The sequence below is a fragment of the Phacochoerus africanus genome, chromosome 5 (assembly GCF_016906955.1).
Source record: "Phacochoerus africanus isolate WHEZ1 chromosome 5, ROS_Pafr_v1, whole genome shotgun sequence".
Taxonomy (NCBI): domain Eukaryota; kingdom Metazoa; phylum Chordata; class Mammalia; order Artiodactyla; family Suidae; genus Phacochoerus; species Phacochoerus africanus.
Window position 1 is genome coordinate 51,099,329 of NC_062548.1, and position 60,948 is coordinate 51,160,276.

Consider the following 60,948-nt stretch of genomic DNA (forward strand, 5'->3'; position numbering starts at 1 on the left):
ATATCTGGTCTTATATCTAGGTCTTTATTCCATTTGGAGTTTATTTTTGTGTATGGTGTTAGGGAGTGTTCTAATTTCATTCTTTTCCATATGGCTGTCCAGTTTTCCCAGCACCACTTATTGAACAAGCTGTCCTTTCTCCATTGTATATCTTTGCCTCTTTTGTCATAGATGAGTTGGCTGTAGGTGTGTGGGTTGAATTCTTGGCATTCTATCCTGTTCCACTGATCTATATTTCTGTCTTTGTGCCAGTACCATACGGTTTTGATGATTGTTGCTTTGTAGTATAGTTTGAAGTCTGGGAGCCTGATTCCTCAAGCTCCATGTTTCTTTTTCAGGGTGTCTTTGGCTATTTTGTGTCTTTTGTGCTTCCAGAAATACTTTAAAATATTTTGTTCAAGTTCTGTGAAAAATGTCCTTGGTAATTTGATAGGGATTGCATTGAATCTGTATATTGCCTTAGGTAGTATACTCATTTTGATAATATTAACTCTTCCAATCCACAAGCGTGGTATATTTTTCCATCTGTTTGTGTCCTCTTTGATTTCTTTCATCAGTGTCTTATAGTTTTCAGAGTACAGGTCCTTTTGTCTCTTTAGGTAGGTTTACTCCTAGGTATTTTATTCTTTTGGATGTGATGGTAAAATGGGACTGCTTCCCTAGTTTCTCTTTCTGGTCTTTCATTGTTAGTGTATGGAAACGCTGTTGATTTCTGCATATTAATTTTGTATCCGGCAACTTTGCCAAATTCATGGATGAGCTCTAAGAGTTTTCTGGTAGAGTCTTTAGGATTCTCTAGGTGTAGTATCATGTCATCTGCATACAGTGATAGTTTTACTTCTTCTTTTCCAATTTGGATTCCTTTGATTTCTTTTACTTCTCTGATTTCCATGGCTAGGACTTCCAAAATTCTGTTGAAGAGTCGTGGTGAGAGCGGACATCCTTGTCTTGTTCCTGATCTCAGGGGGAATTCTTTGAGCTTTTCACCATTGAGAATGATGTTTGCTGTGGGTTTGTCATATATGGCCTTTATTATGTTGAGGTAGGTTCCCACTCTGCCCCCTTTCTGAAGTGTTTTTGTCAGAAATGAGTGTCGGATTTTTTCAAAGGCTTTTTCCATGTCAATTGAGAGGATCTTATGGTTTTTGTTCTTCAGTTTGTTAATATGGTGTATCACACTTAGGGATTTGCGGATATTGAAGAACTCTTGCATCCCTTGATCCCACTTGATCTTGATGTACAATCCTTGTAATGTATTGTTGGATGCGGTTTGCTAGTATTTTGTTGAGGATTTTTGCATTGATGTTTATCAGTGAAATTAGACTGTAGTTTTCTTTTTTTGTGGTATCTTTGTCTGGTTTTGGTGTCAGGGTGATGGTGGCTTCGTTGAATGAGTTTAGGAGTATCCCTTCCTCTGCAACTTTTTGAAATAGTTTCAGAAGGAGAGGTGTTAGCACTTCTCTAAATGTTTGATAGAATTTGCCTGTGAAGCCATCTGGTCCTGGACGTTTGTTTGTTGGAAGTGTTTTAATCCCAGTTTCCATTTCAGTTCTTGTGATGTGTCCATTCATCTTTTCTATTTCATCTTGGTTTAGTCTTGGAAGATTGTACTTTTCTAAGAATTTGTCCATTTCTTCTAGGTTTTCTGTTTTATTGGCGTAGAGTTGCATGTAGTAGTCTCTTATGATCTTTTGTATTTCTGTGATGTCCATTGTTACTTCTCCTTTTTCATTTCTAATTGTATTGATTTGAGTCCTCTCTCTTTTTTTCTTGATAAGTCTGGCTTAGGTTTTATCAATGTTGTTGATCTTTTCAAAGAACCAGCTTTTCGTTTCATTGATCTTTTCTATGGTTTTTGTTGTTTCTCGTTCATGGATTTCTGCTCTGATCTTTATGATTTCTTTCCTTCTACTAACTTTAGGTCTTGTCTGTTCTTCTGTCTCATGCTGCTTTAGATGTAAAGTTAGCTCGTTTATTTGAGATTTTTCTTGTTTCCTGAGGTGAGCTTGTATTGCTCTAAACTTTCCTCTTAGAACAGCTTTTGCTGCATTCCATAGGTTTTGGAGAGTCATATCTTTGTTGTCATTTGCTTGTAGGTATTTTTTAATTTCCTCTTTGATTTCTTCAGTGATCCATTGGTTGTTTAGTAGCACGTTGTTGAGTCTCCACGGGTTTGTGTTTTTTGCAGATTTTTTTCTTGTTGTTGATTTCCAGTCATAGCAGTGTGGTCAGACAAGAGGCTTGATATGATTTCAGTTTTCTTAAAGTTACTGAGGTTGGATTTGCAGCCCAGGATGTGATCAATCTTAGAGAATGTTCCATGTGCACTTGAGAAGAATGTGCATTCTGTTGCTTTTGGATGGAATGTCCTATAAATATTTATTAAGTCCATCTGGTTTAATGCATCCTTCAGGGCCTGTGTTTCCTTATTGATTTTCTGTCTGGTTGATCTGCCCATTGCTGTAAGTGGGGTGTTAAAATCCCCAACTATGATTGTGTTATTGTTGATTTGTCCTTTTAAAGTTGTTAGTGGTTGCCTTATATATTGTGATGAACCTATGTTGGGTGAGTAGATAATTAAAATTGTTGTGTCATCTTCTTGGATGGATCCTTTGATCATCATGTAATGACCTTCTTTGTCCCTTAAAATTTTCTTCATTTTAAAGTCTGTTTTGTCTGGTATGAGAATTGCTACTCCAGCTTTCTTTTGATCCCTGTTTGCATGAAATATTTACTTCCATCCTCTGACTTTCAATTTGTACATGTCCCTAGAAGTGAAGTCAGTCTCTTGAAGACAGCATATGTATGGGTCTCGTTTTTGTATCCATTCAGCCAGTCTCTGTCTTTTGGTTGGGGCGTTTATTCCATGAACACTTAAGGTAATTATTGATATGTATGTTCTTCTTGCCATTTGATTAATTGCTTTGGATTTGTTGTTGTTGCTCATTTTTCTTTCCTTCTTCTCTTGTTCTCTCCTCTTCTGGTTTGAAGACTATCTTTCGTGTTGTATTTGAGTTGATTTTTCTTTGTGTATCAATTGTAGATTTTTGGTTTGCAGTTATTCTGAAGTGTTGCTATAGAATCTATAAGAATATGAGAATGTTTTAAGTTGTTCTATTAATTGCAAGTTCATCTCCAGGGTTCTGCATTTGTACCCACCTCTTCTCATGATTTCTGATGTTGGTGGTATAATTGTGCATGGATGATTTCGTATTTTTACTGCATATATATATATATATACCTTTACTGGTGAGCCTTGTCATTTGTGGAATTTTTGTTTCCTGTTGCTGTCTTGTCTTTTCTGCCTAGAGAAGTTCCTTTAGTATTTGTTGTAAGGCTGGTTTAATGTTGCTGAATTCTCTCAGCTTTTGCTTATCTGTGAAGTTTTTTATTTCTCCTTCAAATCTGAATGAGAGCCTTGCTGGGTAGAGTCATCTTGGTTGGAGGATTTTTTTCCTTTCATCCCGTGAAGTATATCACACCACTCCCTTCTGGCCTGCTGAGTTTCAGGTGAAAAATCTGCTGATAACCTTACTGGGATTCCCTTGTATGTTATGTGTTTCTTTTCCCTAGCTGCTTTCAAAATTTTCTCTTTGTCTTTAATTTTGGTCAGTTTGATGAATATGTGTCTCAGGGTGTTCCTCCTTGGATTTATTTTATATGGTACTCGTTGTGCTTCCTGGATTTGAGTGGGTGGTTCCTTTCCCATGTGAGGGAAGTTTTTGGCTATTATCTCTTGGAATATTTTTTCTGTCCCCTTCTCTCTCTCTTCTCCTTTGGGCACCCCATGATATGGATGTTGGTGTGGTTAACGTTGTCCCAGAAAGAGACTCTCCTCATCACTTAGCTGATTTTCTGGGGTTTTTCCTTTCTCCCTCGTCTGCGTTATTGTCCTCTGTCTTTTCATTTTTATAGGTTTTTGGTGTGGTGACCTTTTTACATATAATTGAGTTGTAGCCTCTCGTACTTCTGGTGGCTGCCCCCCTTGTGGCTGAAGTTGGTATGGGGGGCTCGCTGTAGGCTTCCTGATGGGAGGGGCTGATGCCTGCCCACTGGTAGGTGGAGCTGATTCTATCCCCTCTGGTGGGTGGGGCTTCTGGATGGGATTAGAGGCAGCTGTGTGCCAGGGGTTTTAGTAGCCTGTTTACCGAGGGGCAGGGGCTGTGATCCCACCTGGATTGTTGTTTGCCCTGGGGCTTCTCAGGCTGACTGACAGGTGGGGCTAGGATTTCCCAAAATGGCCCCCTCCAGAGAAAGGCAACTGCTGAGTATTCCCGAGAGCTTTGCTTCCAATGTCTTTCCCTCACAACAAGCCACATTCACCCCTGTTTTCCCAGGATGTCCTCCAAGAACTGCAATCAGGTGTGGCCCGGATTCCTATGGAGACTTTGCTTTGCCCTGGGACCCAGTGCGGGTGAAAGTCCATGTGTGCCTTTTAAGAATGGGGTCTCTGTTTCCCCCAGTCCCGTGGAGCTCCTGCACACAAGCCCCCTGGCCATCAATGCCAGATGCTGCAGGGGCTCTTTCTCCCAGCGCCAGATCCCAGCACATGAGGGTTTGATGTGGGGCTCAGAACTCTCCCTCCTGTAGGTGAGTCTCTGTGAACCAGTTAGTTTCCAGTCTGTGGGGCTTCCCACCAGGGAGGTATGGGGTTGTTTATATCATGAAGTCGCCCCTCATAACTCTTGATGTGGCCTCCTCTTTGTCTTCTGGAGTAGGCTATCTTTTTTAAGGTTTCTGGTCCATTTGAGTGAAGAGTGTGCAGCCTTTAGTTGTGAATTTTGTTGTTTTGGGGAGAGAAGTTGAGCACCATCTCAATCCCCGTTTCAAAATTACTTTTTGGTGTTTTTGAAAATAATTTAACCTCTACTGACATTATTTCCTACATATTATTTTGCTATTTTTGTCCATGTCTTCCTTTAGCTCTTGGAGCATCTTTGAAATATTTGTTTTTAAGTCTTTGTCTAGTAATTTTTACATCTGGGCTTCCTCAGGTACATGTTCTGTTGATTTATTTTGCTGCTTCTTCTTTTTAAGGGCTTCAGGTGTAGCATATTGAAATTCCTGGGCTAGGGGTCAAATTGGGATATAAGTACTGGCCTATGCCACAGCCACAGCAGTACCAGGTACAAGCCACATCTGTAACCCCCACCACAGCTCATAGCAACACCAGATTCTTAAGCTAATTAGTGAGGCCAGAGATCAAACCCACATCCTCATGGATACTAGTTGGGCTTCTTTTCCACTGAGCCACAATGGGAACTCCTATTTTGCTTCTTTGAATCAGCTATACATTGCTGTTTTTATGTATGCCTTGAGCCCTTTTATTTTTTAATTTTATTTATTTATTGATTGATTGTATTTTTTTTTTTTTTGCCATTTCTAGGGCCACTCCCGGGGCATATGGAGGTTCCCAGGCTAGGGGTCGAATCAGGAGCTGTAGCTGCCAGCCTGCACCAGAGCCACAGCAACTCAGGATCTGAGCCATGTCTGCAACCTATACCACAGCTCATGGCAATGCTGGATCCTTAACCCACTGAGCAAGGCCAGGGATCTAACCTGCAATCTCAGGGTTCCTAGTCAAATTCCTTAAAAATTCAAAAATATAAAATTAACTTATCCCAAATGTACTATACCACTGTTCCCATATTAGCCCTCTGTTCATTCTGATGGTACATGCTAAAGAAACCCTTCTATATGCCATGTAGCTCTAGAATCTGGCTAAACTGCACTTGCCATTCAGATGGTAATAAAAAAAGTGAAAAATTACACCATAGTGGTACTTTAATTTGTAATCTCCAGTTGGTTTTTGAAATCGTAAGTGTTCACCTGACTTTTTGAAGTCATGATGATTCACATGATTTTCTGCCTACCTATTCTATCATTTATTGAAGGATGAGTCCTCATTTCCTACAATAACTGTGAATTTGTGTATTTCTCCTTTCAGATTGATCAGCTTCTGCCTCACCTATTTTGATGAGGATTCTCATAATGATAAAGATAACAATTCTTCTAGAATCTTACAGCCTGCCAAAACTGAATCAAGTAGAAACAGACCAACTGAACAGACCGATCACTAGAAATGAAATTGAAGAGGTTATAAAATCACTCCCTACAAATAAAAGTCCAGGACCAGATGGCTTCACAGGTGAAGTTTATCAAACATATAAAGAGGAATTGGTGCCCATCCTCCTTAAACTCTTTCAAAAGGTTGAAGAAGAAGGAATACTCCCAAAGACATTCTATGATTGCCACCATCACCCTCATTCCAAAACCAGACAGAGATACCACCAAAAAAGAAAACTATCGCCCAATATCATTGATGAATATTGATGCAAAAATTCTCAACAAAATCTTAGCCAACCGAATCCAACACATATCAAAAAAATTATACACCATGGGCCAGGTAGGGTTCATCCCAGGTTCACAAGGATGGTTCAACATATGCAAATCAATCAGCATCATACACCACATTAACAAAAAAAAAAGTCAAAAATCATATGATCATCTCAATAGACGCAGAAAAAGCATTTGACAAAGTCTAACATCCATTCATGATCAAGACCCTCGCCAAAGTGGGTATAGAGGGAACATTCCTGAATATAATCAAAGCCATTTATGATAAACCCACAGCAAATATAATCCTCAATGGGGAAAAACTGAAAGCCTTCTCACTCAAATCTGGAACAAGACAGGGATGCCCACTCTCACCACTGCTCTTCAACATAGTTTTGGAAGTCCTAGCCACAGCAATTAGACAAACCAAAGAAATAAAAGGCATCCACATAGGAAGAGAAGAGATCAAACTGTCACTGTATGCAGATGACATGATACTCTACATAGAAAACCCTAAGGACTCAACCCCAAAACTACTTGAACTGATTAATAAATTCAGCAAAGTAGCAGGATATAAGATGAACATTCAGAAGTCAGTTGCATTTCTGTATACCAGCAATGAAATATTAGAAAAGGAATACAAAAATATAATACCTTTTAAAATTGCACCTCACAAAATCAAATACCTCGACATACACCTGACCAAGGAGGTAAAGGACCTATATGCCGAGAACTATAAAACTTTAATCAAAGAAATCAAAGAAGATGGAAAGAAATGGAAAGAGATTCCATGTTCCTGGATTGGGAAAATCAATATTGTAAAAATGGCCATACTACCCAAAGCAATCTACAGATTCAATGCAATCCCTATCAAATTACCCACGACATTTTTCACAGAAGTAGAACAAACAATCCAAACATTTATATGGAACCACAAAAGAGCCAGAATCGCCAAAGCAATCCTGAGAAACAAAAACCAAGCAGGAGGCATAACTCTCCCAGACTTCAAGAAATACTACAAAGCCACAGTCATCAAAACAGTGTGGTACTGGTATCAAAACAGACAGACCGACCAATGGAACAGAATAGAGAACCCGGAAATAAACCCTGACACCTATGGTCAATTCATCTTTGACAAGGGAGGCAAGAACATACAATGGGAAAAAGAAAGTCTATTCAGCAAGCATTGCTAGGAAACCTGGACAGCTGCATGCAAAGCAATGAAACTAGAACACACCCTCACACCATGCACCAAAATAACCTCCAAATGGCTGAAAGACTTAAATATATGACAGGACACCATCAAACTCCTAGAAGAAAACATAGGCAAAACACTCTCTGACATCCACATCATGAATATTTTCTCAGGTCAGTCTCCCAAAGCAATAGAAATTAGAGCAAAAATAAACCCACGGGACCTCATCAAACTGAAAAGCTTTTGCACAGCAAAGGAAATCCAAAAGAAAACAAAAAGACAACTTACAGAATGGGAGAAAGTAGTTTCCAATGATGCAACTGACAAGGGCTTAATCTCTGGAATATATAAACAACTTATACAACCCAACAGCAAAAAAACCAATCAATCAATGGAAAAATGGGCAAAAGACCTGAATAGACATTTCTCCAAAGAAGATACACAGATGGCCAGCAAACCCATGAAAAAATGCTCAACATCACTGGTTATAAGAGAAATGCAAATCAAAACTACCAGTGAGATATCACCTCACACCAGTCAGAATGGCCATCATTAATAAAGCCACAAATAACAAGTGCTGGAGGGGCTGTGGAGAAAAGGGAACCCTCCTACACTGTTGGTGGGAATGTCAACTGGTACAGCCACTATGGAGAACAGTTTGGAGATACCTTAGAAATCCATCCATAGAACTTCCATATGACTCCGCAATCCCACTCTTGGGCATCTATCCGGACAAAACTACTTAAAAGAGAAACGTGCACCCGCGTGTTCATTGCAGCACTATTCACAATAGCCAAGACATGGAAACAACCCAAATGTCCATCGACAGATGATTGGATTCGGAAGAGGTGGTATATATACACAATGGAATACTACTCAGCCATAAAAAAGAATGACATCATGCCATTTGCAGCAACATGGATGGAGCTAGAGACTCTCATACTGAGTGAAATGAGCCAGAAAGACAAAGACAAATACCATATCATATCACTTATAACTGGAATCTAATATCCAGCACAAATGAACATCTCCTCAGAAAAGGAAATCATGGACTTGGAGAAGAGACTTGTGGCTGCCTGATGGGAGGGGGAGGGAGTGGGAGGGATCGGGAGCTTGGGCTTATCAGACGCAACTTAGAATAGATTTACAAGGAGATCCTGCTGAATAGCATTGAAATCTTTGTCTAGATACTCATGTTGCAAGAGAAGAAAGGGTGGGGGAAAAATGTAATTGTAATGTATACATGTAAGGATAACCTGACCCCCTTGCTGTACAGTGGGAATAAAAAAAAAAAAAGATAACAATTCTCCAAAAAGACACAGCAATTTTAAATGCATATGCACCTAACAAAAAGGATTTCAAAATGCAGATCCTGCTACCCACTTCCCCCAACAACAACTTGGCATTCATCCACAGACATGGGTGACTTTCTGGGAGATGAGAGATTTCAGCACCAGGTACCAAGGGTCCTTGGAGGAGTCTTGCCCTTCCATGTGGAGGGAATTGGTCCTGCCTGTGGACACTGTAGTAGCCCGTGAACCTGCTTTATCTCTGCTCAGCTGGGCTCCAGAAGTCCCTAAAGAACACTGACTCTGACAATCACTCATGGGTAAGAGAGACTTTGAGGAAGTCTAGGTTTCCAGGGAAATTCTGGCACAGCACTGGAACAAAATATGTATGTGTGTGTGTGTGTGTGTGTGTGTATCAGTGTATATGTGTATATACATACACGCAAAGATGTATATACATATCATGTGTATAGGTAGAAACATGTCATATGTAAAAAATATATATATATATATACACACACACACACACAAACATACAAGTTTGACACACCGATGAGGGGAAGAGGAGTAATTTGACTTAACACATGTCCTCTGTCCTCCAGGTGGCACAGCTTCATGTCAGGCCATATCTTCTCAGCCTATGATTTCTTCCAAGGGGTAAAGTGAGGGTGTGTGAGTGAGTGCCTGGTTTCCCCAGCTGTGTAGGACACTCTCAAAAAGACCCATTTCTCTTGCCCCATCTAGTGGCCGATAGAACTGCTGGGGGACATTGCAGGGATGAGGATCCCATGAAGCCCAGTCTAGTCAGACAAACCCAAACTAGAGGCGCTGTACAAAATACCTCATTGGTACTTTTCACAAGGGTCAAGGTCATGAAAAACAAGGCTAGTCTGAGGATCCATCTCAGATTTGGGAAAAGGAAAGGGTCTTGATGACTAAATGCATTATAGCTCCCTGTACTGGCTTCTGGGCTAGAAAAGACAAATGAGTGGAAAAGTGGTAAAATTAAAAACTGTATTGTGTAGTGTATGGTATCATACCAATGTTAATTGTTTACTTTTGTTCAACGTATTATAATTATGTAAGAGGTTAACTTTAAGGAAAGTTGTGTAACAGACATAGAGAAGCTATCTCTGCTGTCTCTGGATTTTTTCTGTACATCTAAATTTTGAAATAATTTATTTAAAAATAAAACTAACATTTAAAAACTAAAATGAAGGAGGAAGGTGGATTAGGAGTGCAAAGTGAGGAGGTGAGGACCAGGGGTTGGTTGGTTGTTTGTTTTTAAGGTAATCAGGGAAGTTCTTCCTGTCATGGTGCCTTTTTAGCAGAGCAGGAGTCAGGGAAGAGCCATACAACTATCTTAAGAAGAGTCTGACGACAGAGTAAACAGCAGATGAAAATGAACTGAGACTAGACCATGGCATGTTCAAAGTACATCATAGCAGCACACTGGATAAGGCAGAGAACGTGTAAGGGTGAGGTAAGAGGGGAGTGCTGTGTCTGTGTATTTTTTCCAGCTTTATTGAGGTGTGGTTGACAAAAGTGTACATATTTAGGTTAGACACCATAATGTTTTGATATACTTACACAATGTGAAATGATTCCACAATCATTTCATGAAATGAAATAAGGAAACCATCCCATCATCAAGCCAATTAACATATCCATCAATTCACACAGTAACCGTGTGTGTGTGTGTGTGTGTGTGTGTGTGTGTGTGTGTGTGTGTCAGAGGGTAAGACTATTTCAGATCCATTCTTCTAGCAAATTAAGTATATGGTACCATACTATGAATTGTAATCCCTATGCTGTACATGAAATTTCCAGAACTTATCCGTCTTATAACTGAAAGTCTATACTCCCCATATTTGTAATTTAAGTTATTAGGCAATAAGTATGCAGGCATATCTTCCTACCCTCTCTCTTACATATCTTTCAAATAATGTTTTGAAACATTTTCAGTTTTTTCGCTAATTCTAAAAGTAATTTTCAAACAGGCAAAAGTGCACATGGGGTTCTTTTGCACTACTTCATGTTATGTCTCTTTGTTCTTTTTTTCTTTTTTGTCTTTTTAGGGCAGCCCAGATCTGACTTGAGTCTGAGACCTACACCACAGCTCACAGCAACACGGGATCCTTAACCCACTGAGCTAGGCCAGGGATTGAACTTGGGTCCTCATGCATATGAGTCAGATTCATTTCCACTGAGCCACGACAGGAACTCCCTAAATATATTTGTTCATAAACCAGTGGTTCTCCAGACTTTTCAGCATACTGAGTGCTAAAGCAAGCAAGAGGTAATTGCTCCTTAGTTTTAGAACAGTAGCTTTACAATATATGTAGCTGTTGCAAATTACCTATTTAAATTATATTGCATGTGTTCTTTGGTAATAGAATTTGTTTTATGAATTTGTGTCAAAACGGAAATAATACTTTGAAATAAATTTGCTTTTTAATCCTTCATCTGTGAATACCTAAATTTTGCAGTGAAGAATTTAAAAAGCTACAAGGATATTCCTATTTGAAATGTAAAATAAGTGACTTAGATTCAATAATTAAGAATTTTCTTAGCACTGTTAAACTTCAGTGTTTAATGCTATTTTATTTTTGCAGATTCTTCTCAAAATATGTTGGTGGCTTGAGAGATGTCATTACCAAGTGGTGATCTATACAGAAGGTAAGTTAGAAAGCTTTAATTGCTATGTCCATGAATTAGCCAACTTTTTTCCCTTTTTTTTCAAGTTTTTTTAAAGTATAATTGACTTAGAAGTTGGTGATAATTTCTGCTCTACAGCAAAGTGATTCAGTTACAGATTCTTTTCCCACAGAGATGATCCCAGAATATTGGGTCGAGTTCCCTGTGCTATACAACAGGTCCCCTTTGGCCAATCATTCCATATTCCTCAGTGTAATTAGCAAACTTTTATAAAACACTTTTCATCAGGGAATAGAATCCTGGGAACGTGGTCTGACTTCACTCCTCACCCTTACCTGCAAGACCTTTCATTGCCATTGGAGAAACACCTCAAGATATGCGGAGGCTGTCAGAGGGGAGAAGTGCAAGGGGTACTAGACAACCATAGCACAGGGGGCCAGCCCTCCGTGGGGAAATAGGGAGTAAGAAGTGTTTAGGAAAAAGGCTCAAGCATGGGGGTATTCTCCTTGGGGTGCCAGAGTCAGCTGATTAAGATGAGATCATTCCCGCATCCATGTTCTCCAGCCAAAAGCCAGCAGGAACACACCTGAGAACAAGTGGAATCTAGAACAAGTTGGGTTTCTTCCTCATTGCCCTGAGTGTCTCAGGAGGAGGATGTTAGAAGAAAGCCACTGCAGGATTTGGGCTTAGGTTGGTGATTTGAGGGAGAGCCTGAAAGTGGTGGGTCATTTAGATCAGATGCTGAAAGTCGGGGCAATTCTGTGATTCATCTGTCAATGAATGTTATCGAAAGGAGGGAAGATGATGGGTAGGAAAGAGCCATTCCTGGAAACAAAGTAGCTGTCATTCATTTTAACCAAAAGAATGGAGTGTTTGGTGTTTGGCGGGGCGGGGTGGGGGGGGAAGACACAGTGACATTTTTTTTTCCTATACTTGGAAAACAATTATGAATTTCCGTCATTTTGTCTCACTTTATCATGCTCTCCAAGTAATCTTAGTTGGTGTTGGTATTCTGTGATGGTTCTTGGTATTTATGTCCAGGCTCACTTGTGGATAGCAGCAAGGCTGTTGTTTTCATTTTTGTTTTCCCCTCACAAGGACCATGAAGCATGAGGGAGGCTTTTAGCTTGAATTGGAAGACATCCTTCTAGAATGTTAGCAATCAGTGAAAAAGTACAGGTCTTCTAGGCACACCCACTCCATGTATGAAGAAGAAACATGAACAGAGGAAGCACATTCAGCTCATTGCTGGCTTCCATGTATTTTCTAAGATGTGTTTAAATGCCTATACTCTGAAGTTTTATATTTGTTGTATTTTGATGTACCATTCATAAGCGATAAAAACACCAGTCAGATTTCAGTTCACCCATTCTCCCATAAGGATTGTCTCAGACTGGAGCTGTGGATTCTCTTGGCTTAGGATTTAAACCCCTATCACTCCCCCTCCCAGCTGGATTGATTAGGAAACTGAGGCAGTGATATCGGAGTGGAATGAGAGAAAACCAAGAAGTCATCCATTACAAAAACTGTTCATCAAGTCTGCTCCTAAATTGAATACAAAGTGTTTTAATAAGCAAGAATTTAACCACCAGTTGGTGAGCATAATCAGTGGTTGTGCACCCTAGGTGTCTTGATGAGATGCTTCATTTTGCCCAGGATTTTTACTCTCCTGCTTCCTAGGCAAGTCACTATATCCATAAACTTGACTGAATGAGTCCATTTACTTTTTTCTTCCCTGATCCAAAACACCTTCCAGTAGATTTTTCATATGTATTAAGAAATCAGTAAGTAAACGGCTACCTGTAGAATTTTGCCTCTAAAGCAACAGGATCCTTCCAAAAATCTAATGTAAATACAAACTGTTGCCTTCTTAACGAAAAGGCATTCTTCTGGGTGCTGTGGGTGCTTCGGTGCACCAGTCCCTGCTAGATGCTGCCTGTGGTCCCCATTGCTTCTGCACACATGGACACACACACCCTGCAGTTCTGATGGCCCTGAAGGGGGCATAGGTTTCTGAATTGTCTTTTAACTGCACTGGTGTTTGCAGGTGAATGGGGGGACATTCACTCACCTCCACGTTATCTCCCTTCTGCCTACAAGCTGAAACTCAGGGCTGATGAGGCCCCTCTGAATTTCAGAGTTTGATGAAACAGATTTTCTAGAGTTGATTCATGGCCCTTCTTCTCCCCGGACAGGCCACATGTGTGCTTTGGCTGACAGTGCCCAGCCCCCAGGGCTATTTTAGATTCTGGTTTGATTCCTTAGAAAAGACGAGGAGTCTGGTTCATATCATTGTTTTCCAATATTTCAATCCTCTTGCTCAGTAAAAAGTTCTCTGACATGTGAATTAAATGCATGTTCTAAGGTTCTATAATTTAGATGCATGACAAAGCTTATATAAGTATAACAATTTTAAAAGAATGAGATGAAAAAGCATCCAAATGGAAGTTCTGCTCTTTTCTTCCTGTATCTGAGTGTACTGTCTTCCACTCCAATTGGTGGGCCTGAGAGGTCTCAGTCTGAGAGAACCTTGGTGCCTCTCAGGTGAAGGTGTGGGGGAGGGTGGGGGGAGTGGGGACAAAGCATGGATGCTATCTACAGGGATGGTTGAAGGTGCTTTTGCCTTCAACCCTCAAAATCTGCCTGGATGACCTTGGATGTGTAGGTGAATTCCAGATTCAGGGAAAGGTGTGTTTTTCATGATGGAGTTCTACCCAGAATGAAATGGATCACGCTATATTGCACTGTTTTTCATTTCATAAAAGTTAGTGAATTGAATTTCCTTCTCTTGTTATTCTTTTCCTTTTAAACATGCCATGAATAAAAATAACAAACTGCTGAGAACGGTGCTATGCTCTGACATGTTGTATCCAAGTGGCGAAATGATGTTTTGGGGGGAGGGCGCAGAGAGTAATAGGTGCCATAACCTGGTGGTGGTGGAAGTGATTTGCTCTGGGGAGATCACCTGGATGACCCAGGAAAAGGATTCTTTCTCACAGGTTGTATACGTTGTGGCAGCAGCAGCCTTTGGTCTGAGTCCGTTGTGGAAAGCAAGCACATGTGTAGTTTGGTGAACCGTTTTCTGCGTCAGGGTCTCCATTTGTTAGTTAGGTGACCGAACTATAGAAGAGGCTCCAGTCCTATGTTTGGTAATGGCTCTTCCTCCTCCTCCTCCTCGTGTTCCCCCTGCACTCCTGCTTCTTCTTCGTCTCCTCGTCTACTTCACCCGAAGTCCCTGGTAACTCCCTAGGCAGCGAAGGAGGGCTCTGGGGTGTGGGGGTGATGAGGGCAGTGTCCTCTTTGCCTAAATGGAGAGAAGGAGCAGCACGCATCACTTTGGGCAAGTTGTGGTTCCTACTTAAATTATGGACAAATATTTTAGATGGTGTCCTGGCCAGGGTGTCAGACCCTAGACCTGCCTGTCTGCCCTTCTTGATCTGCTCTCTGCAGTTTTTTACCAAATAGCCTTGGGTGAGCCCTTCCCATTTTGGGTTTTTTTTTTTTTTTTTTTTTGCATTTTAGAGCTGCCCCCGTGGCCTGTGGAGGTTGACAGGCTAGGGGTCAAACTGGAGCTGTAGGTGCTGGCCTACACCACAGCCACAGCAATGCTGGATCCTTAACCCACTGAGCAAGGCCAGGGATTGAACCTGAAACCTCATGGTTCCTAGTTAGATTCATTTCCACTGCACCACAGTGGGAACTCCTACAAAAATTTTTATTGAAATATAGCTGATTTACAGTGTTGTGTCCCCTTCCAGTTTGAATAGCCCTAAACCTTATGTACTTATTTGTGGGGCAAGGATATCTCATCTGCCTTCCCAAAGTCCCCACCTTTTTTCCTTCTGGGCAATTTCAAGGACACGTAATTGCTTTTCCAGAAAATATGTGTTAGTAATTATTTGCCCTTGCGATCCATTCCAAAAGGGGAATGGTCATAGAACCTAACTAATAACATATTCTTTGCATCACTTATCTAAAAATATTCTGGTCCCCAAATTTAAAAAAAAAAAAGAATTTTAATCATCCAATGCACAGGACTAGCTAAAGCACACGCACACATACACACATGCTTACACCAAAAAGCTGTATCATCCGCATTTCTTGTAGTCAAGATGAGAAGAGGAAATTGTGTTTTCCTATGAAAGATGCTAGCATTTCCTCTATCCTCAACTGTTGTTGAGTTTTACCTTCTTTTACAGTACCTCTTCTCAAATTTAGTTTTATCTCAAAGATGTGGTTTAGAAATCCCAGTTTAGGAGTTCATCGTGGCTCAGTGGGTTAAGGACCCACTCTAGTCTCTGTGAGGATTCAAGTTCAGTCCCTGGCCTTGCCCAGTGGGTGAAGGGGCTGGCATTGCAGTCAGCTGCAGCGTAGATTACAGGTGTGGCTTGGATCCAGCATTGCTGTGGCTATGCCATAAGTTTCAGCTGCAGCTCCAATTTGACCCCTAGCCTGGAAACTCCCATAGGCCATGAAAGAAAAAGAAGAAAAAGAAGGTTTTCCAGCTTAAACTTCCAAAAAGAGAGTGTCATGTTTTTGACTGTGAGATGTTGTAGGTGTACAATAACTATGCTATTCTAGTTAGTTTTTTTTTTTTTGCTATTTCTTGGGCCGCTGCCGCAGCATATGGAGGTTCCCAGGCTGGGGGTCGAATCGGAGCTGTAGCCACTAGCCTACGCCAGAGCCACAGCAACGCAGGATCCGAGCCGTGTCTGCAACCTACACCACAGCTCACGGCAACGCAGGATCGTTAACCCACTGAGCAAGGGCAGGGACCGAACCCGCAACCTCATGGTTCCTAGTCGGATTCGTTAACCACGTCGCCACGACAGGAACTATTCTAGTTAGTGAATATTATCAATTAGACATTATTGGACATTGTGGCCACTTTCCATAGGTCTGTGATTCAGTAACATCAGAAAATATCAGAAAGGAAGTACATTTCAAAAAGAATAAAAGCTATGATTTTGTAAAATAATTTACCACCTGAATATGTTTTTTTCTTTATTGAAAAAATACCCTTCACAGAGCCCTCCCATCAGCTTTGAGAGAAAGGGCCATGATACTGTCACCCCAAAGAGTGACCTGAGAGACTTCACCAGACATACGCTTGACATATGTTCACTATCGAGATTTTCCTGTGTCGAGAGCAACAGACTTTTTATGACCAATGAGAACTATGGAGTCTCAACTGAGCACGGTTTGGAAAGTCTGAGGCAGACAGTGAGACTTCATTAGTCTTATAATAGAAATGCTGATTGAGTGTATACTTTCTTTAACAGATGCTGAAATGCCAATTCTCAAGAAATTTGAGGTAACATATATTGAGTGCCATATTTTCTAAGAGATCAAAATTCTTTGAAGCTCTATATCCTTTTTGTAGCCCTACAATAAATAGAAAATAAATATAAATAAATATAAATTTCCTGAGGCTTGGAAAAATGTGCATGTTTTAGAATGAGAGAAAATGTGAATCCTGCATGGTTCAGAAGTTTAAACTATCACAGCTAAACATTAGGTTTTTTTCATTTTCTAGAGACATGCGTACCACCGTCCAAACATTCTACTATATTTTAAAAGGAGCCAAATGAGCACTATCATTTAATACTAAGCAGTAAGTACAAATACACTAGAGGATGTAATCGAAGTATTACGAAAGTGTGTCTCATTTGTGAGAAACTTCATGTGTTTGATAATATGGCTGCTTTCATTGCAAAATGAAGCCAACCTCACAGACCTAACACAAGCTCTTCTGTACAGAATCACTTGGCTGCCTGCAAGCTAGCAAAGAGGCGTCAGATGCTTCTCTGCTGCTTCATTTCATCCTGGATCCCACTTGCCATAGGCCTCCCTACCTCAGGTTTCCAAAGGAAAGAAGTCAATTTGAGCATAGGAACTTGCCCTTCCCCCCCCCGCCCCCAAATGAAGCATGAGACCCCTGAGGCCATTGGACTGAATGGTAACTGAAACTGGACAAATACTTTGCCTCATTCGATGCCAACAGAGTTTGGCTCCTTTTCCAAATTTGTCGTTCTCTCAACTGTGAGTCAGAGCTCAAGCTAGTGAAATGCTGGGAAGGAAAGGATTTTGCAGGTTTTCATGAGGAATCTAATTCTTTTTTTTAAGAAGTAATGAATAAATACACAAGAATTTCCTTGGTGTGTGGGGGCCAGCCTCCTTCACTGTCAGTTTGCTGTGTGGCTTGGGATCTGCTCAGGGTCTGTCTCTGGGTGGCTGGCTCAGGCTTTGGTTTGAGGTCCCTCTGTGCTCTTGGTGGAGCACTGGGTGCCTCTGTGTGGACCTCCTGGATCTGTGTGCAGGTCTCAGAGATTTCTCTTCCCTGAGAGTGGCCTCTGTATGAGGTTCCTGTGGGAGTTTTCTCTGTGTGAAGTCTGTATCATCTCTGACAGGTCTCAGTGGGGGTCTCTCAGAGGTCTCTGTGTGAGGTCTGTGTATCATCTCAGAGATCCCTGTCAGAGGTCTCGGTGCAGTCTGTGTATCTTCTCCATGAGATCTCTGTGGGGGTCTGTCAGGGGTCTCTGTGGAGGTCTCTGTATATGATCTCTGAGAGGTCTCTGTGTGGGTCTCTTAGGGGTGTCTGTGTGGGACTCTTGGTGGCGGGCTTCCCATTGCTGGCTTTCTTATCTTATGGCAGAAGGGCAGAGGGACTTGCCCTTTCTTGTTTCTTGCTGTTCTGTCAGTTTCACTGTCTGTGTCCCTTCTCCTGACAGGAGCCAGCTCCCCCCGTCCCCAGCCCCACCTCTCCCTGCCCCTGAGAGGACACAGCAGCGGCCAGTCTCAGGTCCCGCTCTGGGCCACCCTCTCCTGAGCTCCCGAGGGTGTGCTCTGCTCTGGGTCCCGGCCCCTCCCCTGGTCCGGACTGCGCCATCAGTGCTGTGCCCACCCTGGAGGATGGGGCCCTGAGGCAGGACCTGGCTCCGGGAAGAAACCTGTGCCTGCTCCCCCCTCCTCCTCGGGTCCTGGGCCCACATGTTGGGTCCTGACAGGCATGGGGCAGGGCCCTTCCTGCTATCACCTGATCAGGTCCCCTCCTGGAGAAGGCCCCTCCACCATGGGCGTGACCATGACACAAAGCACCGAGGGCTCTAGAGACTGCCCTGGTCCCCCAGCTTCCCATGTGGATGGTGGGGGAGGGGACCCCCTGCGCCCTCCTGCCCTGCAGGTCACTTCTTCCCTACTGTGTGACAAATCCTGTCTGCTGGCCCTTCCCCCTCAGGGCTCTGGAGAGAGCAAGGCTGCTGCCAGGTGACACTTGCTAGAACCCTAGGACAGTCCCTGGCCTCTTAAGTGCCTGGGAGCCGCCCAGGGCCATGTATGTAGGTAAAGGTCACAGACTGCCAGTCTGTCCAGAGCTGCCCATCCCGTAAAAGCTGATGAGATCATGGTGGGGAAGTGACCCTGCCCTGTTGAGGCTCTGCTGCCTCCATGAGCCTCCCCCCACCTCCATGAAGGAGCTACAGGCATCCTTCCTCTGGGCTCTGGGAGCTGGAGGAGCAGGGAGGCTCTGGGGTAGGGCCACCAAGAGCCAACTTCTCCTCTCTGGGCCAGAGATGTGGTGGGACACCAGAGGCTCCTTTGATCACTGCACCTTGCCTGCATCCCAGCCTGGGCACCTCTTCCACTTGCCTCCTTCCTGGCACCCCAGCCTGGGGTACAGTTTCCTCCACCAGGTGGTGAGGTGACAGCAACACGTGGTCTTGGCCCTGCTTGTCCCCAGGGGATGTGGGCACTGTGAAGCAGGAGAGTGGACAGGCTCTCAGCAGCCTCAGTGTCCCCCACCCTCCCCCTGCACCCTCACAGCTGGGAGTGCCTGGTCCTCGATCCTCGCCGCTGCTCCAGAGCCTGAGAAAGGCAGAGAGAGGGTGACCTCCTGGGCCATCTCCCCCCCAGCTCCCTCAAGCCAGAGGAGAGGCTTCCTGGGGAGGAGGTCATCTCCCCACCAAGGCCTGGGGGGCAAGGCTACCTGCACCCAGCGCTACCCCCAAATGCCCTCCTTATTCTGACATGGGAACTGGTCTCTGATACTTGTTGGAGCCTGAGGGGAATTTCAGGCTCTGCCACCCACCCCATCCCTACAGCCACACAAGTTCAAGGTAGACAGAAAGCGGGAGAGGATGGCTGAGCCAGATGCTGGCCGGGGGGGAAGTCTCACAGGTTGCATTCCCCTGCCCATGGTCCTGAATGCTGTCGCTTGCTTCGGTAATTCTGGTATTAGGGGAGCTTCAGGTGCCACGAGGGAACTGGGGGCGAGCATTCCACCCTGGGACCCCGGCCTCCCTCTATGGCCCTGTTCCCTTCTGGAAGCCAAAGCAGACACCTGGGAAAAGTGGACCCTGACCCCAGTCCCTTCCCCCTGCAGGCACAGACAGAAACCGCCACCGTCTTGTGGGAAAAAAACATGTATTTGGGGAAACAATGAACATTATGGTAGGAATAAGCCATTGGCACATAGAATATGTGCTAGCATGAGGGAGAAACGTGTTTCCTTAGCATGGACGGAATTCTCCTCCCAGGCAAAGCTTGAGGAGCACATCCCTGGTTGACCAGCAGATGCACCTTTTGGAGGCGAGCATGTCAGGGGATGGTGCAAGGTGGCCTGAGGTACCTGCCACCATTGGGTCCCTGCTGGCAGGGTCTGCCTGGGGTCCCCAGGTCCTTGGGTGGGGAGGTCCCCTTGCCAGCCTTGTCTTTGGTGCCCCCACTGTTGAGAGAGCTGGGGTCCTTGGGGGTGGTTTGGTGACCGTGAGCTCGGTTTCTCAACAGTCTTTTCTGTTCAAAGAACATCCGAATCTTCTGGTAGTGGGACTGCCCCCGCTGCTGGGGGCTGGAGCTGTTGTGTGTGCTGGTTTAACTCTGAGGGCTGGAGGTCTTGACGAAGCCCGGGTTGCTTTCCAAGGATCTGTCCAATAACAGTTCCAGTCACCTCAGCTTCTGGATGCCCGGATCTACATTGACTGGTTCCTGGCTTGGAGCAGTGAGTGATACAGGCTTGCCTTTCTGAAGGACTGTTTCTGTTCCTTTACCTTTTTGATGGGGACTTACATGCTGCAGAAAGTGCTTCATCCTTCTTCTGAAGGAGCTTTCAGGTAAAATGTGTTCCTCCCTTGGTGAGAACGGGAGGTCTTTGCTCCCAAGGGACTCTCCTCTTTCCTTGACCTTGGGAGGATGGCTCACAGCATTGGCTTGGGAAGCCCTTAGTCCTGAAAACTTTTCTTCATACGCTTCTGATTGGAGCTTCGTAAATCCCCTCCGCTCATCAGTTGGGGCAAACCCTCTCTCTCCAGCTCGCTCTTTGTTTATGTGCTTTTGGCTTGGGCCTCTTGAAGCCCTGCCACTCCTTATCTGGGGCAAACATCTCTCTCTGGCTGTTTGTTTCAATCGTCATCTTCTGGTAGGAGCCACTCACAGACCTCCTCATCATCTGAGGCCATCTGGCCCTTACATGGGTCTCTCACTTTTGGGTTTTGGGGTTGCTGTTGCCCCTGGCTGCTCTTTGAGTTTTTGTGCTCTTCGGGTTGGAGCCTCGTAAATGCCCTCTGCTCATCAGTTGGGGAAAACCTCTCTCTCCACCTCTTTCTTTGTTTATGTGCTTTTGGCTTGGGCCTCTTGAAGCCCTGCCACTCCTTATCTGGGGCAAACATCTCTCTCTGGCTGTTTGTTTCATCGTCATCTTCTGGTAGGAGCCACTGCAGACCTCCTCATCATCTGAGGCCATCTGGCCCTTACATGGGTCCTCACTTTTGGGTTTGGGGTTGCTGTGGTCTCTGGCTGCTCTTTGAGTTTTTGTGCTCTTCAGGTTGGAGCCTCTTAAATCCCCTCCGCTCATCAGTTGGGGCAAACCTCTCTCTCCAGCTCTTTCTTTGTTTATGTGCTTTTGGCTTGGGCCTCTTGAAGCCCTGCCACTCCTTATCTGGGGCAAACATCTCTCTCTGGCTGTTTGTTTCATCATCTTCTGGTAGGAGCCACTTGCAGACCTCCTCATCATCTGAGGCCATCTGGCCCTTACATGGGTTCCTCACTTTTGGGTTTTGGGGTTGCTGTGGTCTCTGGCTGCTCTTTGAGTTTTTGTGCTCTTCAGGTTGGAGCCTCTTAAATCCCCTCCACTCATCAGTTGGGGCAAGCCTCACACCCTGGCTATTGTATGGGTCCCTACGTTTGGTTTTATGGATTTCTGCTGCCCTTGGCTGCTCTCTTCGATCCCTTTGAGGTCAGCCACGAGCCCTGGGCTGGAAACCTTGGGCTTTGGAGTGTTCCCTGGGTTGCTGGGTGGCTGAGGGGGAAAAGGTAGACCTTGGAAGGGGTGAGGGCTGAGCCCTACTTGGCTTGAGATGTATAGGTTCAAAGGCCTGGGTAGGAAAGTCCCACATGTGCCTTACCCGAAAGCTCATAATATGTACTTCCAGCATCTGTTGAATGCCAGGATTAAGAACAGACATCTCCCTGGAGGTGTTTACATCTGGCTTCCAGTACTTCCAGGATGCTGGAGTTTGGCTTTTCTTGACACTGTGGCACTTAGGAAGAGACTGATTGACAGCAAGCCAGGATTGCTGTAGACAGTCACAGGGATCAAACCCTTATGAATCTCCTCCACCTTTTTCCTCAGGTGGACTTTGAGGGGTGTTTCTAGATGTCTTCTATCTGGGACCCTGGGGAAACACTTTGCAGAGTCCCTCTGTAAGGACCTTTCTGCCCCCATGTCAGAGGTCCTTCCAGAAACGTGTCTGGGAGGCTGCCCTGAGGAGGTATTTTGAGACCCTCCTGAGACACGGCTCTAGAGCCTCGAGGAAGTCCTTGCCTCGTTCGTTGGTCATTTGGCATCTCCGCGGGGATCTGGTAGGGCTCCTGGCCCTTGTCTTGTATGGGCCCAGGCCACTACTGGCTGTGAGGGGAGAGGGCTGCCTGGGTTCTTGTTGGCCCTGTGCAGGCTGCATGTCTACCAGGGCACTGAGATGGATTTATTGCCAGAGACAGTGGGATCCCGAGAGGCAGGCCCCTGTCTCTTTGATTTTGGGTGGATCCTCTTTTGCAGCTGTTGCTTCTGCAGCCAGGGGCATGCCAGAGGTTGCATTTCAGCTGGGGTGAAATAGAGTGCCTTTTTCTGGAATGTTGGGCAATATAGCCCAAGGGTCCCCAGCTGGGGTGGAGCAGAAGGTGGTCTGAACAGGAGAGACAGTGGGAGGAAGGGCTGGGCCTGGGTCTGAGGCAGGAAGAGGGCCTGGGACTGAGGCAAGTTTTGAGTGGAAGGCTGGGGTTGGGCCTCAGGGCAGGGCAAGAAAGAGTCCTGGGAAAAACCTCCAGATATTCTCAGTGGAATGGGTTCTGGAAAGCCACTAGAAATGCCATAGAATAAAATGGGGGGAGCCTGTAGTTGAGAAGAGCTCCAAGGGACAAAAGCAGTAGTCACCAATGCCTTGCTGTGCAGAGAGGGGAGACCCCAGAAGAGCTGGCTGTATGTGCACTCGACGTAGTCCCTCAAGACCTCGGGGTATAAGAACTGCTGAGGACCAGGCAGCAGCTCTGCTTTGTCTTTGATGTTCCCGAACGATGGAAGGGTTGTAGCCTCCTGCTGCCGACTCAGTGTGTCCATATCATCCCTAAAGAGCTCAGGGGGTAGGCTGAGCTGCTTTGTGTTGAAAATGACCCCTCTTTTTCTCGCTCTTTGTGAAACTTCAGGTCCAGCCTCTTGGGGATGAGGATGTCCAGCAGCCTCTGGCTAGGCGGGCTGACAAGCGAGGGGCCGCTCGTCTCTGCCCAGCTGTGTGGGGCTTTCCCAGTTGGAGGCCTCCTCCGGTGAGGTGGGCTCTTGCTGGGCCTCCCACTTGGGTGAGGTGGGGAAGAACAAGGCCTTGGTGGTCTCCCACCAGCAGGAGAGGAATGCCATGGGACGGCTGGCGAGGCCAAGACTCCAGATGGCTGGGATGGCAGATGCCCCAAAGGAGTTACCTGGAGGTGAGGAAGTTGTGGCAGGACCCTGCAGGATGCTCTTGATGTTGCATTGGTCTTGCGGGTCTGCTGCCAGGATGGAGGCCAGAGGGGTCAGAGGAGCCGGGGAAGCTGATAGGGCCATGGTGGGAACAGCCTCTTGTGCAGGCTCCCTGCACGGCTGCTGGGCTCCAGCGGGCACTGCTTGGCACACCTCGCCAAGGGGGTCCGGACGTGAGTGGCGGTGAAAGCGGCCCCTGTCAGGGCCTCTGCGCAGGTGGCTGCAGGAGACAAGAGGCACAAGCTCTAGGCAAGAGCCGACGGGGCCCGGCAGGGGTAGGCACCTGCGGCCATGGCCCCCCACAGCCCCCACGTGGACTTGACAGTGCAACCTGCTGTCCCTCCCCTTGGGCTTGAGATGAACCCCGCTGCCATGGCTCCCCCTCCCAGGTCATCCCCAGGCTGCCTGCAGCCTTGGGGTCCCAGCCTGGGCCCTGGAAGGAAGGAGACCCCAGGAGAGAAAGGAAAGATTCTTTACCTTTGCAGACGTGCCATCAGGCCCCGAACACGTCCCAGCTGTTGCAGGCAGTCTCTGCAGGCTGGAAATCAGGACACTGGGTCATGGTGGTGAAGGCAGGGGCATGAGGGTTTTACAGGAGGCTGGTCCCTTTAGGGGACACTTTTGGGAGACTGGCGCCCAAGCACCAGCGTCCAAAGCCAAATGGATCCTGACAATGATGGAGAAGCTCCCAGACAGTTTTCTCATTGGCAAGTGCTTCCATATCTATGACCCCTGGCTGCCCTCACAACTACCCTGGGGGTGCAGGGGGTTGGGGGGGCAGGGAGACCTCACAGAGGAATCCCGGCCATGTGAAACCACTTGTTCTCAGTCCAACCTGGAGGGTCCCACCTCCCAATCCGGGTACTTCGTGGTCCAAGACAGCCCACACGCCCCTGCTGGGTCAGGCCCTTTCCCAGGCTTCCTCCCAGCTTCATTCCACAAAAGGACCTGGTTGCCTGCTTTCCTTTCCTGAGGGTTCTGTCCCTGCCACTGGCAATCCTTAGAGACCACGGAGCTGGTCCCTCAGGGCTGGGAGAGATGGAAGCAGACTCTACAGGGCGGCACAGGGCTGAACGTGGATCTTACCATTTTCAAGCGCTCTGTCTCATGCGCCTCCTCCTCCTCCTCCCAGAGGCTCCATTTGTTTCTGAGAAACAGAAAAAAAAAAAAGAAAAAAGAAAAGAAAGAGGGGCTGGTTCCCACTTCTCACGCTGCCTTCTCTAAAGCCTCAGACACTCAAGACTCTCACACGACCAGGCATACTAGGACTTTCTCCGTGGAACTCATGGAGCTCTGTGGGTTTTCTTTTCTTTCACTCATTTTTTCCAGCAGATACAAGTGTTCTGTGTTCCTTCATTGAGGAACACAAGGAAGGCTTTTCTTTGAGATCTACTCTGGATTTCTTGCGTCACTGTTCTCTGCTCAAGAAACACACCTTGTCGGGTCTCTGCTCCCCGAGGTGGGGCCCCACCCGCTCAGAGGCTCCCAGGGCCTCAGCCCTGCCCTCAGACGAGCCCTTGTTCAAGACCCTTGTTCGTGGCTGTTGAACCAGTGCTCAGGGCTTGACCTGTGGCTGAGATGGAACTCTTAGTATCCAGTTCCTTGGCTGCTGGTCACTGCATTTGGGACTAGCCCTGGTAGCCTCTCCCCTCCTGGGACACCTGGTCTGAGATCTTTGGCCCAGAAAATCCCAGCGCCCACTCTATCCCCTGTCAGGCCTGGCTTGTCCCTACGAGGGCTGGTTTGGGTTGTTTCCTTGATCCTAGCTGTCCTCTTCTTTCCCATCTCAGGAGACTCATCTAGTTTGCTTCCGAAAAGTGGAAAGTCCTAATAGGGAAAGAGAGACTCATGTGCTCTTGGGCGCTGGCCCCGGGTTCCTTAGCCTTCCTGATGCTCCCGTTTGTCCTGGTGGTAGTGAGGACGGATCACCTCCTGAGGTAGGGGAGTAAGTAGGAAGGCAGAGCCCCAGTCCACACACAAGGCGAGGATGGTTTCATCCACCCAGGAGGCAGGACTGGGCCCACCAAGGAGCAACCCATACTGTTCACAAAGAGCTGAGATTCTTCATCTCTTCACACACTTTCACAGGAGATAGCACGTTACCCTCAGGTAACGGAGCCCTGTGAATGACCTGGCAGTTAAAGCACCCAGGCTCATATCACAGACTGCAAGCCACATCACAAAGGGCTCTTGAGGGCAGGGGAGGGGACAGGAGAGGAGGAGGCTGGGGCCAGCGCCCCTCCCCCTGCCACCCAGCCCCTCAGCTCTCTCCTCCAGCCTCTTGGGCCCTTCTAGACCTCAAGCAATTTTTCTGATCATTACACCTGAAAGCCAGGTATTTCCTGGTTCCACAGGTCTCTTGGAGATCTTGTCTTAACCCACCTATTTCTTAGCCTTTGAAAGTCTGATCCTCTCCCAGGCATTTGGCTGTTCCCAGGGACACATATATAAACTGTCAGCATCCCCTCTGTCCACAACTTCACCCTTTTTTTCACCATCACCTGTTTACATAGAAGTTGTACTTCCTCAGCAGATTTCAATGATACCACACAGTGTTATCAGCTCACGTGTACATTAGATCCCGAAACCTTCATTTCATAATGAAGCCTGTGTCAGGGAGCAACCGTTAGGGAGTGTCCTTATGGCCCTGCTCAGCCACTGGTGGGCATTGCGGTGGGCCCTTCCCCCAAGCAAGCGACAGGGAGTGACCATGGGCCCCTCCCCCTCCCCTTCGCTCTGGATAAGCGGAGCCTGAATTGGGACGAGGCAAGATGGGTTTTTGAGACAGGAGCCTGCCATCTTGTCAGTCTGCCAGCTTTCCGATTAAAGTTGCTGTTCCTTGTCCCAACAACTTGTCTCCAAATTTATTGGCTTGTCGAGCGGCACACAGAGGAGACTTGGGTTGGGTATCATCTGTACCCTGTTCCTGGCCTCTTATTTCCTTCAACCCCTGCCCGTGGCAGCCACCTCTCTGTTTCTATGAGTCTGACTTTTTTCTTTGTAGGTTTCACATGAAGTGCTAATGGGCTGTTTTTGTCTTTGTCTGGCTTATTTCCCTTAGCAGGATGTCCTTTAGATTCATCCACATGGTTGCAAATCTTGTCTGTTTTTCCCATGTGGTAAGTTTTTGACTTTCCTCAACCCAGAAATAGAATTTTATTGGATCCTGACTTAATGTTGAATATTTAATTTGTGATTGTTTCCATCCACCTTTGCCATTTTCACTCAGAATAACTGACACAAAAATTCAAATAAATGATTTATTACTTAAAATTTACAATACTGAAAAGATAAGTAATTAAACATCTAAATGATATGGTTTGTGTTAGTAACATTTACACTTCTGAAGTTAGAAAATCTTCACAAAGGCATATGGGACATGCTGGACACATACAACACACACCCATACACATTTGACACACCAGTGCAGTCATTTCAAATCTAAAAGTTAAACGTGTCCTCGTGTTCTTTAAATTTTGTTGTGTGTATGGTCTTGACCACATTTCTTCTTATTCTGACCAGAATGGACAGTCTCCATTCTTCAAAGTCTAGAAACCTGTGTGGCACACCCAGAAGCTAGGAATGGTTTAATGGAACTCAAATTCTAATCTTAGAGTGGACACTGGGGCTGGAGGCCCAGGGCCTGGGTTTGAGTCCTCTTAAGTAGCCTTTTCTGCCATCACCAGTGTGTTCTGCGCACAGTCTCTTCTTCAGAGTATGCATTGCCTTCCCGCCTCTACCCTTCACACTCCTGGAGCCTCACATCTTGCTGGTACTGTATAGAAAGGGTACTTTGATTCTTATAGGAAATTCCCTTGTGATATCATTGGACATCCCTTTTGGCAGGTGGAATTGGGTATTCATTTAGGGATTGTACTTTTTAATCACCACCTGGTGAGTTTTTCTTCATGTGTGAACTATTCCTTGGGCTGTACTGTCATGAATGTTCATGTTCAAGAACACATGTTTGGCATCTCCTGTTGCTTTGATTCATGTCTTCCCCCTTTATGACATTGTCTGTGGGGCATTACAGTCCCCAGTGTGGGCAACTAGGGTGCCTGAGCAGTGTGGAGGGTCCTTCATTGGAACGAGTAGCATCAGTGGAGATCATGGTGGCTCCTGATTTCTGCTTCGTTTGCAAGGGCACTTGTGATGAAGATGTGGGTCTCCTCTTGACCGAGAAGATCAGGCTTAGGCACGCAAGCAATCCACTTCCAATATGCTTCTGTGGGATAATAGACTGTATATTGGTCTCTGCCACCAGTGCCTGGCACAGAGCTCCTGAAACCCGTGTAATTTCCTAGGTGATAGGTGTGTCTTACTGTTCTCATGAGGTGAGTGTGGGTGGGCTTCTGCATGGCTTCAGCATGAGGGCTGGTCAGAAGAAGACCAAGCCATGATGGAGGCTTGAAAGTTTCAGCCCCCGCCCCATTCTCTTGAGAAGGGAGAAGGACTGAAAAGAGAGATGATGGTTGATCATGCTGAAATAAGGAAGGCCCCCTCAAAAAAATCCCAAGTACCAAACTCAGCTTCCAGGTGGATGAATACATGCACATTCTGGGAGGGTGACGTAGCCCCACCTCCATGGGGATAGAAACTCCTGAGCTTGAAGCCCTCTCAGGCATCACACTGTGTCTCTCTTCATCCTGGTGTTCATTTGGATCTTTTGTCATATCCTTTAATAAGCTGGTAAATAGAAGTATTTCCTTGAATTCTGTGTGCACCTTTAGCAAATTAATGGAGAAGGGCGTCTTGGGCATCATTTCCTGAGTACAAATGATTAATTCTGTGACCTTCGGTACATAGGAATGCTTGGATTCAACTTGTAGTTATTGGATCATTTCATATACACAAACTTATAGATTATGGAAAGACAATCTTTTAATTGATAAAAAGATAGTCTTGGTTTTACCAAAAGGGGTCTTGTGTATTTTGCCCTTAGTACTCCATGCTGGAATATTTGCTTCCAATTTATGCAAATTTTTGATCATGGAATGACTTACTGCATAGGTAATTTGTAGTAGTCACCAAAATCATGTTATGTCTTTGCTCTTCCAATGATATAGGTTGTCATTGGATCTGAAGACAACGTAAGTGTTTCCTTTAGTATCAAAATCTTCTCATTTTCACTATGCTGTATTTTGCTGATGATATTTTTCTGAGTTAGGTATCTGTTTATTTGGGAAATGTGACTTTTCCTGCAATGAAAGGTTCCTGGCCCTGTTAACAGATATGCCATGACCTCCTCCACAGTCTTCCAGTTTGCCCCTTTCTTTGGTCTCAGCATCCTCTGCTGTGAAACCCATGCTGATGTCTGGATTGCACACATTTAATTCTAGCAAGAGGAAAGGAATGCAAGAGGATGAGGGACCTCTAGCCATGCTAGCAATGAGGAAATGAAAGTTCCTGGGGAAATGGGAATGGACGCAAAAGCCATTAAAGAAAGTTTCTTTCACAAGGGCAAGGTTGTTTTCACCTTCAAAAAAAGCAATGATGATTACATATCATATGAATAAACTAAAGAAGAACACTCCAATGATCACCTCAGTATCTGCAGAAAAGAATTTGGTGTAATTCAGGATCTGAAACGTCTTAGTTTTCTGTTGCATTATCTTCTTGAGCATTTGAATTTGGTTTCTTCTATTTAACAAACTCGAAAACCTAATCCTGTTCAGCGTTTGTTCTAGGTTTCCACGTCCATTTTTATGAAGCCCTTAGGACATGTTTTTTAAGATATAAATCAATAAGAAAAGTCTTACAGGAGTTCCTGTTGTGGCTCCGCAGGTTCCAAACCAGAGTCGTAACCATGAGGATGCAGGTTCAGTCCCTGGCCTTGCTTAGTGGGTTAAGGATCTGGAGATGCTGTGAGATGTGGTATATGTCACAGATGTGCCTTGGGTCCTGCATTGCTGTGGCTGTGGTGTAGGCTGGCAGCTGCAGCTCCGATTAGACCCCTAGCCTGGGAATCTCCCTAAGCTGCAGGTACGGCCCCAAGAAGAAAAAAAAAGGGAGGGGGCAGAAAACTCTTCCAGAAAACCTAATCCTACTAGAATTGTGTGTACCATAAAGAGGAACCCTGGTATTAAAGACCCCCTAAAAAAGGTAGCCACATTACATGGGTTATTTACCTGACTATGTGATGATTTCTATCTCTGTAATAATAACAGACAAAATATATAGGAATTGCCTGAGGCTCAATTTTTAAGGTGAATTTCAGAAAAAAACTCCCCTTCTCTCCTACTGAATCATACTTATTTCAGTAGAATCTAGAAAGCGACCAGAAGGCCATTCATATACCATACATTTTCTCTCCCTTTCGAGTTCTGATGAGTTTTTGTATGATGTAATGTTGTGATGACGTTCAGTTGAGAAACTTAAGTGTCTTGTTTTTTGACAAGTCATTTGGGTCAAAATCAACCATAAGGTTTTGTTAATTTTATTAATTCAAGTGGTCAACAGATTATCGGATTCATTCAGATAATATACTCCATAGCTGTGGATCTCTTTCTAATTAGTGTTCTCTAAAGAGAAAGATGAAGAGAACTTTTTACAATTTAAATGTCATTGGTCTCCTGTCAGAATACCTTTTTATAGTGTTTTATCATACAAGATGGTCCATTTCCATCTTATGTCCTCAGTTCCTCACCAGGTGCATTGGGTAATGGATTTTTCCTCAGCTCAAATCTATAACAATGGTATTAGGTCTACTATCTCTGACCTATTTTGACCTTTGGTCTTCTTTGAGTCCTAAATGTATGTTGCACTTCTTTCTAAGATCCTAGGAGGTGTGGCCATTTGAAAAGCCTTGATTTTTTTTTTTTTTTTTTTTTTTGTTGTTGTTGTTGTTGTGGTTGCTATTTCTTGGGCTGCTCCCGCGGCAGATGGAGTTCCCAGGCTAGGGGTCAAATCGGAGCTGTAGCCACCGGCCTACGCCAGAGCCACAGCAACGCGGGATCCGAGCCGCGTCTGCAACCTACACCACAGCTCACGGCAACACCGGATCGTCAACCCACTGAGCAAGGGCAGGGACCGAACCCGCAACCTCATGGTTCCTAGTCGGATTAACCACTGCGCCACGACGGGAACTCCAAGCCTTGATTTTTTTAATTTTATTTTTTATTTTTGTGTGTGTTTTAGGGCCACACCTGCAGCATATGGAGGTTCACAGTCTAGGGGTCTAATTGAAGCTACAGCCGCCAGCCTACACCACAGCCACAGCAATGCCTGACCTGAGCTGCCTCTGTGACCTATACCACAGCTCAAGGCAACACCGGATCATTGACCCACTGAGTGAGACCAGAGATCGAACCTGCAACCTCATGGTTCCTAGTCGGATTCGTTTCCGCTGCACCAGGACGGGAACTCCAGAAGGACATTTGCTTAAGACTAAAACGCTTTAGTAATTTGGAGACTCTGATTTCAGTCGTGAGGTTTCCCAGCTTCGGCTTGGGACCCCCATATAAGACAGGGGTATAACTGGTCTAAGATCCACAGTGTGGGGACACACTTGACCCTGGATCTCAGGGCACCCAAGGCCCTGGAATGAGCATTTCTCTGGCATTTCTATCCAGCCACACTAGACAGTTACTTGATTAAAAAGTCACAGGGGCTGGGGGATCGGGCTGGCAAGGCACCCTGATGATGCACTCTCCAGCTCTAACAGCCTCTGGGTCTCTAAGACCTCCCCCTGCACCTGTTGCAACCTGGACCCCACCTCTTCCCTTCCACCTTCACAAGCCTCATCCCAAATCCTGGAACCTCTAGGTCTTGGCCAGGGAACGAGCAGCAGGCTCTGCCGTGGACCTCACGTGGCCTGGAGGTTTGCTGAGAGCTGTGTTCTTGTGGCAGAGGCATAAGCATGATGTCTCAGGATGCCCTCTGACCTGGCGGGACCCTGCAATGCCCACGTCTGGTCAGGACCTCGCCCGAGGTAGGTGGGTGGGGGATCAGTGTTGCTGCCCTGTGGTCTGAGGGCATGTGTATCTAAGACCCATTAGGAGCTAGTGCATGGCTGGTATGGGGACCATGAGTCTGACCCTGCCTGCCTGCCTTGCGGGGGTGGTAACGGGGTCACAGTGGGAGGAAAAGTTCCATGATAGTGCTGGCGGTGGGCTGGAGGAGAGGTGGTCTGAAGGGCAGCTCTGCTCTGGCTCTGGCATTGCTGTGATCTTTTCCTGCTGTATAATCTGTGACCTTGGGCTGAAGAAGTAACCTGCGGGAGAGTCAGGTCAGTGGTCTGAAAAGGAGGCTGTGAAGGATGTCTGCCTTATGGCATTTATCTGAGTATTCGATGTGCTGTCTTTTTTTTTAGTTTTTTCTTTTCAGCTTCAGCTTGTAGGGGCTCAATGTGGAATCTTGGTTCCCAGGCCAGGGATTGGATGCCGGTGGTGGAAATTACAAAAAGCCCAGCAGGGAGCTCCAGGTACGGTGTCACACAGGAGTCAGCAATGTGTCAGGTACTAAGCCCCAAAAGTTGTTAACTGCTGTTGCATGTAGATGACCCTTTCTTCTTTTCATGGGGTGGTTTACATAGGCCTCAGGACTCTCTCCCCATATGGGTATGGGCACCTATATTAAACATGAAGAGCAGAAAACCTCTGAGTCTCAGGATGGTGAGGTGGTCCTGAGTTTCAGAGGGCAGGTGAATTCTTCAGGCTCATCCAGGTTGGGACAGAGCCAGGAGTGGAACAGGGCATTCAGACTGTCCAGTCATCAGAAGAATCTCATCAGGAGTCCCTTTGAGAAACTGTAACCCACTTAAAAGAAAAAAAGAGAACAATTTGAAAATTGTCTCAAAGGACCCCATATTTTTTTTCTGGACTTCCCATGGTTTCCGTTATTCAAGGAGTAAACAGTTTGCCTGGTAAATAGATTTAAAAAAATGCAGCCTGTGTCTTTTTTCTGCATTCATGTCAATGAAATAGTGTCATCCTCTGGTGTCTTAAGCATCTGTTGTTAGTTTTTTGTTTGTATTGTTTCAGTTAATGGAGAAGCTGATTTTTACTCAATGAGCCGTGATCATTTCAAAGTGGAAAATAGACAGCACTTCCAGTGGGTCCTTCCCTTGCTTGTCAGGATTTAGAGAGAGGAGGTAGGGAGGCTGCTCCTTGGCTGGGTTGCTGAGGTGATTGGGAGGTGAAGGCAGGGACTCTCATGCAGTCCAGGTGTTCTGACCCTGTCGTCTCTCTGTCCCCTCAGCTGAATCTTCACAGTCCTCTCTCATGTCCCAAGTGCTCCAGAAATGAATCTATTTGAAGTGAGCTCTTTATTTATCCCCCACTTTGTACTGTGATGGATTTCACTCTTGATTTCCAGTTGCTCTCGCTTGTGTTACACATCCTTTATGAATGAAAGTTATTACCCCTTTGCAATGAGTTTGCTAAGATTTTACTTGAATCATGAATGTGCTCAGAAATAATCCTATTGAATATTTGTTTGTATCCATTGGAGTAAATGTATAGCTTATTGTTGTTTTTTCAGTTTGTAAATGCCATCTTTTGCGCCTATCCTATTTGAATTTTTCTTCACATTGTACTGGCTAAGTGGATTAGCCTATAATTCTGTTTTCCTGTGTTCCTGCCCAACTGTGATATCTTATTGAGGCGTTTTCCTGCTCTTTTCTCTTCTCCCCTCCCCCCTCCCTTGCCTTTCCCTCCGCTCCCCTCTCTCATTCACATGACAAAATCACCTATTACAGACTTCATGAAACTTAGCTGTAAAACGGGACTTTGTGAGGATGTGTTTTTATGTGTCGATGTAGATTATTGAGTCACTTTATTTAAACAACCCTGGGTCTAGTCTTCTTTATATTATTACTATATTTTCAGAGAAAATGGAACATTTTTATCTGCTAGGAAATGAATTTTCAGAACCTTGTTGATAGTACTCTCTTATATCTGTTGTTCTGTTGATAATTTCTGTCTCCAGGTGTTCAAGTAATGTACTTAATAAAGAGAATGGTGACCAGAGGCCAGCCAAAGGTGTTGCTGGTTGGCTCTGTCAGAAATCTAGATATTCAGGGTCTGAGGATGAGCTGGAGATTTTTACTGGTAGTATATTCTAAATACTGAATTGAGGGAGCATTGACCAAGCAATTTTGCTGGTTCCCACCTCAGCACACCAGCTGTCCATTTATTTTTTAGATAAGTGATGTGTTCCTCTGACTCTCAGATGTATCTTTTTTTTTTTTTTTAGGACCACAATCATGGCATATGGAAGTTCCCAGGCTAGGGGTCAGATCGAAGCTATAGCTGCAGCAACACCAGATCCGAGCCACATCTGTGACCTACACCACAGCTCATGGCGACACCTGATCCTTAACCCACTGAGCAAGGCCAGGGATGGAACCTGTGTCCCCATGGTTGCTATTAAGATTCTTTTCTGCTGAGCCATGATGGGAAGTCTGGGACACTCAATATCGAAACAGAGGAGTTCCTGCTGTGGTACAATGGGATTAGCTTTTCTGCAGCACCAGGACACAAGTTGGATTCCCGCTGAGCACAGTGGGTTCAAGGTTCTGACCTGTGGTTAGGCTCTGATTCTTGTCATGTAAACTCCACATGGGTCGGCCAAAAGAAAGAAAACAATCTGAACAGAAAGACTCATTGAATTCTGTGACCAGTTTGAATTAATTATTTCTTGTTTGTGGTGCAAAGTATGAATCCAGGGTATTGCTGTTAATGTATTTTCCAATGGACATTTTTAGTCTTGTATGATTTTTCTCAAAATACACTTTCTGCACTGAATTGCCCAAACACATCAATTAGAGAAATGTGTGCACATTTTGTCCCATCTGTCATTTTTGGTGTTTCATTTTTGTGAGTAGCACACACTGTTTTGATGAGTGGCTGTATGCTTTGTCTCAAAGTCAAGTAGTATCAGTCCTCCAACTTTGTTCTTTTCAAAATTGTTTTTAGATTGTAAGTTGTTTGCTTTTCTACAGAAATATTAGAGTCATCTTATGATTCTCAAAAAGCCTGGATAGCTTTTGATTGTGATTGCGTTGAATCCAGAGATCTCTCTGTGGAGAACTGACATCTCCATCCTATTAAGTCTCCTAATCTAGGGATTCAGTGTTTCTCTCTGTTTACCAGGTTATCTAGAGAACTTGAAGCTGAGGAGGGACATGTGTCACTCTTGAGGGTGGACTCTAGTGGGGCAGTGGTGGCAACAGATGGTGTCATAGGCTCTTTCAGTACTTCTTTCAAGAAACGATTGTATTTGGACAGGGTCAAATATTGGATGGAGTGTGAAGGCAAAGAGCCAAGCTTCTGTAGAACAATGCAAATGAAGAGTATACTGTCAGACACTTTAAATTTTGTGGTTGTTTTTGGCTGCGTTTGTGGCATATGCGTGGCCCAGGATGAACCTGCTTCATAGCAGTGACCCAAGTCACTGCAGTGGCGATCCTGGATCCTTAACCTGCTTCAGCAGCAGGGAACTCTAGACATTTTTGATTTTTTTATGTGAAAAACACTTTAGATTTTGTTTTGCATTCCTAACATAAACTTGATTGGAATTAGTTCCAAAGTTATTTTCCATGTCACCCTTGTCCTAAATGTTTGGATTGCTGAGGAGTGTGCTTTCACAGACATCAGTGTCCTGTAATGTTGTGACTGTGGAGTTTACCCAGGAGAAGTGGCAGCAGATGAGCCCTGCTCAAAGGACCCTGTACAGAGATGTGATGCTGGAGAACTACAGCCACCTTGTGTCATCGGGTGAGCCTGCTGTATCATTCAACCCCACCTGGAGTGCAGTTGGTTTTCTGTTTCTACTTCTTTTAAAACATCACCTATATTGAGGTATAATTAAAGGAAAGTAAAATGCAGGAAGATTCAGTAGGCAATTCAATGAATTTTGAAAAATGTGTCTAGCTATATCACCAAAATCATGAAACAGATGATTTCTATCACATGAGAATTTTTCTTATGCCTTTCTTGAGAAGTGTGTGCACATTGTGTGTGCCCAATGATTGATCATTCTTTTCTTCCCACCCATTTTCTCTTCTTTTTTCCTTTTTTTTTAATCCCTAATTTCTGATAATCACCAATCTTCATTCTAGGTCAATAATTTTTTCTTTTTTGAAATTCCATATAAATGGAATCAGACTTTGTGTGCTCTTTTTCCCTATGGCTTCTTTCCCTTGGTGCAATTCTTTTAAGATTCATGGATATTGTTGTGTGAATCAGTATTTATTCCCTTTATCAACAAGTAATGTTGGTTCTATGTCATGTCTTTCTAATTGCTGAGAAGACATTGAATTTCTTTTCCATTTGGTGCTTTTATAAGTAAGGGTACTATGAATATGTAAGTCCAAGCATTTTCATTCCGTTGTGTAAAGACCTTAGAGTTTGTTTCCTGGGCCTCTTGGTAAGTGTTTATACTTATAGGAATATCTCATTTTATTGTACTTTAATTTTTTTCCACTTCCTGGCTGTTTCAGTTTTTTTTTTTTTTTTTAAGAAAGAGAATGCTTGGTGTTCCCATTGTGCTCAGAGGACATGAATCTGACTACCATCCATGAGGACACAGGTCTGATCTCTGGCCTTGCTCAGTGGGTTTTAAGTATCTGGCATTGTCTTTGTAGGTCACAGACATGGCTCAGATCCCGTGTCACTGTGGCTGTGGTGTAGGCCAGTGGCTACAGCTGTGATTCGACCCCCTAGCCTGGGAACCTCCATATGCCGTGAGTGCGGCCCTAAAAAAAAAAACAAAAACAAAAACAGAAACAAAACAAAACAGAAATAGAAGTCTTGTAGCAAGCCCTGTGATTCCTCTATGGATCTGGGCAATGTCGATTGGGAGCCTTCTGGAAAGTGTGGACCGCTACAGACGCCATGACGACCATTGTGATTCCTGGGGAGAAGTCGCATTATCAGCCTGAATAGGAGTTTGGGGGAAGTTGATTCCTACCCTTATGATTGACTTTGAAGGGGTCTAAACTTCACTTACTAATAATTGCCTAGATGTAGTGGAATAAGCAGAGAATTAGAGGTAAAATCTGAAGATGCGATTCATTTGTTTCAATCTCATGATAAAAATTTCATAGATAGGAGTCGCTTCTTGCAAGAGCAAAGAAAGTAGTTTTTTGCAATCGAATTCCTCCTGGTGAAGACACTGTTAAGATCCTTCACATTACAACAAATGGTTTAGAATATAACAAAGTGAATAAAGACATGTTCAGTTTTGAGAGCATAGACTCTAGTGTGGAAAGAAGTTGACAGTTAAAATGCTGTCAGCGAGCTTTGCATTTTTCAGAGAAGTCATGAAAGGAAGAGTCTGTTGATGTGAAATCCTTCAGTAAATGCCACCGTTATTTGTTATTAGAGATCAACACTGAGAGAAGACTCTTCACCAGCAAGATTATTAGGCCAGAAGGCTCATATGATGCTTACCATTTTTTCACAATAAAGTTTTCTTTCTTTTTTTTGAAAGTCCTCACCCTTGGCATGTGGAAGTTCCTAGGCCAGTAATTGAACCCACACCTCATATGGGACCTACACCACAGCTCCAACAAAGGTGGGATTTTAACTCATTGCACTAGAGGGGAACTTGTGGTGCAATAGTGTTTTTTAGTGAAGTTTCTATATATGTATGTATTTTTGCTTTTTAGGGCTGCACCTGCAGCCTATGGAGATTCCCAGGCTAGGGGTCAAATCAAAGCTACAGCTGCAGGCCTACACCACAGCCATGGCAATGCAGGATCCTTAACCCACTGAGCAAGGCAAGGGATGGAACCTGCAGCCTCATGGTTCCTAGTCAGATTTGCTTCTGCTGCACCACAAGGGGAATTCCTAGTGAAGTTTTTGTATTATTTTTATAAGACATAATGCTATTGAAGACTTAATAGTCTAAACAGTGTGTAAACACAATTTGGTTATGTACTAGGAAATCAAAAACTTTTACTCACTTTGTTGTGAAATTCACCTTAGTGCAGCTGTGGACCCACGCTTGATGTGTGAATCTGAGATATGCCTATATATGAAGAAAAAGAAAAAACACCTGCCAAATGTTTATCATTCGTTTGTATTGTAAAATTGTTGAGTTTTGCTCTTTTTAATGGGAGATTGTTGTATGTACTTTGGGTATTTCATTTATCATTTCTCCTTGACTAATAATGGTGAACAAATTTTCTATGCTGTTTGTCCATTCATTTTTTTTTTAAAAACTATGTTCAGCTGCTTAGTCCATATGTGTTTTTTTTTTTGTTGTTGTTGTTTTTTTTTTTTAGTTTTTCATCTTATAATTCAACTAAAAGAGTTCTTGGCACAATCTAGATTGAAGTCTTTAAGATGCAAATTTTGGAAATTTTTTTCTTCTACTCTGTGGATGGTCTTTTTATTTGCTAACGAATTGGGCACAACATTTTCATGTGGATGAAATGCAGTCTATCATTTTCTTTACTTTCTTATTCCATTTTCTCCCCCTACTTAATAATTTGCCTAAGCGAAGACCATTCAGGTTCTTCCCCTGAAAAAATTGCGGGAATGCAGGATCCTTAACACCCTGTACCTCAGCAGAAACTCCTTTAATGATCTTTTAAAAACTTGCATTTCCAATTTATTTTGGGTTCCTATAGAAATACAATTTATATAATTTATGTTCATTGATAATTGTTTCTATCTTGCTCATAACTTCACTTGTTACTTTTACTGGATTTCTTGAAGACTCCATAGAATATTTTATATATTAAATAGTATAATATATAAACTAATAAACTGATGTTACTGGTTTATAAACTAATGTTTCTGAACTAATCTTTCTATTTTTTCAATAGTTATGCATTTTAATTTCTTTTTTCAATAGGCTAGGATTGAATGTGCAGAATTTATTCATCACTGAGTGATGTAGACATGGGCCTTAAATAGTTGCTCATTGTTACCTCTTTCTTTTCTTCCTGTTGCTCCTCCTATAAAATTAACATCATTTCTTCCTTCAAAGTTCATACTACAATTCACTGTGGCTATCAGGCCTTGGATTCTGTTGGTAAGGTTTTTTTTTCCCCCTCTTTTTTCTTTTTAAGGCTGCACCTGTGTATATGGATGTTCCCAAGCTAGGGATCAAATTGGAGCTGCAGCTGAGTCCTTTGCCACAGCCACAGCAACACTGGATCTGAGCTGCCTCTGTGACCTGCACTACAGTTCGCAGCAACCCTGTTTTCTTAAGTCACTGAGCTAGGTCAGGGAACAAACCCACATTGGACTGCTTCAAATAAAGGCTGCTTTGACCAGTTGTGTAAACAATTTTCATGTACACAGGTTTCCATTCTACTTTGTACATACTTAGTCTGGAATTACTGGGGGATATGGTAACTCTGTATAAGAAATTTAGGAATTGCCAAAACAACTTTTCAAGGAATTCACACTTTTTTTACCATCCCACTAGCTATGAATGAGGTTTTCTGTTTTTGCAAATGTACTTTAATGGTTGTTATTGTCTTGTTTTTTATTTCAGCCCTCCTAGTGAGGGTCAGTTTGGCTTTCATTATGGTCTTGATTTGCATCTGCCTGATGTTGAGCATTTTTTCATGTACTAATTGCTTATTGGCTATTTGTCTATAGTCTTTGCAGAAAAGTCTGTTCACATCCATACTTTTTTTTTTAAGGAAGGAACTAATTCTTTCTTATCTTTATTCCACAATCTTGTAGTCTTAGCACATTGTTCTGTCATTACTTTTCACTTGTTAGGCTTTTATTGAAGTATAGTTGATTTTCAATGTTGTGGTTTATTTCTGCTAGACAACAAAGTCATTTATATCAGTTTATTTCAGATTCTTTTCCCATAGAGGTTGTCGCAGATTATCAAGTAGCATTCTTTCTGCTATTCAGCAAGTCTCTGTTGACCATCCATTTCATACAGAATAGAATGCATATGCCAGTCCCAAACCCACAATTCCTCTGTCCCCCTCAGCTTTCCACATTGATAATGATAAGTTTTTATTGAAGTCAGTGGGTCTGCTTCTGTTTTGCAAATAAGTTATTTTATATCATTTTTAAGATTCCTTTTATGAGTGGTATCATTATATGTTTGCCATTCTCTTACTTAGTATGATAATCACCAGGCCCATCCATGTTGCTGCAGATGGCATTATTTCATTTTTTTATGACTTAGCAATATCACATTATGTGTATCTACCACATCTACCCATAACCACTAGAATGATAAAGTGCTCACATGGCTGGGTGCCCATTGAAATTTCTGAGAAATTCCTGAAGGGACTGAATATGCCAGGTGTATTAAAACCAGATTGTTCTTTGACTTGGGCAGCCAGTGACCTTTCCCAAATAGCTTTGCGGTCAAAATTTGTCACAATAGGAGTTCCTGTTGTGGCATAGCAGAAATGAATCTGACTAGTAACCATGAGGTTGCAGGTTTGATCCCTGGCCTCACTTAGTGGGTTAAGGATCCGGCATTGCTATGAGCTGTGGTGTAGGTGGCAGCTTGGATCCTGCATTGCTGTGGCTGTGGTGTAGGCCAGCAGCTGTAGCTCCAATTTGACCCCTACCCTGGGAACCTCCATGTGCCATGGGTGCGGCCCTAAAAAGAAAAAGAAAAAGAAAAAAACACTTGTTATAATAACAGTAAGATATTAGCATTTTTTCCATTCTCAATGAGACAGTGTATTTTCCAAATAAGTTCCTGCCTGGAAAATAACAGAACAAATAGAACTCAGAAGCCCATGAGAACCTAGATGTCTGATTAAACAGATCTGTGTTGGTCTTTGTCTCTAATGTAAATATAGGTAATCCTTGTAGCAAAACTCTTTGGAGTCTTTCAGTTTCCCATCCCTCCCTGGTACTATTTTGTCTTGCCTTGACTTCTAGTTTTGGACTTGTATAACATTCTCAGCATGTTTGTGTTTCCTTTATCTTCTTTATCATGTGGAGTATATTATAATAGCTGTGTTAATGTTCTTGGAGGCTGATTTAACGCCAGGTTATCATTCTTTTTTCGAACCATGGATGGACCTGTTTCCTGGTAATGATTCCTGTTTTCCTTCTTTCCATACTTGGTCATTTTTGATAGTGTGCTGCAAACTGTAACTTCTACATTGTTGGATCCTAGATTTTGTACTGTTTGTTTACATACTCTTGGGGCATTTTGGGAAGTGTAAGAAATGACTTGGTGTAATTTCATTCTTTGCTTGTAATTTAAGTAAATTAACTAGATGAATTCAGTGTTTACTTTTTATTTTATTTGAGGCCTTGAGTATTCTTTAGTTTAGGAATTATTGGGTCACACGAGTAGGACAATAATACTCTTTTTTGAGAACAAAGCATTTAATATTCATTTATTAGAAGATCTTTTCACTCTTGCAAATATCATGTCTTTGTGTATGCTTTGGGAATATTTCAGTCTATGGCATTAGGATTCTTTTTCCTTTGTTGTTAGAAGTTTTTTTACAGGAATGAACAATTTTTTTTTTTTGTCTTTTCTAGGGCCACACTGGTGGCATGTGGAGTTTCCCAGACTAGGGGTCTAATTGGAGCTGTAGCCACCGGCATAGGCCACAGCCACAGCAACGTGGGATCAGAGCTGCACCTGCTACCTACACCACAGCTCATGGCAACAACAGATCCTTAACCCACTGAGCGATGCCCACAACCTCATGGTTCCTAGTCAGATTTGTTAACCACTAAACCACGACAGGAACTCCAAGGAATGTACAAATTTTACTCAAGCCATCTTTTTTAGATCTTCATGGCTTTCTTTCAGTGAAATTTTAAATTTCACTATGAATTATTATTATTATTTTTTTTTTGTCTTTTTTGTTTTTGTTGTTGTTGTTGTTGTTGCCATTTCTTGGGCTGCTCCCGCGGCATATGGAGGTTCCCAGGCTAGGGGTTGAATCGGAGCTGTAGCCACAGGCCTATGCCAGAGCCACAGCAACGCGGGATCCGAGCCGCGTCTGCAACCTACACCACAGCTCACGGCAACGCCGGATCCTTAACCCACTGAGCAAGGGCAGGGACCGAACCCGCAACCTCATGGTTCCTAGTCGGATTCGTTAACCACTGAGCCACGATGGGAACTCCCTATTATTATTTTTTTAATGGACTCAGGGCATATGGAATTTCCCTAGGCAGGGATTGAATCCAAGTCAAAAGTGGTACCTATGCCACGGTAGCAGCAACTCCAGATTCTAAATCCATTTTTCCAGGCTTGGAATTGCAAAGGTGCTACCACAGACACAACTCAGCATTCTTCACCTGCTGTAGAACAGCAGGAACTCCACTTTGCTCTGAAATTCTAATTTTTTGGCCTCTCCTTAACTCCCTTAGGAGGATGTGATTGGGTGTCTTCTTTCAGAACCATAACTTAGAAATTCTGTTTCTTTCTCTTCTCTTGGAGATTCTTGTGTTCTAGCGCCAATGTTTAGTGCATCATGCGTAAAGGTCATTATTTCATTAATTTTGTAGAATTTCTAGTGTTTTACTTTATTACATTATTCTTCCTAAACTGTCATGGCTATGATTGGAATTCCTCTGCAAAGCCTCATTTAAACTTCTGTACTTGAAGAATCCTTATGATTCTGGGGTTTAAGGAGATCAGTTTTTTTTTTTTTTTTTTTTTGAGATTTGGAAAAAATGTTTTTGTATGTTGCTTTCCAAAGGAAAAGTCAAGTGAGCAGCATCACTGTGCTACTTCTATAACTATTCCTTTTTGGAAATCCATATGCATTAAAGCCAATGTAGCTGATCCAAGTCCTAAATTATTTCCCTTTTACAGGATATTGTTTTATAAAACCAGAGGTAATTGTCAAGTTGGAGCAAGGAAAAGATCCATTGTTTTTAGAGGAAGAATTTCTAAGCAAGAGCCATGCAGGTGAGTTAAGTACTTGTAGACACGTCTCCAGGTGAAGTGTGATCCACAGTGGTCAGTTAGAGGTGGACATCATGAAATAGTTTAAACATTCTCTCTTTTGAGGACTTGTATCTTGAAGTGAAGAGGCTTCCTAATATAATGTAGGACGAGAGTATGCAGGAAAAGGAATAAAATGTAAGCCCATTGATGTTCTCACCTTAACAAAGAGTAAGATGGAAGATAGAAATCCAATTCCATACATGAGAACTTTACATGTAAATGACATAAACTTTTCCATTCAAGCATGGTGATTTACTGGTCTTTCACGTAGGTGATATTCTTTAGTTTTAGGCCCTGCTCCCTTATAAGACAAGATTCATGTATTTATTCCTTGTTTCTCTATTTCTTTTGTCTAGTTGTTTAATGACCTCTACACTAGGGGCCTTTCATACTGATTATAGCACCTTTATCCCATGTTTTAATAATGAGCTGATTAAATTTCCAAAAAATACTCCTGAGATTTTGTTTAGTATCATGCTAAAATTTGGAATTAACTTTGAACAATTGCATCTATGTTGACTAAGATCAGTGAATCCTGAGCTATTTTTTAATGTTTACTTAATTTATAATGTAGTAAGTCTAATTTTCCAAATTAATTTCAAGTATGTCCTTAGTACAGTCTAATTGCATTTTTGGGGGGCGGGGTAGTTGATATTAGCCCTTTCATATTGATTGACTGGCCATGATTTCTCTGTTGCTGTGTCTGTGTGTGTTTGTGTGTAAATTGTTTAGAAACTTTTCAATAACAGACCTGTTTCCCTTGCTTTTTAAAAGAAGTGTGTTTATTTCCTAATAAACTTACAAAGTCCTCAAAAAGAGAGTCTGCGAAGCAGTGTAGATATAAGGGCAAATAGTTACTATAAATTTTATGAGTGATGTGACTGGTAATGATCCAGAAATGTTTGTTCAAGAAAGACCTGAATTTTCCCTGATCCAGACATATTCTGTTTTGTTTTTTGTCTTTTTTTTTTTTTAGGGCCGCACCCAAGGCACATGGAAGTTCCCAGGCTAGGGGTCTAATTGGAGCTGTGCTGCTGGCCTAGGCCACAGCCACAGCAATGCAGGATCCAAGCCAAGTCTGTGACTTACACCACAGCTCACGGTAACGCTGGATCCTTATCCACTGAGTGAGGCCAGGAATCGAACCCACAACCTCATAGTTCCTAGTCGGATTCATTAACTGCTGAGCCACGACGGGAACTCCTCTAATGCATTTGTAATTTAAATCTTTAGAATATACAAAATCAGGCTACAAGCAAAATTATAGTAATAGTAGATTTCACAATTGCCTATGCATTTACCTTTACCCTAATTTCTTTATGTGGCTTCAGGTTACTGCTTTCCTTTTATTTCAGCCTGAAGGACCCCCTTTACCATTTCCTGAAGGGAAGGAAGGTCTAGTCTTAATAAACACCCTCAGCTTTTTAAAAGCTTGGAATGTCATTTCTACCTCATTGTTGAAGGATAGTTTTTTTTTTTTTTTCTTTTTGGCTTTTGTCTTTTTGTTGTTGTTGTTGTTGTTGTTGCTATTTCTTGGGCCGCTCCCGCGGCATATGGAGGTTCCCAGGCTAGGGGTCCAATCGGAGCTGTAGCCACCGGCCTACGCCAGAGCCACAGCAACGCGGGATCCGAGCCGCGTCTGCAACCTACACCACAGCTCACGGCAACGCCGGATCGTTAACCCACTGAGCAAGGGCAGGGACCGAACCCGCAACCTCATGGTTCCCAGTCGGATTCGTTAAGCACTGCACCACAACGGGAACTCCTTTTTTTTTTTTTTTTTTGTCTTTTGTCTTTTTTGTTGTTGTTGTTGTTGTTGTTGCTATTTCTTGGGCCGCTCCCGCGGAATACCTTCTCTTATTTTAAAGACACCACTCACCTAGGATGAATGGTCCACTCTATTCAGTATGACCTCATTTTAACTAACTGCATTCGCATTGACCCTGGTTCTAAATAAGGTCATGTTTTGAGGTTTCTGAGGTTAGGACTTCAAGTATATTTTGTGGGGACACAATTCAACCTATAATATCATGTTCATATATTTCTTATGTATTTTCCCCTTTCTAAACCTGTGTGACTAGATCTAAAAATATTACTGAAATGACATCTAGGATAATCCAGTTGCCTTATGTGACCATCCTGCCTTGAGGTTATATTATGTTTTCACTACAGAGACCAAAATGAGATCATCCTCCTTCACTGCCTTCTTTCTTCTTGCAGATTTAAGTTGTTATGGTGGCACCTGCTTTTAGCTCATTGAATTAATCATCCCCCAGGAGAATGGAATGCTCTCGTGGGAGTCCTACTTTTTGTTTTGTTTTGTGTTGTTATTATACTCGATTTACAATGTTCTATCAATTTCTATTGTACAGCAAAGTGACCCAGTTATACACATATATGCATTCTTTGCATTATTTTTTTTTTCACATTATCCTCCATCCTATTCCATCACAAGTGATCAGATATAGTTCCCTGGGCTATGCAACGGAATTTCATTGCTTGTCCACTCCAAATGCAATAGGTTGTATCTACTAACCCCAAACTCCCAGTCCTTCCCCCTCCCTCTTGACACCCACAAGCCTGTTCTCCATGTCCATGTGTTTCTTTTCTGTAGATAGGTTCATTTGTGTCCTATATTAGATTCCAGATGTAAGTGATATCATATGGTATTTGTCTTTCTCCTTCTGACTTACTTCACTTAGTATGAGACTCTCTAGTTCCAAGGCCCTTTTTTGTTTAACTTTTATAATACAAACATATTAAAGGCTCATTCTCCAGCTTTATGTGTTTCCCTGAGGCTCTCCTTATCCTGTTTTAGTAAATGACTTTAGTATTTGTCAGTCTATTCACTATCCACATTAATGTTATTTATTATGAAAGGTCCACAGCCCTTTCCTGTAATACTGAATCACAAAACATTCTGAAAGAAGCAAGGACTGTCCTGATGTCCTAGTCCTGAATGCAGTAAGTGGGAAGGGCTAATCTGATTGAGAATATTTATACATTCTCTAGCCTGTTTAATGTAAATACTCATACCTTTTTACGGAAGTCATAGTGCATATGATTGTCACCTAGAAATCAATAAATGGCATATACACAATATGACCTAACATATGAAAAGTCTTGAATTATGAATCATATTTGGCAAGGACTTCAGATCAGGGCTTCAAGCCTAACCTACAAATCACCGAAAGTTAGTTGTCCAAATGGATTATATTTTAGCCTCCATTACCCATGATCTTTTTTTGCCACACCCACTGCATGCAAAAATCCCCAGGCCAGGGATCAAACCAACTCCACAGCAGAGACCCAAGCCATAGCAGTAACAATGCCAGATCCTTAACCACTAGGCCACCAGGGAACTCCATCATTCCTTATTAATAAATGTTTTGGTTAACTGCCATTAATGCAATTAATGTAAAGCATGTATGAAATCTACACTTATGAATGCTCTGTTTAAAAGAGAGATCCTTTTATTAAACAAGATTATGTAATTTTTTTCTTAATTACTCAGAAAGATTCTCTAGTACATTTTAGGCAACAGCATTACATTCAACCCATATTCTTAAGATGTGCATGGTAAATAACCTCAGTTAAGCTCATTCATGCATTTATTAAAACATGATAGAACTACTGTTTATGCTAAGAGAAAAGGCAGATGTGTGGGAGAAGTGGGCAATTGTGTTTCTGCTTGTTGTATGTGCATCTAAAGCTCTACTTGCCCAATAAGACCAAATGTTCAGGAGTAGCAATGGGATACAAGCTTATTGAGAATTCCAGCCTAGCAGTGCTAGTTAAACCTTCGGGAGTCATGCTAAAGGATTATGTGATGACATCCTACTGACCAAAGCAGTAAATCGATGACCGCTGCCAAGTCACTTTCCCAGATGTCTAGTTTCTACTTATTTCTGTGAGAATTAAGAATGAGCATCTCAAAAGAAATGTATGACTCTATGACTTATTGTAAAAATTCTTTGAGACTGTCCTGTAAACCAGAATTCTTACAGCTAAGCTCATTACTGTCCATTTCAAAAGGAAGTATCATGAGCTGGGATTTGAGCTGCCCCTGCAAAACCTTGGAACTGGCATCAGGTAGTGTACTGTGCCCACTAAGGAGCCTGTCAGCTGCCACATCGGGTTGGCAGAAAGCGTCAGCTTTCAACAGGTACAGAGGTACTTATCAGAACAAGCCTTGAGCATGCTCTAAAGCAGGCAGGTTCTTCCAGCCTCTCCCTGGATCCTCAGCACCTTCCTCTTGGGGTGCTGCTCTTTTTCTGATGGCACTGGAAGCTGTCCTAGCACTTACTGCTTAGGGGCCATACCCTCTGAACTGCTTTCTGCTTCCTCCTTAGAATCAGTTAGCTGACACTTCAAAGGCCAGCATGCAGGGGACTGTGGTTGATGGTGTCCACTGCACTGAGGCTCCATTGGCAGGACCCATCTGGCCCAGAGTCTACCATGGTGACTCTTCTCTTACAAGCCCTCATGATCTTTCTTCTCTTTTATTTTGCATTTGTTCTCCTCTTCTTTAATATTTTATTTCTCTTGTTTCCTTGCTTGCTGTGTTAGATATATATTGCTGCATAAAAATATTAGCCCACATTTAGCAGTGTAAACCAACACAAATTTATATCTCACTGTTTCAGTGACACATATGTATAAATATGGCTTAGTTGGGTTCTGTCTGAGGCCACGATCAAGGCATCAGGCAGCGCTTGTTTTCACATGGAGGCTGAACTGGGGAAGGATCCACTTCCAGGCTCATTTGTTTTGTTGGTAGAATCCATTTCCTTGTGGTTAAAGAAATGAGGGCTTCAGTACTTTGCTCTTTGTCAGCCAGAGGCTTCCCTCAGCTTCTAGAAGCTGCCCACAGTTCCTCATCTTGGAGGCCTCCCCTAAATAGCTGCCTGCTTCATCACAACCTGCAAGAGAGAGTCTCCAACAAGACAGGTTACTGTTTTATGCAACTGAAACCCACATGCATAATTACAGATGTCTGTCACCTTTGCTGTATTCTATAGGTTAGAATTAAGTCACAGGTCATGTCCACACTCAAGAGGAGGGGGTCATGCAAGGGTATACCAGGTGACAGGAATCATGGGGACCAACTTCCAAGTCTATCTGCCCCATTATCCCTTATGGCTTCCAAAGATTCATGCCCCTCCCAAATGTAAAATAGTTCATTGCATCCTGAGATCTCCAAGAGCCTTATCCTATGAGAACATCAGCTCAAAGTCCAGAATCTCATCATGTAAATCAATTCTGTTAAAGTGACTTTGTGTGATGTTCTTCTTGATCAGATAATCTGTAAATCTACAGAGTCAGCAGCTGTTTTAAACTCAAATTATCCATCTCCTTTCATGCACCCAACATGCAGTGGTGGGATAGCCATTGATAACAGCTATAGACATTCCTATTCTAAAAAGGAGGAAAAGGTAAGTACAAAACAGACACTGTTAGAGTTCCTGTTGTGGCTCAGTGGAAACTGACTAGTATCTGACTAGTATCTATGAGGACACAGGTTTGATTCCTGGCTTTGCTCAGTGGGTTAAGGATCTGGCCTTGCCATGAGCTGTGGTGTAGGTTGCAGACTGCAGACATAGCTTGGCTCTGGCATTGCTGTGGCTCTGGCTTAGACTGGTGGCTACAGCTCCTATTTGTCCCCCTAGCCTGGGAATTTCCATATGCTGTGGGTGCAGCCCTAAAAAGACCCCCCCCCCCAAAAAAAGTAAGATGTTAGGAGTTTCTTGATTAGGTTTCAAAGGATGGAAGTAATTTTCCATGGTTCTTGGTTCTGCCCTCTGAGTTTTGGTTCAGCCATGGGAGTCATCTTCCCTTTTCCATGAGGGTAACTGAGTAGTTTTAACAGCCTGCTTCCAGCCAGTAGAATTTTAGGGTTTGGATAACCTCCTTTTATTTTGTGCTATGGTTTTTCAGTCCAAGCTGGCAACATTTTTACTGGCATAATTTTATCAAGAACCTGTGGGTCTCCTATGTATTTCCCTAAGGTTCACATCTTTAGATAAAACCCCTATGTATTTTTAGATAAGCCCGTCTTTACCTTGTGTTTCTGCTGTGAAGGCTGAGGAACTACATTCTCTAGGTTTTTAGGGACCTCTGGTGTAACTGAGAGGATCCATGAGGACACAATTGATCAGCTGAAAGTCCTTATGAATACTCTGAGCATTTGATCTTCCTGAGGTTTAATGAAATTTGTATAGTCACAGTCTTGGCTTTTTTTTCCCTCTGTTGAGAGAATTTTCAAAGTCACCAAAACTCAGCTCTTTTTTGTTTGTATCTTTAAGTCTTCTCCCAATTAATTGATATCTTTCCACTCACATTTTATTGTAAGTAGCTACAACAAACCAGAAAGTACCTACATCTTGGAAATCTCCTTAGCTATAGAGCCAAGTTCTGCTTCTCAAATAACTTCAAGCTCTTGAAACTGCATAACAGGAATCCCACTTCTTACAGCTTCCAAAAACATGCTCTTCAGTTCCATTTGAGCCCTCTCTAATAGGATTCTCAATACTCACATTTCTACTAGCAATCTATTTCAGGCAATTTAGATTTTCTCTCATGCTCCTTAAAATTCCTCCATCCTCCTCCATCTGCCTGCATCCACAGTCACTCTCATGTTTTTAGGTAGTGTTACAGCAAGATAACGTGTCCAGGTACCAAATCTATGTTATCTATTGCTGCCTAATAACATATATTTACTATCCAATATTTTCTATGGGTCAGATTTAGCTATGCCCTTTGCAAAACTTCAGTGAAGTTGTCGGCCAGGTTTGGACTCTCATCTGGAAGACTGAATATGGGAGGATCTGTTGTCAAACTCATTCAGGCTATTGGTAGAATTTTTTTTCTTTTTAGGGCCACACCCATGGTGTATGGAGGTTCCCAGGCTGGGGGGTCGAATCAGAGCTACAGCTGCCAGCCTACACCACAGCCAGAGCAACATCAGATCTGAACCACATCTGCAACCTACACCACAGCTCATGGCAATGCCGGATCCTTAACCCACTGAGCAAGGTCAGAGATAGAACTTGCAACCTCATGGTTCCTAGTTGAATTTGTTTCCTCTGCACTATGATGGGAGCTCTGAAGTTATTTCCTTGTGCTTGTGAGTCTGAGGGCCTCAGCTTCTTCCTGGCTGTTGGCTGGAGGCTGCCTTCAACTCTGTGCTATGTGGTCTCTTCAAAATGGTCACATGCTTCATGAAAAGTAGCATGGGAGGAAATTTGCAATGTATATCTATTTTTTCCATTCTGTTCTTTAATTATATGTTTTTTCCTGACCTCTCTTGTCAATTTGTTTATTCTCTTTCAATTCCACTTTTCTGTTTTTTTCTTCATTAATTTTTCTTTTTATGGCTACATCTGTGGCACATGCAAGTTCCTGGTCTAGGGGCCAAATCAGAGCTGCAGCTACCGGCCTATGTCCCAGCCACTGCAACATCAGATCTCAGCCACATCTGTGACCTAAGTAGCAGCTTGCAGTAATGCCAGGTCCTTAACCCTCTAAGAGAGGCCAGGGATCAAACCAGCATCCTTATGGAGACTACATCAGGTCCTTAACTAGCCAAGCCACAACAGGAACTCCTCATAGCTTCTTTCATGCTGTGGCATTTATGATTCCTAAAGTTAAGCCAACTCAAACTAGTATAGGCAAATGGGAAATCCTGCTATCCAGCAAGAATGGGAAGCTTCAGGGGCAGAGAGAGTCAAGGAAACAAACTCTGCCCCTTAGAGCCTTTCAGTCCCTCCTGTAAGTCAGGCTCTGCCCTGTGGTAGGAACCTCACCTTTTGCGAGCTCTTGAGTTTTATCTTTTCCAACTCTCACTATCAGAAAGACACCTTTTCTTGCTCTACTCTGATTTAAAAATATCTTGGAAATGTACTCTAACATGCTCAACTATTGTGGAAAGCACACCTCAGAGGAAAGGGTGATAAGACTGGCCAGATCAGGTCTGGCCTCACCTTGGCTTAAGCACATGTGGCTCTTGGGACACCACCTAGGAACATGGTAGCCCTATGCATAGGGCCAGGGTTGGCAGTTCTAACTACAAGGGCTGGGTGCCAAGATGTGACACCATTTTATTCCATGCTCTTTTCTTTTTCTTTCTCTCTTCCTGCATTTTCTTCTCTTCTGTTTTTCCTTTTCTAATAAATTAGCTTTCTTTTCCTCCCTGTTCCTCTTTCTTGTACAATAGAACAGATCTAGACCACCAAGGATGTCTAAACTAATTCTGCTCTTATAATTCGCCATTTGGCTGCCTGGGATCATAAGAATGATTCTACCCACTTCAGGAAGATTTTCCCTTTTGTCCATCTGTCAGCTTAAGCAGACGACTCTCCCTGAAGTTGACCTAAGGAATCTTCCTGCTCCTGTGATGAGCTGGCAGCCAGAAGCATGTGTCCTCCTGTCAGGCATTGGCCTGAAACACAGGGCATAAGAAATCAGTAACAACCAGGGGTCAAAGAGCTTAAACAACCATTATTTAATCCTTAGTCTGTACTTTCTGCAGTAATTAGGGCTTCGTTATTTTCATTAATAACTCATCAGGACTCTAATTTAAAAGGTTATTATAGTTCTTATGAATTCGAGATATTGGGGTTATTATTCCAAATACTCTTAAAATACCTCTTAAAATTTAAGTGGATTCTCTCATGATGTAGTTTCTACATGTAAGAAAAAAATTTCTTTCCTAAGAACAGGTTGGAAAAATAAAGAAATTACTTTAACTGTAAGTTTTAATTTTAAGTGTGTTTCATTAAAATTTTTCCTTTTGTTTTTTTTAATCTTGAAGAAATATACACCAGTAGGTTCCTAGAACAAATTTAAAAATTATTAGCAGGAGTTCCTGTCGTGGTGCAGTGGTTAACGAATCCGACTAGGAACCATGAGGTTGCGGGTTCAGTCCCTGCCCTTGCTCAGTGGGTTGATGATCCGGCATTGCCGCGAGCTGTGGTGTAGGTTGCAGACGCGGCTCAGATCCCGCGTTGCTGTGGCTCTGGTGTAGGCTGGTGGCTACAGCTCCGATTGGACCCCTAGCCTGGGAACCTCCATGTGCCGCGGGAGCGGCCCAAGAAATAGCAAAAAGACCAAAAAAAAAATTATTAGCAAATACTTTGCAATTTTTTGTAAATGATTTGCAAACAAGAAAATAATAGAAAGGTCCTACTGTATAGCACAGGGAACTATATGAAATGTCCTCTAATAAACCAGAATGTAAATGAATATGAGAAAGAAAATATATACATATAACTGAATCACATTGCTGAACACCAGAAACTAATACAAACTTGTAAATCAACTATATTTTAATTTTAAAAAGGATATAATAGAGAAGATTATTACCAGAATGAACCCTAGTTACCATATTGAAAGAGACACAAAAAATTTCAGTGTCTTTGAGTTCTTGTCGTGGCGCAGTGGTTAACGAATCCAACTAGGAACCATGAAGTTGCAGGTTTGATCCCTGGCCTTGTTCAGTGGGTTAAGGATCTGGCGTTGTCGTGAGCTGTGGTGTAGGTTGCTGTGGCTCTGGCATAGGCCGGCGTCTACAGCTCTGATTCAACCCCTAGCCTGGGAAAATCTCCATGTGCCATGGAAGCGGCCCTAGAAAAGGCAAAAAGACAATAAATAAATAAATAAATAGATAGGTAATAAAAAAAATTAAAAAATTTCAGTGTCTGGAAAGCTATAAAAGCAGTTATAAAGATTTAGGTTACCAAAGTGATGGGAGAAAAAAAATTGAAAACAGAAGAGATAAGCCATTTTTAGCTATATCTGAAATATTTTATTTATTTTTGAAAAGTCCAAAATCTTAACACATAGCCCTCTTTTATATGCAGATTGGTTTGAAATATCTCCTAATTTGAAATAATAATGGTAAGAGGTATGTTGGACACAGATTTAAAAGAGCTCTGTTTACTTCATGTGAATAGGCAGCTCAAATGGCCCCTATATTTGTAGAAAGGATGAGAAGTCAAATTGTGATGAGAAAAGCTACAGTTAAATATTAGGGAAAATGTAGATATTCAACTGAAAACAAGGCCAATTTGGTGTTGGAGAGGAGAGTGATCTCATGATTTATTTTCTCATTTAAGTAGAGAATGGTTATTTCAGGTTGAGGACAGTAAATTACTCTGTGCTTGTTACTCTATCCATTTGTGCTTGTTGGGGCTTCTGAGTGACTTTACTTTTGTGAATAATAAGGTGATGACTCAGCCACAGCTCAGAGAACTCCAAATCCCACATCCCAGGAGGTAGCTGAAGAAAAGGCAGCTTCTCAGAAGCTTCTCCAAACCAGCATGTCTCCAAGGTCTGTCTTGAGTGTCACAGCCAATATCACCAGCTCCAGGCCCCACTTCCAGACTTGATGACCACATAACAAGCCCTCACCAAGCACTGCTAAGATGTTATGAGGCCATAAAGACACAGAGGTTTATGTCAACACCAGGAGGGTCCTGCCTCTGCAGGACCTCTGTACTTTGCAAACAAAGACACCTGAGATTGTACATGTGGGTTTATCTGTGAACTGGACTTGATCTCCCCAAACCCCAGGCTTATTATAGTTCTGTAATACAGGCATGTTGGAATGAATGCAGAAAAACTCCTTGTTTTCAGATACATCCCAACCCAAAACAGAAGGGAAGGGATACAGGATGCTTAGTCAACAGAACACATTCTGTGCATGTTGGGGTGTTAATGGAGGTACAAGAGGGAAAAAATAGAAGGTGCAAAAGGGTGAGGTCCTGGGAACAGAACAGGGGATGGGGGAGCAGTTTGCTACAAGTAGCGATCACAAAACGAAGGCCATTGGAATATGTTCTGGCCATGACTTTATAGAAAACCCCTAGGGAGGAGCTTTTAGGAGAATGGCTTCCCTACTGAGGAAGAGAGACAGAAGGGCATCTAAAAGTAAAATCATGATGTGGAAACAGCTCATCAGAGATCTATGTAAACCTTTGGCAGATTGCCCAGGTAGCCACTGCCCTCATATCTCTCCTTGTGGGATTTTCTGTGGAATGTCCCTCCAGTTCTGTCTGTTAAAATTCCACCCAGTTTCTCCCCTCCAATGAATTTGTGTGTGTTTGTGTGTTTGTGTCTTTTTAGGACCCCACCCATGGCATATGGAAGATCCCAGGCTAGGGGTTGAATTGGGGCTACAGCTGCTGGTTTACACCACAGCCACAGCAATTTGGGATCTAAGCAACATCTGTGACCTACACCACAGCTCACAGCAATGCTGGATCCTTAACCCACTGAGTGAAGCCAGGAATTGAACCTGTGTCCTCATGGATGATAGTCAGATTCATTTTGGCTGAGTCATCATGGGAACTCCTGATGAGCCATTTTTATTGTTTTTCATTTTTATTTTTAATTTTGTTTTATTATTTTAAAAATCAATTTTGTTTGACTACAATTACATATATGAAGTGCAGAGATTTTAGGTACACATTTCAATCAGTTCTTTTTTAACCTTTTCTCTTCTTTTGTTAAAATTTTATTTATTCATTTATTTGCTTTTTAGGGCTGCTCCTGTGGCATATGGAAGTTTCTGGGCTAGGGGTGTAATCCGCTACAGCTGCCAGCTACACCACAGCCACAGCAACACTGGATCCGAGCTGCATCTGTCTGTGAATCTACACCACAGCTCACAGCAATGCCGGATCTGAGCAAGGCCAAGGATCAAACCCATATCCTCATGGATACTAGGTAGGTTCATTAACCACTGAGCCACAATGGGAACTCCTCAATGTTTCTTTTTTAAAGGACATTAAAATAGCTTACCATTCAGAGAATGCTGTGAATATCAAGTTTTGGAAGATGGAAGTAGGTGGCTTTGGATGTGTGCACCTGGAGAGAGTTCACTGGAATTCAACCCCCTGAGCTGCTGCTTCTCTGCATTCAAGGGTCAAGTTCTAGGAGAGAGAACTGGAGCTGGCTAGCTCATGTCCTCCCCTCTTCCCCCAACCCCCACTGCCCCTGCAGCATGTGTAAGTTCCCAGGCCATGGATTGAGCCCACACCACAGCAGTAACCAGAGCCACAGCAGTGACAATGCCAGTTACCTAACCTGCTGAGCCACCAGGGAACTCTAGGCATTGGCCAGCTCAGATTAGATATTCTCCCTTTTCAGATAACCACAGGCTAAGAAGGTAGCACTAAAAATTGTGAGCTCCGCTGCCTCCCCTTGTAGGGTCTATGACAAGTAACACTGGATCTACTTGTCCCAGACAAAAGAAAAAGAATCAACTAGATATTTCATGAGCTTCCTCAGTTTTCTTCACCCATTTCTTGAAAACTCATTCCTCCCTTCCCTGCTTTTCTGTAATAAATAGAAGTAGAAGACATGAAAAGATGAATCTACTTCCAGCAGGCAAGCTCCTTACACATTGCCCAGGCTTGCTGGCACCTTTCCCCTCACTGTAATCCTGGGGACAAAATAGACCTGCTCCTTCTCTTATTGACATGTTTCTGTAGATAAGCCCTGGAAGGTTTTTTGGGTTGTTTGTTTGTTTTTTTGAACAAGGCTCAGATATATTGTAGTCAAAATCCTCCTTAACAGCTCTATCTGGTTAAGTCAAAATAGGTGTTTAGTAGCATTAAGATGAGATGGATCTTAACTACATCCTGCTTTTATAAACAAATGCCCTTGTCTTTTGAACTGTCACTGTCCCTGCCTTAAAAAGTGGTGAGTCTGTAGAAGACTTTTGAATGCTTTTTGGTCGATAATTTATTTCTAGATGCTCCCATGTGAACTAGTTTTAGGGTAAATTGATTAAATCTTGTTTTAAACATATACTATGAGACACCAGGAGGTCCTCTGAGCACTCTTTATGATCATGGACTGATTATAATAGATCAGTAAATGAAATTGGAGTTTCATTGCATTTAACCACCTCTGGCTATATTCTGCATTTTAAAAAGCTAATTATGTAACTGTGATGGTTAATTTTAGGTGTCAACTTGCCTGGACCGTGGGGTTCCCTGATTAAACATTACCCTGGGTAAGTCTGTGAGGATGTTTCCAGATGACATTAGTGTTTTTGTCAGTGCTCAGCAAAGCAGACAGCCCACCCCAGTGGGGGTGGGATCGTCTAACCCATTGAGGGCTTGAATAGAGCCAAAGACAAGAGGGAGGTGGAATTCTCTCTCTGCCTGCCTGCTGAGTTGGGACACCAGTCTTCTTACGCCCTCAGATGGACACATCATCAGTTCTCCTGGTTCTTAGGCTTTTGGACTCAGAATGTAATTATGTCACTAGCTTTCCTGGGTCTCCAGCTTGCAGACTGTGGATTGAGGGAATTCTCAGCCTCCATAGTCATGTGAACTAATTTCTATAATGAATTTATATAAATGTATTTTATATAGATGCATGAATGTAATCAGATTCATGTATGTATATACACATACATACACATATAAATACACACATGCATCTGATTACATTCATGCATCTGAGTGGTTCTATTTCCCTGCAGATCCCTGACTAGTAAGATATATAATAACTATGCATGACCTTGGCTTCTCAGACTACCTAGATGGTGAAACAAATGGGGAATATTGATTAAAGAACAAAGAAGCTCTCAGCGACATTAAAATGTGTGATTCTTGATTGTGCCTATTCTGAGCCACCACACAAGCCCTGTGGGGTTGCACTCACTTTGGCAGTGATCCAGAGCTTTTCTGGACTCTTATTAATCACCTGACAACTTCTCCCCACCTGTAGCCCTGCCACCAGCTGAAAAAATGTCCTGTTGTTTTTGTTTTTGTTTTAAGGGGAAAGAAATCTTTTCAACTGTGAATATTTCCCTCTAGGTACCTGGGCTTTTCAGTTTCTCTTTCAGATTCTTACCTGTCTGGCTTGTATAGTGTCCAGCAGAGGTAGAACCAATTCCAGAGCCCATGAACAGTGTCATTTTGACTTATGCACCTTTCACAAGGCCTCAGACATAGTCAGATTTTCAGGAAGGACATGGCTTTAGGAAGAAACCAACTGTCAGAAGCTGGCCCTGTTCACTGCCTTCAGGAAAAGAGCTCTCAGATTCTGGATGTCAGCTTTCATCTAAAATAGTTCATTAGTGAACATTCTATGTGAAAGGCAGTAGATGCCTAAGTTTCTCCAAACAGGCTCCCTGAAGTGTAGTTTTCTTTTTCAGATAGAAACACTGTAGACATTGGTAGACAATGCCCCTGTGGACACTCAGTGCATTTTATTTGATTGTGTTATTTTAAAATCTTTACTGGGTATTTTCTTTAAATTAATCTCTTAGCCACTTGCTTTTATCAATGGCTTTTAAAAAAATTAATCTGGTTTGGGACCAATATTTATGATTTCTTAGGTACCACAGAAAAGTAAAAGCACAGTTTTCAGACTCAATTAGAGCCTCAGTTGGGGTTTTAGAGTCACACAGAAAAAGCTTTGAAAATAAAAGCTGGTTATAAACTGTGGATTTGGACAATTCAACTTCTGTAAACTCTAATTTCCTCATCTATAAAATGGACATAATTTTTGTGGGGATTAAATGAGAAAATCTATTTAAATAGATGTTCAGTGTTTGGCACACAGTAAGTTTCCAATGCTGTTGCTCATCTTTTTAGCGTTGTATTTTCATTATTATTATTATTATTATTATTATTATTATATCTGTTCCCTTCATTGTTCACATTTTTATGCTATTGAAAAATGGGCAGCTGTTCTTTCTTTAAGTATCTTTTTAAATTGAAATGTAATTAATTTAGAAGGTTGTCTTAGTTTCAAGTGTATGGCAAAAGGATTTGGTTGTACAGCATATATTATTTTTCAGATTCTTTCCCGTTCTTATCAAGCTGTTGGTCTGTATTACCTCCATCCAGTTTTACTCATATATACAAAATGTTGTAACATAAACACATGCATCATATAATCAAACAAATATAATGGAAATGATGGATTGTGCCTTGTTTTTTTCAAATCTATTAGTCTTGAAGCAAATTAATAAGAATTTGTAGAGGAAAAAGTCAAAGCAAATATGAGATTGTCTTTGATGCACTCCAATGAATATATATATATATAAGGATTATTTGGTGATGATGAGATGTCCTCAAACTTATGTCTCATAAAATATAGCAAAAAAAATAAAATATAGCAAGATACTGCTCCATGGGGTGCCTTTTCCTGTTCTTCCTTTACGTTGCTGTAAGGTCCTAGACTTCTGTATCTGATTTTTCTCATAACTTGATCCCAGAGAAGATAAATTTGGAGTTTCCTTTATTTTGGAAACAATAATTTCCTTTTAAAATCCCTATTCCAATTTTTAAACCTCCTTCCTAAATCTGTTTTTACTTTCTCGAGTAAAGTATATTCAATTAAAGGAGGCATAAAACAAAACATAAGCATTAGAAATAAAATGATCATTATTTGCTTCTTGAAAATGCAAGATAATATCCTGGAAAACAACAAATAAACATTAAGAGTTCAGTGGAGACCCCAGAGCCAAGGACAGTCCACCACCTGATCCCTGAGCTTCACAGGAAATCACTTAAGCTGTGCTGGCCTCTCGGTGCTAAGTGTCACCTTCCTCACCCGGTTCGGAGAGAGAGTAAAAATGTCACCACAGGGGCCAAACTGTCCCTTTACTGCCACTACAGCTCTGGGTGTGGGAATGGACGGGCAGTGAGATGAAGCCCGGGACCAAGGCCCTGCTTACACTGTCCCCAGAAGGGGGGCCGGCTTCACCCGGCTGTTCCTGCTCCCAGGTGCCCAGCTCCTGGCATCTCTTGGACCCCGTCATCCAAGAGACAGGGAAGGGATAAGGCTCCTGAGGGACAGCTGTGCAGAATAGGCACTCACCTGACTCCTCCTGTGACACCAGCAATATGGGGGAAGATATGGGGCCTTTCTGAGCCTCCCGAGCAAGCAATGTAGCTGCTTGTCCACAGACAGTGTCTCCAGGGAGGAGCGAGCTGCAGGCATCAGGAGCCAGTTTCTCATGTCCCTCATCCCCAGGGGGGGGAGACAAGGAGAGTGGCCACCACCTGCTCTTTTATTCCTGTTCACTCGCCCCGCCCTGAAGAGGGGTCAGCACCTCCTGTGTAAGGTGCTACCCTGCGCAGGGCAAGTTCCAGCTCTGAAAGGGAGGAGCCCAGGAGGAAACACCTTCAAAACCCCGAGTCTGAATGGTGCTGTGATGAGTCCAGGCCCTGCTCGCTGAGGTGAGCTGCTGGGGAAGGAAGAGCAGCTCTAACCAGGAAGCTATGACCCAGAGGACTCATGTCCCCAAGAACCACCTCCCTCAAATCTGGATTCAGGCTCCTTTTCTGCTCAGAGGGGCGGGAGTAAAGCAAAGCATTTCCAGGTCCCCTGCAGCTTCTGGAGGGATGCGGTCACAGCTTCCACCTGCAGCCATTCCCAGGTGCACCTACCTGGTCAGGGGGCTTCCAGGAGTTAAACAGTGTGTTTTAGCTTCATACTCATTACCTGGGAGGCAGGTGCCCAGAACTGGGCCATTATGTATGATTTAGGCTTATAGGAAACCCCCCTTTAGGGATTAACCCATAATAGAAGACAGAGGTCCCTCCACTGCAGTGGGGGGTCAGCAAACAGGAAATTCTGAAAGCACCTCCCAGGACCTCACATCACCTCACCGGATTACAGTGAAGGCTGTTCCTCTGTGCTGATTAGAAATTATGTTTAAATAAATTCAGTGAATTCACAGCTCACAGGATGCTATTCTTATCTGTTCCTGAATGTCATGAGTTTTATTTTCTTTTAAAAACATGTTTATTAAGTTTTCCTGTTAAAAAAGACCAACCCTGCTATGTGAGTGTGACACTGAGTGGCAAATGCGAGGAGGCAGGAGCACGTCATCGTGACAGCTCCTCAGGGCCCCGCTTTAGTCTTATTTCCCAAGGACTCTACATCCACATGTCTCTCACAGAGGACAGATGTTTTGTTGTTCCTGATTAGCAGATACAAACAGAGCTGTTCTCCACCAGGAAAAAAGGGGTCTACTATTCCTTTTAAAGGCATAACAAACAGACAACAGGAAAATGCCCACCTGTCTTGCTATTCCTTTCATGGTTCTTGGTCACACAGGAGCACACAGCTGGGTGTGAGGTGGTACACTGATTTTCAAGTGCCTGTCTTAAGAAGCATTCATTTACATGCAAATTTCCATTTTTACTTCTCATTCAACAACAAAAAGGAATGAAAATATTTCTGTGGTGACAGACTTTTCCTAGTGGAAATAACCGTTGGCTATAACTAAAATTCTCTCCTTTCCAGATCCGGCGTTTACAATCCCACCAGCAGGTGGCACTGAGGCACCACCGCATCTCACGAGCCTGAGCCTCCAGTGGTGCTGTTCCTGTAGCTGCCAGATGGTGAGGAGCCCAATGGTTTGGGCCAATTTCTGCGGAGGTGTAAGGCTTACCCAGCATCAAGGGGGCTGATCCCAGTTTAAGAGAAGTGATGATTCAGTAAATTGTTGCAGACGATCCAGAAAATACCTGAGAGATTTTAAGAGGGTTACCAAACACAGCTGAACATGTCCAGAGATGGCTGACGTAAGAAAACTTCCTGGTCTCCTTTAGAAATCTATCATTTGGGCAAAAACACCTTAGGTAGTGCCCGGTGTTTTTTTTTTTTTTGTTTGTTTGTTTGTTTTTTTGTCTTTTTAGGGCCATACCCATGGCATATGGAGGTTCCCAGGCTAAAGGCTGAATCAGAGCTGTAGCTGCTGGCCTACATCACAGCCGCAGCAACACAGGATCTAAGCCACGTCTGCAACCTGCAGCACAGCTCACAGCAACGCTGGATCCTTAACCCACTGAGCGAGGTCAGGAATTGAACCTGCAACCTCATGGTTCCCAATTGGATTTGTTTCCATTGCACCATGATGAGAACTCCATGCCTGGCATTCTTAAGCATAAGCAGTGACACACCATCAACATGAGCTGCAGCTGGATAAACTGCTGATGCCAAGAGTTTGCTCTGAGGTGTCAGGACATCAGGATGGGGCCCACTACCCTCTGCCCACTTTGGCTCCTCTCCTCCCCAGCTCCCACTTCCCACACAGTGTTTTTAAAGCCCCCAGCTGTCCTGAGTTTAAAACCTGCTATTCCTTAACTGTGACAGTTACTATGTCATGTGTGAGGCAATGCCTGCCGCAGAGGTTGTTACTATTTCATTTATCCTCAGGATACTCCAAAAGGTTATTGCTTTTATCTCTCTTTGAAAGATGATGAAAACACAGAATGAAAAGACAACCTGCAGACTGGGAGAAAATATGTGCAAATGATGCAGCAACCAACAGGAGCTTATTTTCCAAAACATACAAACAGCTCACACAACTCAACAACAAAAAACCAAACCACCCAGTTGAAAAATGGGCAGAAGACCTGAATAGACATTTCACCAAAGAAGACATGCAGAAGGCCAGTAGGCACATGAAAAAATGCTCAACATCGCTATTAGAGAAATGCAAATCAAAACTATAATGAGGTACCACCTTACACCAGTCAGAATGACCATCATTAAAAAGTCTACAAATAACAAATGCTGGAGAGGATGTGGAGAAGAGGGAACCCTCTGCACTGCTGGTGGGA

The 60,948-nt window shown here is 43.2% G+C and overlaps 2 protein-coding genes across 2 annotated transcripts; one reads left to right on the plus strand and one right to left on the minus strand.

Annotated features, from left to right (window-relative positions):
* Window positions 1-23,212: 23,212 nt before the first annotated feature.
* LOC125128436 (spermatogenesis-associated protein 31E1-like) lies at window positions 23,213-24,005 on the minus strand. Its single transcript, XM_047782788.1, has 2 exons — window positions 23,960-24,005; window positions 23,213-23,702 (listed from the first exon to the last, which is right to left on the minus strand). Exons 1-2 carry the CDS (start codon window positions 23,974-23,976, stop codon window positions 23,213-23,215), a joined length of 507 nt encoding a protein of 168 aa, XP_047638744.1. The 5' UTR covers window positions 23,977-24,005.
* Window positions 24,006-35,086: 11,081 nt separating this feature from the next.
* Window positions 35,087-59,981, plus strand: LOC125127765 (zinc finger protein 37A-like). The gene is made up of 4 exons (XM_047781269.1): window positions 35,087-35,199; window positions 42,212-42,307; window positions 55,319-55,367; window positions 59,627-59,981. Exons 1-4 carry the CDS (start codon window positions 35,130-35,132, stop codon window positions 59,661-59,663), a joined length of 252 nt encoding a protein of 83 aa, XP_047637225.1. The 5' UTR covers window positions 35,087-35,129; the 3' UTR covers window positions 59,664-59,981.
* The last annotated feature ends 967 nt before the right edge of the window (window positions 59,982-60,948 follow it).

Excerpts from the sequence above, each read along its gene's own strand:
- LOC125127765 (XM_047781269.1), top strand. The coding sequence starts at position 35,130 with ATGAGCCCTGCTCAAAGGACCCTGTACAGAGATGTGATGCTGGAGAAC. Across the intron at positions 35,200-42,211 it reads CAGCCACCTTGTGTCATCGG|GATATTGTTTTATAAAACCA; the intron begins GTGAGCCTGCTG and ends TCCCTTTTACAG. Across the intron at positions 42,308-55,318 it reads TCTAAGCAAGAGCCATGCAG|GTGTCAACTTGCCTGGACCG; the intron begins GTGAGTTAAGTA and ends GGTTAATTTTAG.